The sequence below is a fragment of the Lathyrus oleraceus genome, chromosome 1, assembly GCF_024323335.1.
Source record: "Lathyrus oleraceus cultivar Zhongwan6 chromosome 1, CAAS_Psat_ZW6_1.0, whole genome shotgun sequence".
In the NCBI taxonomy this organism is placed as follows: domain Eukaryota; kingdom Viridiplantae; phylum Streptophyta; class Magnoliopsida; order Fabales; family Fabaceae; genus Lathyrus; species Lathyrus oleraceus.
Window position 1 is genome coordinate 338,793,910 of NC_066579.1, and position 72,089 is coordinate 338,865,998.

The following is a 72,089-nucleotide window of genomic DNA, read 5'->3' on the forward strand; positions in this document are numbered from 1 at the left end:
GAGATTGAGCTGATCTCTCCGGGCGCCCTTTTTCTTTTTTGTGTGTGTTGTTTGACAGTTGCTAGGCTCGAGTGCCTGACTCCTTAGCAATTTGTTGTCTGTCTGTTTGAGTGTGTGCTTGACAGTTACAGGCTCGAGTCCCAGACTCCCTATCTATCTGTTGTGTTGTTTAGGTTCGGATGTCAATGTAGGTCCAGTGATTGGCATTTGGGCTCCATGTTTGCCTCTTTGCGTGTGTTTAGGTTCGGATGCTGACATAAGTCCAGTGATTGGCAGTCGGGCTCCACGTTTGCCTATTTGTGTTTGTTTGTGTGCGTGTCAGCCGAGCTACGAATGCTCTGATTCTTCTCTCGTCCGAAAAGATACGTATGCATAGGATGCGATATCCTAGCGAGCATGTGTCGTTTCCCCAGTCCGAACTACTTGGACTCTGATGTCTATGCCTGATAGACTAAGTAGGCCCAGGATGTGACATCCTGCCGAGTTCAGTTTCAGTCAGTCTCTTGCGTTTCTTTCAGCCAGTGTGTGTAGATGTTTATGAGCAGTGTTTTAGCAACCAATATTCCTTCCTTTTGTGCGTGGATCCCGTAGAGTACTACGGATGCGTAGGGGTGCTAATACCTTCCCTTCGCATAACCGACTCCCGAACCCATTCTCTTTGGTCGCGAGACCATGTTCTTTCCTAGGTTTACTTCGAGCGTTTCCTTTCCCTCTTTTGGGATAAATAACGCACGGTGGCGGCTCTGTTGTTCTTTGTTTTCCCGCCGGTTTTTCGCGCGATGCGACAAACACCTTGTGGGTTTTCTAGTTTTCCCTGAGGCTTGATCCAGGTGCCTCTAAGAGCACTTGCCGATGGTACAAAGCTCCTAGGCCTTTCTTGAGCATTTTCCACAACTTTCCTTGGGATTCTTTCATTCTGGCGTGCTCTGTTCAGCTCATTTCCTTTGCTTTTTCCCAATTGTAGCTTTTGGAAATTTTCAGCAGCAACTTTGTCGGTGACAGCGCCATGTCTAGGGCATAAGCAGACTTGTGAACCCTTATTCTTGCATCATTACAGGAAATCTACCAAATCTTCATCACCCCTTGGATAGACTTCAGCTATGTCGACATCTGGGCTTTCACCTGTTTCCTCTAACATGTCAGCCTCATCATATTCAGTGATCTCGACCATGCTGATCTCGATTGGCTCAACGAACAGAGCTTCCTCCTGGTGGAGAGGGTCAATGTCGATCTTCATTTTGCGGCCAGCAAACTTCAACCTGCCTTCTTGAATTGCTTTCTAAACCAGATCCCTGAAAAGATAACAACTAGAAGTATTGTGACCAAGATAATTATGATACTTACAAAATCCTTTTTTCTGTCTTTGTTCCAATGGTAGTATTTTAGTACCAGGTGGCACCACCATTTGACCATCTTTAACTAACAAATCAAAAATTTCCTCACACTTTGTCACATCAAATGTATAAGTTTTTGAAGGGAATTTTGGATTGTTTTCGACAGGATTTTTCCCTTGTGCAGGAAGTAATGACTGACACTCATAAGTAGATCCTGGCTTTAACTCATCCACGTCAATTTCTAATTCGGTCGATGAGGCATAATCAGCCTCATAGATTGGATTTGTCGCATCATAATCGACGAAAGCTATTTTTTCCTTCTTAGCCTTACTGTGTCTAACCTTTTCTAACCTCAGTCGTTCGATATGTCAAACTCTATCAGCCAATTGTGACATACTCTTTACAAAGGTTGGGTCTATTTTCTTCCTAATGGAATAATCTAACCCCCCAACAGCCATTTGAACAAGTTCATGTTCCGGTACTTGCGTAAAGCACATGGCCTTTAATGATCTAAATCTATTAAGATAATCATCAATACTCTCAGCAAATCTTCTCTTAATTCTAGACAATTCTGCCAAACTGATTTTGGAGTGCCCTTCGTAAAACTGTTCATGGAACTTCTTTTCTAACTTGGCCCATGAATCAATCGAATTTGGGGCCAAAGAAGTGAACCATGTGAAGGCAGCCTTAGTCAAAGAAGAAGGAAAGTTTTTTACTCTCAAACACTCATTGTGAGCCAAATCTCCCGACTCTGTTAAATATCTGGCAATATGTTCTATTGTCGACTCACCAGATTCTCCCCCAAACTTAGTGTATTTAGGCACTCTCGTTCCTCTAGGTGACTCGGTTTGGAGAATAAATTCAGCCAATGGGGAGGCATATAGTGGCCTTTGCAATGTGGCACTCATACCATTCCTAGCCATAATTCTTTCGACAATAGTTGTCAAATTATTTTCCACTGCTAAGTCTTCTTGCCGATATTGATCGACAATTTGTTCAGCATCCTGATGTGGTTAACTAACACCGTCTGGTTACGTCCTGCTACTCCTGACTCAACGCCTTTATTTTGTTGGGGTCTAAGGATTTGTCCCTCATGGACTGTCTCATCTTCTTCTGCCCCTATCTCTACTTGAACAAGAATGGTTTGCCTAACCACTTGTGCCATCTGTCGAGCCGGTGCCCCTAGGAAGTTACATAAGCGTGTCAATTGATTAGCCACCTGCCTATTTGTTTCAGCAGATTCCTGTATCACAGGATTAAAAACTGTACCTATTTGATTAGTTAACATATTAACCAACTCATGATTACTATCATCCATTTGCTGCCTCAATGCCGCTATTGAAGTATTGGACAGCGGCATGGTTCTATTCTAAGTATTATTCCTATTCTAAGCATTGCCCCCTTGCGCTAATCCCTGTAAGGAGGGACTCGTATTTTGAGTGTTGTCTGAAAATAATGTTGCACTTGATGTTGATTGATATCCTGACATTAAGGAATACGACATTCCATAAAGAGGATATGCGGTGCCAAAGCGAGGCACACAAGGTCTGAACGTTGTCATCGTTGATCCTAAACCTCCCGGTGGAGGTAAAGGAATTGATGCTCCAACCGCACCTGTAGTCGACATCATTGAGGCTGCACTTGTCAATGGAGGCAAAGTTGCAACCTGTGAAATTACTGTTTTTGTAGTGGATAAAGTCCCTTGTGGCACTTCATCTGTATTGGAGTTTGACATTTTTTCACAGTTTCTTGTGGTCTACTATATAGTTTGCCACTTCTAAGTTTCATGTAATTGCGTAACTACACTAGCACGCGTCCCACCGGGTGTGCCATTTTGTTTACTGTGGAAATTGGTAAACAATCGTTGGTCCTCCCTAAGCCTAAAACTAAGGGTTACTTGCAGGATCGACCAGTTGATCCTAAGACATGTGCTAATGTAACTAGGTATATCGTTCAATTCGACGGACTATTAACTTTGTGAGAAACGGCTTTTGACAAAATATTGAATAAGCAAAGGTTTTCCCACACAAAATGATGATGCTATAGACTATGGGTGACTCGTGACCGACAACACTATCACATTCAAAAGACATACACAACGAACGCGCTTTTGGTGAATTCTATTATCGAAATAGAATTAGTGTCGATGACGTAGACGACAACATAAAAGGACAATTCAAACGTAAACGAAATTAAAACAAAGTGTTCAACGGGAACAATTGAAAAATAGGGAAATTGCATTGAAGTAAATGTGGTGATTCACATGCATTAGCACTCTTTAAAACTCTTGCTTCCTCGCGTTGGGAATGTGAAGTTTTTTACAAGTGATTTTGGTAAAAAATGAACACCCGGAGTCCTCTGTGGGACTCCCTATTTATAATGAACTAAAGAGACTTTCTACAGGAAAAACTACTCAAAAAATAATTGTCTGTAGACATACGTCGTGCTACACAATCTAAAAACTGCTCCATATATTTGACGCTCATTCTCCTTGTAACTGCTAGTCATTTTGAATTCCAAACTTATCCCGCTCAGGTATTTATGTCGACATCATCCCCTATGTGTCCGATACAATCAAGAACTTCTTAAGTCTCAATCTCTGGTTTAGTCGACAGAAGGGATTTCGATCCAACTTGCTTCTTCCGTCGATTTCATCTTCTGGTAACTTGTGGTTTTCCCAACTCTTGCTTATCTTGGACTCAGCTTTTCTTTCAACCATCCCCTTGGTGAGGTATAATCCTTAAATCCATAAGGCGCTTTCATTAATTACACCTTCAACATGCCTTACTAATTTCTTGTGATAACAGGACCAAATTGAAATTTTATAACGGACTAATCTTGAACCGACCGAACTTTTGTACAGGGCTGAACTCAAGAACCGATGTGAAGATTTTTCACTAGTTATTCTTTACGAACTCAAAAGGAGAATTTTTCTTTAATGGTGGAGCTCACAAACCAAACTGAGATTTACATTAATCCCCAAAAAAGAGCTTTTAACAGGTTTAACTTCAAATTTAAACAATTACTCCCTCGAAAGAATAATTTACTCAAGAGGAAAAAGAACTCTTGGTAAATTTACAATACCGTCTTTTCCCATAACAACTTCCTCACTAAACTCAAGAATGTTTCTCAAAGCTCTATGGTTAAAAATTATGGGTGAAATAGAAAAAAAATAGAAAGAGATTAAGAGAGAGAGAGGGGGGGGGGAGGGAGGGTGATATATCTCACGTTTTCTAGATGTTTAAAAATGAAGAGCCACTATTGTCCCCACATAATGAATTACTTGGTCGACAACAGAACTAGGAAGATTAAGAGGAAGCAAGGGATCCTTTACCCCGGTAAGAGAGGTAGAAGTTATCCTTAATTCTTGCATGTACTTATCTCACTGAAGCTTCATATTGTGAACACTATCCTTCAGTCGTTGCTTCTCAACATTATATTGGTCGGACCAAAGAGCTTCAGAGTGGCCGGCTCCACCAAGGGATAAAGAGGCAGAAACATGCCATGTATACCGAGCCAAAGTAGCCAGTTTTTCCTCCATGGAAGCACTGGGCATATTGCACAAGTATGCACGATCCACTTCCAAAGGATGGGTCCAACGATCTCTGGAGGAATGAGAGCTTGACCTCATCAGAAATTGACGGGAAAAAAGACCTGATATTCTCGTTAGATTCGAAAAATTATTCAAAGTCGTTTCACTCGCGATTTCCATATCCCCCATTTTAGGAACCGAAGTTGTATTTCTTTTTTCATCTGTTCTGCACACAGTCATTGTCAGAACAAATACATCATGAATGGGAAAACTAAAAGAAAAGAAACCAATGGTCTCTAGAGCTTACCAAAGATGATATTTCTTTCTTCCTGAGAATGGGCCTTAATTAGAAATAGAACATCGATGAGGCAGTGCAAACGTTTCCGGTCGAACTCATCTGTGGGGGTTCCTCCTCCGAAATAACCCAAATCGCTGATGAAGCTCATCAACCATTTATTCTGGTACAAATCTTCTTCAATGAGGTCCTCCTCCTTGTATACATATATATTGTGCCCCATAAGAAAGTGACTTTCAGTCCAGTACTTGGGGAGCAGGCGACACATCTTCCCTCCACTCTATCTCTAATGGAGCAAATCATGGAAAGGGCTTTTGAAGGTGAGAAAAACACAAGAAGGGGGGTTGAATTGTGTTGGCTTTTTTATTTTCTTTAGGCCTTGAAAGCTTCTATTTCTGATGACTTTAAAACAGATTATGATCACTTTATTTAAAGACTGGTTTAGAAAGACTTTGTTAACTTTTGATTTAACTTAATCAAAGTCTGAACCTTCAGTTCAGAGTCTGAATCAGAGTTGCTCAGAGTCTGAACTCTTGTATATCTTTATCAGATTCTGAAATAGAATTTGACTAAGATGTGAACATATGATAGCAGCGGAATAGTTCATAAGCAAGTAAAGTAAAAGCACAGAACACAAGCAGTTTATTTTGGTTCCTCTTACAACTTGAGAGTAGTTCAGTTCCCTTGTACTTCCAATGGATTTTCACTATAATCAACTCTGATTACAACTGCTCAAGCACTCAAGCAAGAGACTTTTTTTCTTACACACACAAGTATAAGATTTACTTGTTCAAACACACAAGTTTGAGACTTCCTTGCTCAAGCCCCCAAGCTCAATACTTCCTTGCTCAAACACCCATGTCCAAGACTTCCTTGCTCAAACACACATGTCCAAGACTTCCTTGCTCTAGAACATAAACTAAAGACTTCAAATACTCAAGCACACTAGCAAAAGACTTCTGACTCTATAAAAAAAACTATTAAGAGATTTAGGTAATAATTTACACTTGATATACAATCATAGATGTAGATAGAATACAACTTAGATAGATTCTAAGAATTAAGAACTTTTAAAATATACAAGTGTTTAAGATTTTTTAAGTCTAACAATATTAATATAGTAGTTTCTCTTTGATTGTCAAGTTTCAGAGCCTGTAGAAGAGTAATATAAGCTTTTAGTGTTATTCTTATTCAGTCCTTATGCTCCTTAAATAGATAAGAGAGAAAAGAGACATTGAAGACTTTCACCAAAAGGTTAAGCTAGATTTGTATTTGATTAGACATATCAACAAAGCACCTTTCTGCAAGAGGAATGATCCATTGAGACTCGGGCATCAAGGATGATATTTTTCCTTAAGCCTTCACATGATAAAAAAGTATCGAGTCTATTAGAGTTGCCTTGGTAGAAGAGCTTTTACTTCAGAGGATAACTTTCCTTCAGACTTCACTCTTCAAAGGTTGATCATATTAGAGTCTTCTTCTTAGCTTTTGACGCTTCAGAGTCTGAGTCGCCAGAGGCTGACTTTCTTCAGAGTTGACTTCTTTAGAATTTGGATCTCCATTAGAGGAAGAGACTTCAGAGTTAGAGTCTGATCTTTAGATTCAGATTCCTCAAGCATTTTTTCATCTATTCTAAATGATATATTCCTACATACTTGAACAAATGTAAGTATACCCAATTGTTCTTTAAATACTTTGTTATCATCAAAATCCAAGGAATATGGTATTAACCAATTTTGTTCCAACAATCTCCCCTTTTTGATGATGACCAAAAAATAGTATTTAAGAATAATGGTTGTTGATTTAATTAACTTGTTGACTTCAAGATCATATGTTTGTAAGCTCTCCAGGAGTCTGATAGTCCAGAGGACGATTTTTGTAAGCTTCCCCTAAGTCATATCCAAGAAAATTAAATTCCTTTAATTAACATGTTAACTTCAGAGTCTGAGGTTTGTAAACTCCTTCTGAGTCTGATAGTCCAGAGGGTGAGGTTTGTAAACTCCCCCTAAGTCTTATCCATGTTAATTAAATTTATCCTTGAAGCACAATAATCAATTCTTCAGAATTTAAGCATAAAACAGTTAATTCATATGCTTAAATATTTATCCTTTTTCTCCCCCTTTTGTCATCAACAAAAAGGTAAGACATAAGAAGGAAAAGATACTTAAAAGATATATGGGAAGTTAAGTTCTGAGCAAAAATAAATAAATAAACAACTTTTGCAATCCCCCAAAAATATAATGGTTTTGTTAGGTCACCGTGAAAATATAACGACATTATCATTCATATTATGCATTAAACATCAACAAGGGACAATACAAGAGACTCGAGTAAAACCTAATCGCTTTCTCGTTATTGAATTTAGGACCAAAGGATTGAATATAGTGGTTTTGTTAGTTCACCGTGAAAATATAACGACATTATCATTCATATTATGCATCAAAAATAAACAAGGGACAATACAAGAGACTCGAGTAAAACCTAATCGTTTTCTCGTTATTGAATTTAGGACCAATTTATTTCTAAAAAAAACATTTGAAACCCCCCATTTGTATTTTTAATTCGCATAATTTTTACCTTGCTAAATCGCAATCCTCGTGGAGACGATATCTTTTTATATTACTTCGACACTAATGGTACACTGGTCAAGAAGTCATCAAACATCATCTATGGTTCTTGTTCCATTAACTCAACCAATTGACTTAAAACATATGGATCCTACTTAAATGCAAACACTTGAATCATGCATGCTAAAACGAGTGGATTCAAAATTTAATCCCAAAATATACAAGTGAAGAGGAGATTAAATAAACATTAATAACCAAATGATAAAACGAAAGTTTAAGAGAAAAATAATAAAATGTATTGGGATTTTCCCCCTTAATGTATCAAAACATGCGATTTCAATGGTGATATTGAGGGGATCAATGATTTTGCGGATGCATACTTCAGATAAATCAAAACAAAATGGATGAAAATATTTATGTTGGCCACATTGTGTGTCATTTAATTGTATTGTTGTCTAAAATGAGAAAATCAAAAGCAGATATTCTTAACAAGTGCTTCAAGTTATGGTGATGTTAGGATTAGATGTTAACAATATAAGAAGTTTTGTATGTAACATTTGTTTGGTCATTTCATTTATATAATCAATATTTGATCACAAGTTTTCTAATTAAAGTAAACCCAAACATTCCTTCATTCCACATTTCTTTTTAAAGTAACATTTATACAACAATGTCAAAATTAATTGAGGCCTTCCTTAACAAGAAGCCTTACAAAAGTACAAAACAAAAATGAAAACTTCACAAAAACAAATGAAAAAAATAAGAAAAATGATATAAAATAATTACAAATTCTTCATCTCACCACAGAATCACTCTCACCACACCAGACCCAATCAAACCAATAAAAAAATCAGAAACTAAAACTATCTATCACAAGCACAAAACTTTCACTACCTCACTGAGAGTCACTATCAATATGCTGCAACAAGAATTGGAAATCAGATCTTTGTCTAAGGATTGTTGGTGGATCCACATCCATATCTGATATTCGAATGTCGCTCATGGACCGAAACAACTCCTCCATTAAGAATGGAATGCTGAATTTTGTGCAAGGAACAAGGGAGATAGCTTGTCAGAGAAGTTTTCTTTCTTTGGATGAAAAGTGAATTTTGCAACTTGAATGTAAAGTAGGAGTTAGGAAAAGAATGTTAATAATTATTAATCACCTGGATTCCACTTCTAGAAGGAATGAGTTATTTAGTATGTTTGTTGAGTCTTCTGTCATAAGAACTCTCATTCGGCTAATGACCTGTAAAAATAATAGTCATAGGGAGATAAGGACTTATTTCTTATGTATGTTGAAAAACTAAGTGATTCTCCTCAGAATTTAGGGTCGGTTGCATGGTTATAACTATCTTACGATACATGCGAGTTGTATCTTGATTCAATACAAAACTAAACACAATCGATACGAATATCTACTGTGTGACTATCTTGAAAGTGTGTTCAAAATTTATGCAGAAAAGGTACACATGATTGAGGAGATAAGGACTTACATCTGGCGATAAACCTTGTGTTCCGTACTTGTCGTCCCAGAACATGGTTCCAATGCGATATATTTGTGGAATACTTAACACCTAATTGAGTCAGCAACAATTAAACAAAAAACAAATTATAGGTTACATTGATTAGAATCATTCTTCCTTTCTGATAATGACATATGTAGCTACATTCAATCGCTTCAATTTTCCTCAAATTATTAATGTTGTATGTGTCAGTGTCGTGTATGAGTCTGTGTCAATACTTCATTGATAATATTCAATGTTATGTTCATTCTCAATAGAAAACCTTAAGATTTGAGTTAGTTACATTACCGGGCATAGTTCATTTGTGATCTCCTCCAAAGATTTTTGAGTCTTTTGATGCAAAACCTGCATTGGCAAAGCAATTTAAAGTTTAGTGAGGAAAAGGGAAAGAAAACGTGCATCATTTTATCATCATAGAAAGTATACCAGAAATCCAACACTTTGGCGTATGTGTTTGAGTTCATCCCAAGATGAGCCAGCAAACTGCAAAGTAAACAAAAGTACAGAAGAAAATATGTAGAAAATGAGTCTTGAACTTCTTCATTGTTTGGCTTAGTCATAGAGTACGAAAATGATTTAACGTTACCTGATCGGTTACTTTTATACACCATAGTTCCAACTCATGCAAACCTGCCTTCAAATATTCTCCGTTGCTAAAGGAGCAGCACTCGCGACGAAGCAACAAACTGCGAGACCATAGTTATCATCATAACTTCATGAGAATTTGTAAAAAAAAGGATTCAAGATTTACTAATCCAAGATGTTTAATACTATTGAGTGGAAGTTCAGCCTACCTATTAAAGAGTTGAACATTCATGTACGAGAAAACCTGACTAAATATCTTCCTTGTTATCATCGGAGGGACCTGAAGTCACGGAATGTTTAGAATATTAAGAAATCTCTTGTCCGTTTAGTGTAATCCAACCAAAGAAAATACGAGAGTGATTCATGCTTACATAGTTGTTAGACAATATACCAAAGGCGTGATCTAACTTGCTCACGATGCCTTTCCAGTGCATGTGCAATGCTTGTTGTTTTGCAACTATATTTGAATGGATGTTTCTGGATGACCCTCTTATCGATCTGGATCTTATGGATCTTGGTGCCTGTCAATGGTGCCAAGAGGTTTGTCAAAAGTGTGTTTAGGTATACAACTTAATTAAGCACTCATTAGACAAATGTTTATTATATAAGCTGTATTCAGCTTATAACTTAGGACTATGTTTTATAATTTGTTATAGATAAAGCTCACACATAAGCATTTATATGAGCATAAGTGCTAATTAAGCTGTTTTTTCAATGAGGACCATAGTATATAGAGTATCTGGCATAAGCTATTTTTTGTAAGCTCTCCAAAACACTTGTGTAAGTGCTTATTACACAAGATAAGCCCAATTAAGTTCTTCAAACGCTGCCTTAATAAACCAATTCCAATTTCTTGTTGCACAAGTTTTTCATACACATGTTTACCTGAATACAAAGATTTAAGAATGGACTAATCTCTTTCTTCAAACTGTCGCGGATCATTCCATATATTTTCTCTACATATGCAGTTAAGTGTTGCTTAAATAGAATAGCGGGGTACTTGGCTTCCACTTTAGATTGTTCATTTGGCTTTTCCACCATGCCACTGTAACCACTTGATATCCCTATGCCCATTGAAGACGAACGTAAACCCTGATTTTGCATATGAAAAACACCGTTATGGTTTTAACATCGATATAATGCAGAAGTTTCCAGTTTTTCAAAGCTAACCTGTGCCATTTTTCCAAAAAGTGTGGCAGGCGAGTTACGATTACGATTGCGCGACAATGTGTTAGTTGTATTGCTGACTTTTAATGTGCAATGTAGATAAAACAAAAGTGTTGATGTTGTTGAAAGCCAATACGCCAGATCATTGATTCCTTCTTGATTCTGCCAGAAAAATAAAATGGTAATCTAATTTCACAAAACAACATGAGTTGATGAATTTCTTAATCGTTCTGTTTCGCTATATTGTGATAAGGCCTAAATCGAGCTTATAAAACACGAAATCATCTTGGACTCTAAAACTGAAAGTTTATTAAAGTTCTTGGAAGATTATACCTCTATAGATGTTCGGATAGTGTGAGTAATTTTATCAAATATCTGTGTCTTCTCGGCTTCAAAGGACCTCCAATGAAGAAGTGCTTTATAAACAATACAAGAAACTGCTGGTCTGTTCTTCTCGAAACGTTTATCTTCCGTAAGACACTTGAGCAATGCATCATGACTTTCCTATTTACAAGAATACGAAAAACTGTAAGGTACCATTTAATCGGCTAGCGTATCTGATATATCCTATGTTTTACCGAAAGAGAGTCTTTGTCTCTAAAATTTACCTGCTGTCTTTCTGTTAGCGATCTTTGCTTCGTAAGAATGGAAATAGGTACTCTTGCTTCCTGCAAAACATGATTAAATTATTATTTCAAATCAACGCACTTTTACGAATTACTTATACAATTTTTTTAAGAAAAATAAATGTAGTAAGTTTGAAATACTTTTCTTGCATGCAGTTCTTCATCTATTTGATTTCTAGTGTCCAAGTCCTGCAGGATCATTAAATATAAAATTGTCACATAGTGAAAAAATTCTAAGGAAAAGATCAATTTTAATGTACCTTGATTTGTGCTGTCGCGTAATCTGCAATAGCTCTTGGTTGAATCTGATGTTCCACAACAACTTCGTGATCAGTTTCTAGTTTTTCTGGATGAACTTTCAGCTCTACCGCAGCTTTTGCTGCCTGGCTCCGAAGAACTTCATTCTCTGACTCTAGATTCGCTATTTGATCCTTGAGGCTGGAAACAACTCGGAAAAATCACGCTAGCCGGAAAAAATAGTAATAATAAATGAAGAAACTATATTATTGGATCTTACATTTTAATATCTTCAGAGAGATCTTCGTTTTTTGATTCGACCAAAGCCTGCTGGCAAAGGACCTGGTTCTCTGACTCAAGGTTTGACAAACTCAATTCTAATCTGTAGTAACAAAGAATCGATATTCAATGCATGCTAGTTTATGATAATATATATATATATATATATATATATATATATATATATATATATATATATATATATATATATATATATATAAATTTGAAGCTAACAATTTTCTTAACAACCTTTCGATAGTTTCTTGAAGTTGTGTTGCTTTAAGCTGTGCTTCTTCTGCCTCTTTCAGCCTTTCTTGATTCTCCTTTTCGATTTCCTTATACCTTTCTTCGAAATCTTTGATCCTGTTTTTAAGCTCTTCTACTTCACTCTGCATTTTAAGAATTTCAATATAATTTCTCGGCATCATAGTTTTTAACTAGTGATAGATTTATTTCCTAAATTAGGCTAATCAAATCGAATAACGTAATATTTGTGCTTACCTCTAGATTCTCATTTTTATTTGTGAGTAACTCCAACTTGGTATTATCCACAACAGGTACTTCTTTTATCACTGGCGGTGCTTGTTCGATTGCTATTTTCGCTGCTTCTTTTTCATGTATAATTGCATTATGAGCTTCATCTAGCTTACCTTGCATTTCTTGTAACGCGTTTTGCAGTTTCAAAATCTCTTGCCCCTTAGCTTCTTCAAGGTCAACCTGCTTGTCGTTTTTTCTAGGTTAGACGTGATCGGAGAAAATATTGCAAGAATAGTCAAGGTTTCTATTCTCATTACTATCTTGAGAGACTATACATACCCTCATGTGCTTCTCAATATCTAGTCTCCATGTAAGCTCCTCGACACGTTTCTCCAATTTGTCTTTCGCTTCTTTAAGTGCCCCGGTTTCCCTTGCAGCCTGCACAACAACTCCAAACTCTTACTATAGATATTCTAATTGAATTGGAATGCAATTGTAGAAAATGATACAAATAAGACTCGCCATTCGAAGCTTTTTGAGCTCTTTGCGTGCTACTTTAGCCCTCCACAGACATTGAAGTGTAACAGTTGATTTCTTCTGCTTCTTGTAAGTACAAAGAGCTTGAACTTTCCTCCATTGTGTCTGCAAGAAGAATTCAATTTGAATAATAAGAATCCTAAATGTAAAATAGAAGTAGATATAATTTTATATTTTGCTTCCTTGTATCTCAAGCTTCTTCAAAGATCTATGTTGTTGTTATGTATTCCTTCTAAAGTTGTGTTTACCTGAATTTTGGTTGAAGCCTTTGTTCTTCTTCTAAACCTATATTCGTTCCGTGCTGCGAATGCTCTCAACCCTGACTGAATAACAATAGCTGATGCTTGTAATGATGTATAATACACTCTTGCTCTATGCGCCCGTGCATGTTTCTGTATCCGTATAGAAGCTGCTTCTCTCCTCATATCCTCATAGATCTCCCGCGCAAGTTTTGCTGATATAAAAAGCGTAAGAAAAGTAACATAAGTCAGTTAAGCAAAGGGAGAACAGTTACTTGAAAGACAAGTTAGTTTTTTGTGAAGAAAAGATACCTCTCCAAATTTTCTGAATACGGATTGTGGCCTTTTTCATGGTGATGAACTCCTTTCGAGCTAAATGTGTTCGGATTTGTCTCTGTATGAGTCTAGCTGCTTTAGCTAAGACTTCGGCTCTTCGTGCATCTAGTTCAGCCATCTGACCAGCTCTGAGAAATACTTTTGTTTTTCCCATCTGATTGAAAAAACATTAGAGAGAACGCATTCAAGCTTATAACATAAATCTTGGTTTCAAAAAATAAATTATGCGTTTTACATCATTCTCACATTAGAGAGAAGCATTCGAGCTTATAACATAACATTTTTCGTCCATATTTTGACTTACTTGATAGCCTTTTAAACCCATCTTATCACATATGGAAATAGACGCCTTTTTCTCGTCGGATCTGCACACGTTTAAACAACGATCATGTTTATATATACGGGAAATTACTATTAATCAAAATTACTGATCATTTTATAAGTCTAGAGAGATACTAGAATAATATATACCCGTCAAGGACATCAGGGACGAGCATTCCAAATCGATCAAGGAACTCTTCGAACGTTCTTTTTGTTGGATATCCAGCACAACTGATCCTTATTGCCTCAAGTACTCCCTGCAAGAGTAATGATGTAAATGTCTTCAGAATTTTTTTTCGCGAATTCACTAAATTTTCGTTCATTTTATAGACAACAGGAAAAATGAAACTCACCCCACATCTTAACTGGTTTAAGACATTGAAGTTCTCAAATATTCCTGGCTGCAAAACTGTATTTGGTTTCACACATCTTATGTAATGCGGTTCTGTCGTGCTTAGTGTCTCCATGAGAGATTGAAGTTGTTGCTGTATATTTAAATTTGATTCAGAAGTAGTTCATGGATTGAAAGTTTAGAAAATCACCGTTGTGAAATATGATTACCTTAAACTGTGAGCCAATGGAAGAGAATTTCGATTGCTTTGATGATTCCTCAGGTAAAGGAGGGAAAAGATTAGCAACAAATGTGCATTTCGAAGCACACAAAAGAGCCTGATGCTCGGCTACGACATAATCTTTATTCTTATCAAGAAAATAATCAGCCTGGTATGTGACCTGTGTGCATAAAAAGGATTTGTGACAAGAAATTATCATCTTTTCTTTTAGGCCACATTGCTGACAAATCATTTATAATTTACTCAACTTACATCTCCGGCGTAGTGATTAACTATGAAGTCTGTTCGAGAAAGTTTTGGTTTGGCGAATCGCTTGTGTCCTTTGTATGTCTGATACATCTTTTGCGCAAAAGTCTCATGAGTTGACTTCGGAAACATGCTGCAGAAATAATAAACAAATTTTCATCTTTTCTTTTTGAAATTTTGATGTATTCGAAGATTTTTCGAGTGAGAAATGACGAACCACGCTTCATCAAGAAGAGCAATAATTCCACCAGGTTTCTGCATGCACAACGAATAAATTTTTTCACAATCTTATCTGGTAAACAAAACCTTGCACAACCAAAGTTGATGTATAGAATATAGATCTCTTAACTACCTTCTCAATAAGATCTAGAACATCCTGATTATCGACGAATTCTACGTAGCTCCAATTAATTTCCTCCTTCGTGTACTCTTCTTGCTCCATCTTGAATACATGCTGTTGAAATTCATGCAGTTTAATTTCTATATTATTGTTCATTTGCAACAATAACTATATGAAATCAGTATTAAGAAGTTATAACCTTGCCTGATTAAAATGCTGTTGCAACTTCTCGTTCGTTAAGTTGATGCATAGTTGCTCAAAACTGTAAACGTAGAACAAATTCGATTATGATATAGATATGTAAAAACCTTCGCTGTGACGAATATAACTATCGTATTTACCTATTGATTTTGAAGCTTTCAAATCCATAAATGTCAAGGACTCCTATTAGGCTTACTGCATTAGAATCTTGACCGATTGAACTGTTAATCTTATCGACGATCCTGCCATATTAGAAGAATGCAATCTGAATAAATTATTTATATGTATCGGTTAGTCTCTTATGTTTTTTACATTAGCAGTGTTATTGGTTGGTTTTTACCAATCAAACAATCTGGAGTACACTGTCTTTGCCAACGCATCTCGGCTCAAAGAAGCTGCATCCGGGTCTAGTGGTTTTGTAATGTTGCCATCAGGGGTAACAATGACACGCTGACAAAGCGAGTCTTCTAGTGATTTCTCGTCACACCTGAACATAAACATGTTAAGAGACAATGAAGGCTATAAGCATAGGAATTAAATGAATTCGACAGATGCATCAAAGATTGTACATGAATAACTCGGCAACTGTTCGAAGGTGGTTGAGGGATTTCTCGTCTTTTAACTTGGATGAATCAAACTCATTTCCTTTGACGAAGTCAATGTTTCCAAGATGAAGGATTGCAGCTACGACACGGAAGATAGCGTCCTGCGGAGAAGATTTTCTTCGATCACGTCATGATAAACACAAACCTGTGTTTCGTAAAAATGTGATGCTGTATGGCCTAATACATACCTGCTCATCCTGGTTGATGCCTACAATATCCATTGCATTTCTCGTCTCCAAGTATTCTTTAGCATCATCTACATTCGACACTTCATAACAGCTCGATTGGTTAAGATAGCGAAATTTCCTTGGATCTCCTAGCTTGTACTTCTTGACATCCTATCAAGCAAATTTTAACAATTAGTATTTTTTTTCTTTCATCAGGGTTCAAAATCCGGTCGTTTAACTCCTTCAACTCGTTTGAAATCCGACAGTTATAAAGAAGCTACCTCTGGTGGAGCTGCACAAAGCATGTAAAAGCAATGATAGTTTCTCTCCGGGTCAGAAACTTGGCAAACTCGAGACCTTTCGAGGAGGTACGTGCGGATAGCAGCTCCAGAGATCTTCCCATTCTTGTCAAATTGAATTTCAACAAATTTACCAAAACGACTGCCGAAAAATCCAAATCTTTTGTAAGACAACTCAAATAGAAATTTTGACCAAAAAAATGGCCTTAGAAAATATCAACAGAATTTACCTTGAGTTGTTATTTTTGACAGTTTTGGCATTTCCAAATGCTTCCAACACTGGATTGGACTGAAAATTTATACCTTCATTTGAGTTAACCAAGAAACAAACTCTGCAAATTTTAACTAGTTCAATTCAAGCTCACCTCCAAAACCTGTTGTTCTACTGTCCTTCCTTCGGTATTCGATCTACCTCCCATGAAAGCTAGATATCTCATTAGCATTTTAGTCGTCTCAGTTTTACCGGCTCCACTTTCTCCGCTTACCAAAATGGATTGACTTCCATTTTCATTCATCATTGCCCTGATATATCAAACTCGTTAACTCTAACAATAACTTGATTTCTAAGTTACCCGCGTCAAACAACAGATCTATTTCTACATTGGTCTATACCTGTAACATGTATCTGCTACAGCAAAAAGATGAGGACTAAGCTCTCCAAATGCTGCTCCTTTGTACTGCTCCATCATATGACTGTCATACAAATGCGGTAGTCTTCGAAAAGGATTCACCGCGATCAAAATATTCCCTGTATATGTCTGATTATTTCATTAATAATAGTCAGGTTGAAGTTTTCATATCGCTCTAAACTTCACTTATTTAATATATAATTCAGATTATACGTTGATTATACGTTGTGACTTACATATATCTCATTGAGCGAAAAACGACACAAGAGGTTATACAATACTCCCGGTTCGTGGAGGTATGCTAGCTTGGTCATGTCATCAACTCCTGCAGGTGGTGCCTCTGTGTCTTTAGGGTATATACTTGAAATTTCTGCCACAACCTGAAATTAAGAATAATGCTAATGTTTAGTTTATTCTTGTTCATCACCTATTCGTGAAAAAAATTGATAAGTTAACATCTAATCAATCGAGAGAACTTGAGTTCAATCTCGGGCGGAAACAATCATTAATCAGACTTTACTTAACGAGTAAAAATCTTACAGTTTTTCCTTCTGTAGTAATGATGGTAGCATTTTTGCCATTGATTTTTGTGACTTCGCCATCAATCCATGCAACCACAGGATCTTCAACCCAAACCTGTGATCCAACAATGATGTTCACAGGCGTTCCCTGAACAATCAAAACAAACACAAGAAAAAGTTAATATATAATTTATGATCCGAATTCCAATAACAAAAAGTAAGTAGATCAATAACAGAAAAAGAAAACTCAAACTCGTAATTCAGAAGCAAACCATGATGAGGCTATATTCTTCTGATCATGAAAAACAGAACTGTGGCCTGAGGAAGAACTAGACCAAGAATTTGATGGAAGGAAAAAGGTGGTGTATGAGTAATGCTGGTGGCGTGTTTAGCAGAAACTCAAAAAGTTGAAATGAATGTCCAAAAGAAAAGGAGAAGAAAAATGGCAGAGTGGTATAATAACTCTTTAAAGCAACATGTTACCTTACCACCTTTCTTCATCAGTCTTATGTACCTTTTTCTTTTGCTCCTTCCACGACAGTTAATGACTAGGCAAAAAAAAATTCAAAAATAAAATAAAAACTACTGTTAAATACACTTTTAGTCTCTTTAAAATTCACTCTAGCGTCTGGATTCTAATATCTCTGCACAGGTACCAACTGATCTGATTTAACAGGATTAAAAAGTTAATGCGACTGGAATATTAAATTGATGTGTGTGCAGGCTGCTACATGATCACATAAGTGGGGTCATGTGTGTTGCTTAAGATGTAAGAAGAATAAACCACCGTCCAGCTGATAATCTTGAATTATTTGATTTTGTATTTAATAATTTTGATATTAATTGATTTATTTTGATATAATCAGGTGCATTGTTTGGTATGGTAGGGTGGCACAGCCTGTGTTACTTGTTTTGTTATATTTCATTATGGTTTTTGTTAGAATTTCAAAGCTAGCTTTCAGTGTCATGGTAAAGATTCGTGCGTCTTCAGTTACTAAACTAGGCAGTCAACAAATCTATTAATTTTAGTCTCCTCATTTTAAAATTTGATTTTTCATCCATTTGCTTTTTGAACAAAATAAATATATAAATATTTAAAAAGAGAGAAAAATCCTAAATAAAAAAAACAAGTCAACACAAGACACAAGAAGTGTCGAAAGGATAACAAAAACCCAACAACAAAAGCTTGAAAATACAAAAGAGAAAACCAGAAAAATCAAAGCCCAACCAAAAAACCATCAGAACCAACTGTAACCACCGCTTCACCCAAAGTCAACCAAACTAGAACTCAACACTACTGCTCCACCGTCAACACAGAATAAGGAAAACCCAAATCACTGCACATCTGAGGAAAGAGGGACCGTTCTAAAGCCAATCCGATAAAAGAAAAAAGATCATTAGTAACATGTAAGAAAATCAAGTCCTAACCAAAAAAAAATACTCTTATCTGAAGTTAGTGAAAATATACTCGAACGTATCGCACGTTCGAATGTACAACAGAGTCACCATCAAACTTTATTTATTCTCGAAGGAAAGGGAAAATATTGATAAAACTCAGGGGAAAGAGATAACTGGGTAAGGAAGTCAGTAATACAAGGGGAATGTATTAGCACTCCTCACATCTGTTGTACTCAACGGAAACCTTTTTTATTGTTCTAAGTTCGAGTGGGTGTTATATCTAAAGATTACTCGCAAAAGAATAAGGGAAAAGAAAAAGAATAGATAAAGTGCTTGGTGAGGATTATGACCCTCTTGCCTACGTATCCTTATAGTGCAATAAGGAATTCGGAGTTCCGTAGTTCATAGAACTAATGGTGGGAGATGAAAGAAGAGTGATAACAAATATGGTTTGAACCGAAGGATAATGTTGTTTGACTCCAAAAAGGGATGGAATCTGACCCTAAGAATAAAACTGACATTAACCAATATGTGGGTAGCCTGAAGCATTAACCATTATATGGTACGACCGAAAACAAAGAGAATTAAGTGTTTGGTTTGATAGCCAAACAACGTTTAGTTCACAAGCAGACACAAGATGGAGCTCAAAGAAATAGTGTATTTGGCTCAAAGATAACAGTATCTCACATGAATTGAATGAAGGTAGAAGGTTTTGACTGGATGTAGTGAATAATGGTCAATGGAAGTGAATGGGAGAATAGAGAAAGATAACCAAAGTCAAAGAAATGAAGGGTTTGGTAAAAGTGACTGAAGGGTATAGTTTGGAACCAAAGGTAAGGGTGTATTAGAATCCATAAGAGAAATGAAATTTGTAACATAGAGGGAACACATGCATATTAGCCAAAAAGGAAGGAATAAAATGTTTGTGTACAAGACAAACAACTCTAGGTATAAATGTGGAATGCAATTAAATTGTCCTAAAAGGGTATATATGAAATTCCAAAGAAAGTTGTATCTGATTTCAAAAAAACAGTATGTCACATGGATGAATGGTTTAATGATTGAAGATAGATGATGAATCATATATGGATGGTGCCCTAAGGAAGAAAAAAGAATAATTAGGATTGTGCTCGCCAAGGGTTCGAAGCCTTGTGCCTATGTATTCCCATCGTGCAATAAGAAAGTCAGAGCATCATAGTTCGTGAAACCACGAAAACAAAGGAAGAAACAAAGAAGTGTTTGCCTAAGCAACTAGGTCTGACAAACACAACTACAATTATATGACTGAAACAATGAACAATATAACTTGTACCAAAAGACAATGGTAGCATGGGAACCCATAAAAGTAAATGATCTTTGAAACAAAAAAGGAATAAAGTGCTTGTTTTCATAGCAAAACATCTCTTGGTTCACAAGGTGGAGTCCGATTAAATCATCCTAAAAGGATATATATGGAGCCCATAAGAAAGTGTTGTTTGGTACAGAGAATAATGTATCACTATAGGGAACAAAACAATTTGAAATCAAAGAAGAATGGTATATTTGATCCATGAAGGAATAAGCTCTGAACCAAAGAGTAAACAGACATATTGGCCAAAAAAGAAAAAAGAAAGTGTTTGACATCAAGACAAATATATCTTGGTTCACAAGGTGGACTTCGATTAAATCGTCCTAAAAGGATATGCATGGAATCCAAAGAGAAATGATGTTTGATCTCAAAAAGATGGTATTGATTGATGAATGTTGAAGAATTAGTAAATAAGGTAGGATTAATAAATAGGGTAGCTCGCGGAGAATCTGAATCCTCGTGCCTTCATATCCTCACTGTGCAATGAGAAAGTCAGAGCTTTCGTAGTTCAGCCTACTACGACTAAAACAAAAACAACAATAGACTGGGGCAAGAGAAATGATATATGATAATGAAAGATGAAGAAGACTTGGGAGTCATTGGATATGAACCACACTAAAGCCTACGAGTAAAGGTGAATACGATGAGCAACTGGATCATTCATCCCATACCCAAGGATATTCATAATGATTTAATGGAATTCTCTACTCTCATTCATTCGTTGCTAATTAAGGCTCGTGGCATGTGATTCTCATCATAACTTTCAAGTTGTTGAAGAAGAATCCTTGTTGCTCCTCATGATGATGAAGACTTTGTCAATTATTTGATTCGAATTGCATTAAAGTCTATGGGCAAAGGCGAATACCTTGAGCAACTGAGTCATTCTTCCCATATCCAAGGATACCCTAGACAAGGATATGAATGCTCCACTCTCATCATTCTTTGTTACTTAAGGCTCATGGCATACAAATTGAATTATGATTAATAAGTTGTTGATGGAGACCTCTAATTGTTGCATTGTTACTTTGACAATCATGTGATTTGAATTGTGCTAAAGTCTATAAATATAGGTGAATACGATGAGCAACTGGGTCATTCGTCTTGTATCCAAATATTTCCAGAATGAGTTAATGGAATTATCCACTCTCATTCATTCTCTATTTCTTAAGGCTCAAGTCACACAATTTTATCTTAATTGACAAGCTCTTGAAGAAACACCTTTGATATGCTTTGTATAATCCACTGCTTTATTTGTATGGGATGCCTTGCTTGAAAGTCTGGACTTGAGGCCTTGAGATCCACAGCATTACATAAATTAGTCTTGTCAAGTGATCAATGGACTTTTGATCACTTGAATAGACTGTGGGATTATACATGAATCAAAAGATTTAGTTAATCAAAATTTCTTGTGATCAACTTGAATTAAAGGGATTGAATTAAATTGAGACTTATGGTTAATCATGTACAACCTAATCTAAAGGTTAAAAAGTATATTATATCGAAGGGATCATGTAGCATTTAGTATTAAATTAATCAATCTATTAAAATATCACATGAAAAACTATTAAAGTAACCAATTATTTTAAATCAACTCCTAATCCTAATAGAACATGAAATCTACAAATAAACCCTAGGGTCAAGATTGTCAAATTATATGGAAAATATTTATGGAATCAAAATTAGAATTAAAGTTCTAATTAAAATCAATTATTCTAATTATTACTACTTAGAACAATTAATTCTAATTAAAAATTAAAATCCTAATTTTAATTAAATTCTAAAATATCTACCATATTAATCCAATTAATCCTAACTAAATTCCTAATTAGTCTAATTAATCAAAAACTAAGAAAGTAAAATAAAAACTAATCAAATAAAACACAAGAATTAAAACAAAAGAAATGGGTCAGGTTTGGGGATGTGGCCCTGATCCTGAGTGTGCCAAGCAGAAAAGTGTTTGGGCCCTAGCTCAATGGCCCAAACAAAAATCAATTCAGAATGAGGAGGTGTAGGCAAAACGTAGGGGGTGTGCTCATCAAATTTAGCCTAAGCCCAAAATGAAGCTCAAAACGAGTCATCCATGACTCAACATCCATGGAGTCACGTGAACCATGTGTTATATGCACATTGATATTGTAAAGCACAAAACATGTGTATCCTGTCAAGAGGCTTAGATAAAGTTCAAACCTTCCCTCTTGTAACGGTAAATTCATGACCATTAAGCTATGGATAAACTTAACGTTAATAAAACCAGAGTCGCCACTGCGCTTTTATTGTTTCTAAAGGAAAAGGGAAAAGTACGAACAAAATCCAAAGATAAGAAGTTTTCAAATCAAAACTAATAAAATGCCAGAGATTACATGTAAGGGGGTTGGTTACACAAAGGGAATGTGTTAGCACCCAAAGTGTCCTAGGTACTCCTAGGGAGCCCTTTTTTATGCGTGTATGTATTTTTGGTATAAGAGATGTCTGCAACAAATAAAGTGTGGGGATGATAAAAGATTTCATTAATTAGATTTTTGTGTTCGACAAGACCTTTGGACTTGTGCCTACGTACCAACATAAAAATGAGGGATCAAAACCTCGTAGTTCGTGGTATCAATTTCAAAATGAGTGGATTGCTTTTAACAAAAATTTAAATTTAAAAGAGGCACAAAGGGCCAAAAAGTTTGAATGAGTGTTAGTTCTTTTTGTCTTTTGAAATTTTAAGTCAATATGGTTAAGTTCATTTACAAGTTTGATTAAGAAAAGAGTTTAAAAATGCAATGGCATAAGGCCAAAGTTTCTAATTTGCAATAAGGTCTAAGTTTAGAAATCACAAGCAAAAAAGTTTTTGAAAAGGGGAGAGATTTGAAATTTAAGAAGTGGGAGGAGATGAAGAGACTAATCCTAAGCAGAAACTTAAAAGTTAAGAGTTGAAAAGATCTGACCAATGGGATGGAACCCAACAAACAAGAATGTCATATAGAAATCCACTTTTCCTTTGGACTTTAAATCAAGCAATATCAATAAGCAAGTAGCAAAATGAAGAGCAAGGCATCAAATAAAGATAGCCACATCCAAGCAAGCAACTTCATAGTCTTCTTCTTCTCATGTATCAGATGACATACTCCTTGATTGACTCAAAATAAGGCATTAGACACAGGTTCAAAGTAACACTTGTATCAAGACCATGTAGCAGATGAATTCATGAGGATCCCAATACTTGCATCAGATGAAAACTCAAATCACAATAACTTGGTTTCAGAAATGTTGACATTGTCCAAGTCCTTTTGCATAGGGAATGTTGTCTAATTCTAAGTCCAAAGTTCAAATCAAATCCAACAGTCCACACAAACATTTTTTAGGGTTTTTTTGTTTATTAAGTATTTTAAGGTCCTAAGACCATAAACACAAGCAAAATACACAAACAAATATATACGCAATCACAATATATGGCTCAAGTGAGCAAAGTGAAAATGACATAAACAAAAAAAGGTTAAATGATATGTAAATGACAAATGAAATGGTAAATGGCTTGAATTTAAATTGTATAAAGTAAATGACTTGAAATTAAGATCAAGAATAATAAAAGTTAGTCGCATGTTAGTTGATTAGATGTTAGTGGTGTTTTTCTTTTCAATTGATTAAGTCATTCTTTGGAGAACACTCAACCCTCTATTCACAAGCATGGATCCTTGAACCAAAACATCTTCCAAAGGAAGGAAAAAAGTCCAAGTTCCCACACAATACCATGAAAGGGGGGAGACTTACAGTCTCACTTACTAGAATGTTATGCCTTTGGGTCAAATTTAGTGCTATATTAAGCAATCGTAATTGGACTTATGTAGAAGTCACAACTATCTGAGGTCGTGCAATAGAAATTTTGGTGTTAATGCATGTTAGAGATATGGTATAATGAACCATACTCCTAAAACATACCTCACACAAAAATAAAAGGATCAAAGGATGGACCTATCTCATCCATACTTATATTGGTTCACTTAACAAAAAGTTATTGATTAACCAATTAGCCTTAGGATATTGAGACTTCATTGGTCAATGGAAGGGATGAGAAAGAATGGGATTGAAGATGAAGAGGGAAGGGAGATGAGACAAACACAAATTAGTTATGGGAGGACTTTTATCAAATTAAAATCATTCATTCATTTTGGGAGATGAAATGTACATTTCATCAATCCCCTAAATCCAATGATTTTAATCCAACAAAAGTCAAATCAACCTTGACCAAGGCCCAAACACATAGTCAAACTTCACAAGTCAATAAAAATGGCTCAATATAATTTTTACACAATTAATCAATTAAAAATCAAATTAAAATGCATTTAAGTTGAATTAGATTTGGTCAAAAACCTAAAACATCTTCAAAACACCAAATAAATGGTCAAGAGATTTATCCTAGGTCAAACAAGGTCAAAGGACCTTAGACAAAAGATTTCATAATTTTTTAAAAGTCATAAGTATTTTTAAACAATTAAAATATGCACAAAAACAATTAATTCATGAAAAATATCAAAATTAATCCAAAAAATAATTTTAATTCAGAAAATGAAAGAGAAAAACATTTAAATATTTTTGGTGAAAATCCAATATTTTTTGGATTAAAAATGAAATTAATATGAATTAATCAAAATAGATGGATTAAATGAAAAATCAGAAAATAAAAAGAAATTCAAAAAAATAAGGGCCATCAGATCTCCCTCATTAATTGAGGTGGCAGATCTGATGGCCACGCGCATCATGTCCATGGTGTTCCAAAGTCAGGGCATGTGTACATATGGTAATCAGATTGGATGGATGAGATTAAAACGTGGGACTCAGATCAGATGGTTCAGGTCAAGCCAACATACCACCGGAGCCCTAGCTCCGGTCATCTTCTCCATTGAGGGCCACCGGAGTGGTCCAACCAAAACTTCATGAAAAATGGAAAATGAATACACTAATTTGAAGGAAAAATGCTCAGGAGCACGAATCTGGCCTCAATTTTCTCCAATTCCAAGTATATAAAAAGATACATGGATTTGAATTTTGACGATCATGATTTGAGTTCCTTCGATTTGACCTCAAAGCAACTAAATCTTCTTGCCTACATTGATAGGACTTCAGACAACCAAAAATCAACAAGAATGGTGAGGAATTGAGGGAGAATCGAAGAGATGAAAAATCTGAAAATTCACCTTCAATGGAGCTTCATATTGGTACGATCTTACTTTCAATTATGCTTGACCTTGCTTCAGATGCTTGTTGGAAGTGATTAGGATCAATGAAAGGTATGGACTCTTGGAGTTTCAATCTCAAAATAAATGGAGATTTGAAACTCGATTTTCAAAGAAAATCTTCAAGCTTATCCTTCAATGTTAAGGGTTTGGGGTTGCAGGTTCAAAGCTTGGGCATGAGGTCCTTAATTATGAGCAATGAGGGTTGTATTTATAGTCCACAATTGAATGCAATATTTCTTCCATGAAGCAAACAGTAGAGGCTCTCACTCCCAAAATAGACACCTTGCCATAGCTAACGAACGTAGGTGGGCTTACCTCAGTGTCGCTCGGCTCACAAACAACTGTTCACAGACGATCGTGAATGAAATCTCTAGCAAGGTTCCTCTTTTGCATATTGGTTCGTGCCTCCTCCTTCGACAAGACGCGAGGGGGAATGAAGACTTCATTGCGGTTTATTTCTACCATTTTATATAAGGGCGTCTAACAACCCAAAATAAGTTTCTTCCTCCGAGGAGTTTTCATATACCCTCTCTGAGTTAGAATCGTCATATATGGATGTGATGGCCCCATGTGATCATTACTCCAAAAAGGGTGAAGAGAAGTAGGAGATGACCCGAATAGGGTTTCCACCTTAAAATAACTCGCTAAAACGATGATGTTGTTACTTATCCTAACTAAGGGAGTGGTGAATGCTGAAGGAAAAAGATTGAGTTAGAAAAGTACATGGTCATAGAATATCGACGAACAAGAAGAATAAAGGGCAAAAGATTTAAATGAAAACTTTGAATCACTTTTGGTGAGGTTCTCAGGAAGAAAAGGAACGAAGACGTTTTCTGGAAAGCGACCAAAAGCTAAAAGGTTGCAAAAAACTTCTAAATATTCAACTCACTCTATTTATAAGCAATGACATTTGAAAGACCAACACCAACGATGAACAGAGATCAAAAGATCAATGAATATAATTCCACTCATGGAAAACACTAAACTCAAGTGCACTTAAGAACTCTATGTACTACGCCACATCTTAATTGGTTACATCATCCCACATGTTAGGAATGAGTGATGAAGCATATCAATGATGAAACCACATTAAATGCGCTTATTTCCCATTATTTCTCAAAAAAACTGATCTTGCACGATTCAATTATATTTCACATCAGACGACGACATGGAGGCCAATCAATGATACTTAAGGCTTCCCACGACTCCTTCGGTGCTCGACAAATCTTTGGGGGCAACTGTTCTGGAATGGGCAAAGGCCCAACTGACCAAAGGTCCAATCTATCTCAAGCCCACTCTACTCGACCCAACATATAAAATAGTTCACATGCCATGAGAAGCTATACATCTCTGATCTCCACTTTGACTTTACTCATCTTAAATCTTGAACTGACTTAGGTGTTGAAGTGCTAACCAAGCATATCCATCCTGCGCTGCCGTAAAAGAGATTGGAGCCACCGTTCAAAATCAATAGTTATTTATCTTTCATCATTTCTAATTCATTTGTAAAGCTGAAATATTTATTTTTGGTTCCCGAATGGAACAATTTCGTTTATCAGGAAGGAACTCCTCCACCAACTCACCAAATTCATAAAACCAACCACAAATCTTTACAAGAGAAACATACTTTGAAAAGTTTGAAAAGTAGAAAGATGTTACATCTTTCTCTATATCCACTTCTAGAAAAAATTTATTCCATATTTTTTACATTATTATTTATTTTATTAATAATATAAATTAGTCTAATTAAACAAATTTTTTTAAAAAAATTCATCATTTTCAACAATACATCCAAATTATTTGTCCTCTTCAGTAAACTCAAATCTCCGAATAGAAAAAACAGAAAATTCAAGTTTCCTTCAATGTTACGCCACCATAAAAGCATCTGTGAGGGTTGAGTCCTTATTTTTACAAAACCATTATCAACATCGCCATGAAAGCATCTACTAGGAGTTATGTGTCTACAAAGATGCGTAGATCTTAATGAAAATTGAGAAGATGGGTTTTGCATCTAAGATGCATAGATTTGAATGAAAAGGGAGAAAAGGAGAAGGTAGATACATAGATCTGAAAAAGGAAGACTAATGTCAACTTCAGCCACCAAAAGACACCCCTTAGTTTTCTAAACCATAGTTTTCTTTCCACCTCTCTCCCTCGCCCATCATCATTACTACTTTCTCTATGTAATTTTTGAGTTTGTGTGTGGTCTTAAACAATGCCGTCTCAAGTTTTCGGAGATCCTATATAGGTTACTCTTAGTTTAACTATGATAAAATAAAAGGAGGTTCTATTTAACTATGATTTTCCAATGAGAAATATTTATGAGGTCCTTTTTAACCACAATTTAATTGTAAAAATTTGGACCATATGCGGTAGTCCGTCTTGCACGCCCTTAAAGACGACCCTAGTCTTAAATGAATGAGCTCTACAATCGAGAATTAGATCTGGGGTTGGGTATTGGGTTTGGTTTGGTTTTGTTTCAAAACATTTCCATGTCGCCCTGAATTATATACCAAATGTTTTTGCAATTACCAAGATATTAGAAGGAAATGACTTGACATGTTTTATGCTCTAATTCATGTGTACATGAATAAGTTTTAGTTGAATTTAGACAAAATTAAGACCCTAACTCATACATGTGCATTAATTTGGATGAGGTAAAATAATCACCCACAATAGTTAGATCGGTTTAAGTTACACATTTGTGGATTGGATAGTGGATTGCCTAATTTTTTCTTCCTTAAATAATTTTAAGTTCATCATAAACAAACTTGCAAAAATCAAAATTGCATTACGGTAAGAATTGCATAAAATACTCGCAACTTACCAGAATTAATATCAAAATAATTAAAATGTGACATTTTAAATAAGTTAAAATCACGAGTCACTAAATAAAAAATGTCCACGTGAATCTAATTGATACAACAAAGATTAAACACATCAAAGTCATCATTCATCAAATTGAAAAAATTAGCCACTCAATAATCTATGGGTTTCGTGGGTTGAGTCCGGATTTACTCAAAATTCAATTATTTTGAAAAGATTTTTATTTTTTAAAAACGTATTCACACAATAACCTAAATCTATTTTTTGAGGTTTATTGAATTTACTCGATCTATCTCTACGTAGATCCCTAATCAAGAGCCATTTGTAATGGATAAAATCTAACTCTTTAATATTATCTTTAATTGAGTATGCACAGGGCAGAAAATAAACAATTTTTTATTGCACAAAATAAACAAATTGATTCAACATTACTAGTTAGAAAAGAAAGAGAAATTAAAACTAATGGGAAAGAAAATTTTGAAAAGTACAAATAGGAAGATTATATTTAATTCAACAGAACTACGACGGAGAAGAAGGTTTTGAAACGAGATTGACGAAAATGGATATTAAAAAAAATCATGGATTTTTTTATTTAAAAAACACATCTATGAACTTTATTAAAGTCTTTTTTTTTAAGTTTATAATTGTGTATTGGAGAAGAAAAGACAAAAAAAATTAAAATTAAATCTTATTAATTTAATTCTAAAATCTGACTAATTATGATGGTAAATGTATTAGGTTTTAATTCTGATTAATGATGATGATTTTATTCTCAAATCTAAAATAATGAAAATGGTGGGTTCATGAGTGTTTTGGATTGAGCTTAGTACTTTTTTTTTAAATATTTGATTCAAAGAATAGATAATGGATGATGAAGATAAAATTTTTGTGATTTAAAAAATGTTTAATCATTTTTTAATGAATAAATAATTTATATTATTATTAAAATAAAAAATAATTTATATTAAAATAAGTTTAGTTTCAATTATCATATCTATTCTATTATTTTATTAATTGAATTATCACGTCACAAGAAATGACATAGTAAAATCAAAACATAGAAAAATTACTAAAATTTCAATTAAAATAATATAGTTATTATTTATGTATTTTTTAAATTGTGCCCATCACCCAATAAAAAAACATAATCCTATTTGTAAAGTCAAAAAGGGAATGAGTTGTATAAAGACTATTACGGGTCCACAATTGTCAGCTTTATGCCAGTCTCCACCGACCAATCAGGTACATTTTTGGAGATGATATATAAATTAATTACAATTTAAATGTAATTAAATAAATAAAAATTTATTTTTAATAGAATTTAACGGTATTAAATATTCTAAAATTTTATTTATAATTTTAAATATTAGATTTTGTGAAACTGACGATATTGAATAAATTAAATATAATTATAAATGTTGATATATCCGCAGTGGTACAAGTTTTTCTAATTGTTATGGGATGGTTGAGTGAGGTGTGACATTTTTTAGGCTATGGAGTATGGACCATTCACATGAGAAAAAAGGGGTTATGAGGTGTGATGGTGGGTCCTTAAAGCATAGAAAAAAGCCTAACATAGCGTGGTTTTCCAACCAAGCTTTTGCTAAAAATTCTTTTTCTTTTCTCATTTGTTTAAATAAATTTGATGATGTGGGTATCATTAATCATCATTGCTAAGTTCTTTGCTTTGGTTGTTTTTGTAATAGTATAGGATGGCCCTCTTGGAAAATTCAGATCTTGATCTATGGAATTGTGTTTTAGGAATATGCTAATGCTGTCGGTCATTGGTCCAAACTAGTTTTGTTGAAACGATACTTTTAGATGTGCTTTTTGGGTGACAGTGTGATTGTTGAGAATCGTTGAAAATCGTTGACATGCACTATGGGGGTGTTGAAAATTTAAAGGTAGAAATAATTGTTTAAATACATCAAGCCCAATAGAGTTTTCCAATAACCTCATTCAATGAATGCTTTTTTTTTATAAATTTAATTCAATTACTCACAATTATACTCGTACCCTCAACGAAGGCTTAAATTTTCTAAAATATCATTCACTTTTGTTAGTGAATTTGAAACCTTATTCAAATTACGGATAGGCAACCTACCACAACATCTAAAGTGGTTAGCTGTTAGATCGGGTGGGTTGTGATTGTTCATGACGAATTAATTATTTTAGTCTGCGTGTAAAGCGTCTCAGACATCACCCTGATTTTATATTGGAAAGTGATTAGTTTGTCAGATGTACAAGGCGTCTCCGACATCACATCTGACTTTATGTGAGAAAGTGATTATTTTAGTCGGACGAGCAAAGCATCTTCGATAGCACCTCTGACTTTATGTGGGGAAGTGATTGTTTTAGTCAGACATACAAAGTGTCTCTGATATCACCCTTGCCTTTATGTGGAAAAGTGATTGCTTTAGGCAGACGTACAAAACGTCTCTGACAACACTCCTGACTTTATGTGGGAAAGTGATCTCTTTAGCCGAATTTACAAAGTGTCTCCGATAGCACCCTTGACTTTATATGGGGAATTGTTTGCTTTAGCCGGACGTACAAAGCATCTCCGACAACACTCATGACTTTATGTATCTTGGACATCAATGTCTTTGGTAATACTTTGGATTTCCTATCGCCATGCATATTTACAAGGAAATAATGTTTTAGAAAACATCAATTTATCTTGCTATTTAATCGCAATATAAGCATACAGATGGTAAATGACATAAGTGTAGCATCAGGTATGAATAAGGAACATAAAACATAACCAGACGAGGTGAATGCCGCTTATTTATCCGCTTCTTATGGTATATTCAACCACTTTTTAGAGGATGGATACTCATATTGTTGAGTTGTTCAACACTACCAAAAAATTAAATTTAGAGAGTATAGAAATTCGTCAGAAAATTACTAAACTCCCTTACAAATTATTTTAGTGACGAATTTTGCGACGAGTAAAAATTCGTAACAAGTTTTGACCTTATAAATTATAGTGAGGGAATTTATAATCCATCACAAATTACAACATAATAAATTCATCACAAAATAAATATACATGTCACAAACAATTAACCAAATCTATAACGTGTATTCTAAAAATTATGTCACTAATTAGTAAATGAGTTAAATTCCCTCACTAATTAATGACATATTTTAATTTCCCTCACTAATTAAAGACATATTTCAAATTCTCTCACTAATATTTTTTATAAATGCATTCATTATATTTAACAAAAAGGCTTAATTACATCAAAGATCCTTTAAATTATTTAATTGTAACAGGTTGGTCCTTTAAGTATTTTTTGCAACATGTCAGTCCTTTAAGTTACATAATATCTACTACGTTGACCATTTTTTATGAATCCGTTCCAAAAATACATAGTTGTCATTAACGATGCTTATGTGGATGTAATGCTGTTGAGATGGTTGTAACGTTGTTGAGATGTAATTGCTTTAAAATAACTTTTATTTAGTTAGGCAAAATCTCTTAATTTAAGCAGCATCCTTAAACCTAATCCCTACAATTCCAAACTGAGAAAGGGAAAGGAGTTGCCGCGAATGAAGAAGGGAGATGAAGTATTCGAGGGAGACGAACTCATAAACGAAGCATTGAATGTCGAGGTATATATCATTTTCCATATCGAAAATGTATTTGATTTATTAAAGTCTAGGGTTTTATATGTGGTCGTTTATAGCTCTACTGATTTCTACAACGTACAACTCTCTTCCCAAAATGAATGCTTTTTATATTGACTTTCATCATGGAGGGCAGTTTGATGATATGGATACATATGTAGGAGGGATAATGTCAATCTGGAAGTGTGATGGTGATAGATGGAGTTATTTTGAAATTTTGGATGATGTTAAAGAAATGGGGTATCCTGGGGTACTTGAAATGTGGTATGATTTTGCTGGTACATTAAAGGAGCTAGTTAATGACTTTGGTGCAATAGAAATGTTAAATTGGTGCAAAAATAATGAAAAGGTAAACCTATACATAGTCCATCCAATTTCCCAACCTGATGTAGTAAACGTAGTTGATGTCCAACCTGTACTAACTTATGTCCAACCTACTGAACAAAAAACTGAGGCCAACTCGAGATACTTGATACTGACACCCTTCTTGAGATACCTGACATTGACACCCTGCCTGAGATACCTGAACAAAATGAAAAAACTATTAAGAGTGACCTTAATGAACAAAGGGATGATAATGCATTAGGGTGCAGGTTTGATGACTCTGATGATGAGGTATTAAATGATGGAATTTATGAGGTCTTGATAGGAGTATGAGCTTTGTTGTTGGCCAGAATGATCAACATGTGGATGACTCAACTCAAAGAAAAAAAGGAAGATGATAGACCAAAGAAAAAGAAGACCAAAGGAAGTTCCAACAAAAAAAAAGTTATGTACTTCCCAGAAATAAAAAGGTTTTAGAAAGACAAACTGAAATCTCAAGATTCACTCTGTTAACCTATAATAATTAGCATTATCAAATAAGATATAACATACAATAGCAATAAACGTACCACAAAATTTTTGTGGCCCCAAAATAGCTTTCTAAAATTAAAATTGAATGAGTTATTTCAAGATGATATGGTTTAATGGTTTAATGGATAAAAAAAATTAAAAAATAAGTAACACCATTGGAGATGCTCTAAGTTGTTGTCCAGAAGAAGTTATGGAAATAAGATGAAAATATTTTAAGACTAATCAAACTCATCGATGAAAGATTCCATGCCAAAGTAGGAAAATAATTTCAGCAGATCTGCAAAGCACAAAGAAGCCACCATGAGTGTTGGTATTATAAATTATTAATTTCTTGCGGAACAGGTAAGGAGTTGATTTTGTAGGCAACCTCTATCTCCCTCTTAATCTCCTTCTAATTTAATGCTAGTGTTGGTATTAGAAATAAATCTCACTCATGTTACAAACAACCTTACATGAAACAAAAAGAGGAATATAATGCTAGTGATATGTTCAACTCCAAATGTAATAAAATAAACATAACTATAGAATTAAAAGATGAGATTAATTACTATACACTGTCAGTATAAAAAGTTTTACACCGTCGGTTCATCACCATCACCCGTTTGTATTACTTTATAGATTTTTAAAATAAAAGTCAAACTTCTTTTAATATCCAACATCTATAATTAACTGATGGTGTAAAACCCTTTTACACTGACAGTGTATTTCAATTAATCTCTTAAAAGATACGCGGTGAATGGTCAACAAGTAACACATATAATTCAGTGTTAAAACAAGTAACATAAATTAGCATTTTAAACCAAAAACCAATAATATGAAAATCCTAAAAATTAAGGGTCTGTTTGAAATACATCTTAAATTTTTTTTTTTAGTTTTTGAAAATTTAAAATTTAAAAACTTGTTTGAATATAATATTTTGCAAAAGTGTTTTTAAAAACTTTTTTCTATTTTTCAGTTTTTAAAAGTAAAAAAGTGAAAGAGTTTAACTTCTCACTTTTTAGTTTTTAGTATTATAAAACTTGAAGAAAAAACATAAAAAATTTATAATTTTCATTAATAACATTAATGTGATTTTAAAAGATTAGATTATCAAACAAGTTTTTTCATTTTCATATTTTTAAAACAGTTTTTAAAAATTATTTTATCAAACAAATTTTTTGTTAATTTTCTTCTTAAAAATAGTTTTTGAAAATAAATTTGAAAAATAAATTTTAAGAACTAAAATTGGAAAGTGTTTCAAACAGGGGATTTTTTACCAATATACCCCACATTTTCAATTAATTTCCCAAAATAACCCAGGTTTCAAAAAATTTCCCAATCTACCCCAGTTTTAGAGGGAGGCGCCAATTGGATTGGCGCCCCCTCTTAAAAATTACAAGGAGGCGCCAATTGGATTGGCTAGGGCACCTGCCCTAGCCAATCCAATTGGTGCCTGTGTGTATTTTTTAAGAGGGGGCGCCAATCCAATTGGCGACTCCCTTAAAAAAGCCTCAAATGAAAAAACCTTCAACATGAAAGTTGTAGATTTTTTCAAGACAATGAATTTGGATATAAATTTTGCATCATTTGGATTTTTTATGAGAAAGTTATGGGCAGTTGAAGTTGGACTTCTGAGTTTTTCAACTGTAATCTGACCTATAATGTCTTGCATTATTTCATGTGTTTCTTTTAGAGTTATGAAATTTTGTCCAACATAACATTTGAAGTAGACATATTAAATTTTCCAATGCACTTGGTCCCACCTCAAAATAATTAAAAATGAGTGAGGTAGGTCCTTGCGAACTTGACCCAAAATTAGGGTTTCAACTGTAATCTGACCTATAATGTCTTGCATTATTTCATGTGTTTCTTTTAGAGTTATGAAATTTTGTCCAACATAACATTTGAAGTAGACATCTTAAATTTTCTAATGCACTTGGTCCCACCTCAAAATAATTAAAAATGAGTGAGTTAGGTCCCTGCGAAGTTGACCTAAAATTAGGGTTTCTGTCAAAATGATCTATAATGTTTTGAAATGAATGATGAGCTTCCAAGTTTCAAATGGATTTTTGATGAACATGAAAGTTGCTCATATGGCGACTGTTGTTAAAACTTGAATGGAGGCGCCAGTTGGATTGGCTAGGGTAGGTGCCCTAGGCTAGGGCAGGTGCCCTAGGCTAGGGTAGGTTCCCTAGCCAATCCAACTGGCGCCCATGTGTATGTTTTAAAAGGAGGCGCCAACTCAATTGGCGAGTCCCTCATAAAATGCCTTTTTTGTCTTATAAATAGATGCGTTGTGTGACCTATTGTTCCACAACTCATATAATCATTTGCCTATCATGTTTGGTGTTCGTCGCCGATACGGTAAGGTGATTTATGCGAGAGACAAACCTCAATTGCTGATGCTGTTTTGGAACATCACCACGTTAGATCAACTGAAGAGGGAGCTGGTTCGATGGTTAGACGGGAAAATACCAGAAGGGGAAAAAATCAGAAGTATTGAGAGACTTGACAGTATCTTTGGTTGGGTGCGAATGAAGACTGATAAGGATGCTAGGGAAATGATGTTTGGTCGAGACGACATTAATTTGATTGTTGTAATCAGTTAGAATTATTTATGTTTTCAGATGTTTTGTACTGATGTTGGTTATGAAACTCGTTGTAACAAGAACTTAATGATATATATTGATTGATTGTTACAGAAATACAATGTTTTAAAAAGCATAAGAGCAAGATAAAATGTTACAAAAAGCTTAAGGTCTAGATAAAATGTTACAAAAATCTTAAGATCTAGATGATGCTCCTTGATTGGGACAGTTATTTTTGTTGTGTCCTGGTTGTCGACAGATACTACATAATCTTATCATTTTATCTGTGGAATCCATCTCTGTTCTGATACGTGTGCTGTTTGGCCTTCCTTTCTTCTTTCTACGCATCTCTTCGTTGTGCCAAACAATATCTCCTTCATATGGAGGCCAGTAATCCTCCATTGGTAGTACTGAAAAGCTTTGACTATATACGTTCATGATGGTGTTTGCCTTGTACACATCAGATAAATGGGTGTAAGCGTCTTGACGAGTATAAGCGCATGCTGCAATGACATGGGAGCAAGGTATGCGGAAGGCCTGAAATTTTCCACAATCGCACCAACTTCTGTGTAGTTTAACCGCGTAGGCTAAGTTTGGTCTCCCGTCGCTGTTGCCCATTGTTTCCTGGACGCTGAAATTTTGTCTTTGACGGTCAAACACTGTTACAGCGTGTGTTGTAGCTCTGATGCTCTCCTCTTTCATGACCTTCATGCAACACTCACTGAATACTTGTCCAGACATTAACACTGCACTCCATCTTTCACCTCTGGTTGCGAACATAGAAGCCAACCTATAATAGGTTGATCTTACCAAGGCGGTTATCGGCAGGTTTCGAATTCCTTTGAAAACCCCGTTCATGCATTCCACAATGTTTGTTGTCATGTGGCCCCATCGACGACCACCGTCAAATGCTCTTGTCCACTGCTCAACTGGGATGTTATTTATCCATCTCCCCGCGTCTTCATTAGACAGACGAATCTCATCACGATAATATTGAAAAGACGGTTGAGTTAAAGCATACCCAGCATTCACCACCTTCTTGCGAAGATTCTTATCTTTTATAGCACGCATGAAGTTTTGTGCAATGTGTCTGATACAGTAGACATGTGTAGAAGGAGGATCATGCCATCCGTTGTCATGGTTGTTGTAGGCACTTTCGATGGCAGCATGTCTATCAGAAATCAAACATAGATTGGCTTGTGGAGCGACATGCGTTCTGAGATGTCGAAGAAAGAAACCCCATCCACCAGCCGTTTCACCTTCAACAAGAGCAAAGGCAATGGGAAATACATTGTTGTTACCGTCTTGTGCAACTGCCATGAGCAACGTACCCTTATATTTTCCGTATAGCCAAGTACCATCAATTTGTAGGAGAGGTTTGCAGAAAGCGAAACCTCTGATGCACGGGTCAAATGCCCAAAAGAGACGGTGAAATATTCTATTACCTGTAGCACAGGTTCCGTCTGGCATCATTGTTGGCACTGTCTCCAGAATTGCCACAGTTCCTGGGACATAAGTTTTTAGTGCCCATAAAAACCGTGGTAATTCCTTGAATGAGTCCTCCCAGTTTCCGAAAACCTGCTCAACAGCCTTTGTCCTCGCAATCCATGCTTTCTTGTAAGATGGAGTATAATTATATGTTGTTCGGATATGGGATATAATTATACTCACCTTCACTGATGGGTCTTTATTTACCAATGGCAGAATGTCTCGACATATCAAAGCTGTGCTCAGTTTACGGTGATCTTGTTCAACCGTTGTTGCGACGCAACTGTGTGGTGGGTCTATTGAAGCGATCTCCCAAGAGTCATTTTTCTTCTTGTAAGATGCAGCCAAACGAAATTTACAAAGCATGTTACGACATTCGATAACATACCTTCTAGAATCAGTGCGTTTCACCGTAAAGTCAGCAAAGTTGTTCATGTGGTATTTTTTGATTGCCAAGACACATTCCTCTTTGGTACGAAACATGTCTCCCACCTTTAATTCGCCTACTGGTCTCGGATACGGATTATAGAAGACACTGTCGGACATTTCATCGTCGTTAAGAACCATATTTGTCATATGTTGAGGAGGAATATAGGCATGAGTAGGAGGTATTGGTGGTGGTTGAGCCTCATCTTCATCGTCGTTATTCAGGATGTGATCAACCTGTATCTCAGTCTCCTCTTCTTCTTCATCAATAACGTCGACCTCTATTTCTGCTTCTGGGTTGAGTTCATCTGACCATTGTGCATCATCTGCAACATCTCCACCAGCTGGATCCTGATCTGTTAGTTGAGACTGTTGAGACGGTATACATGGCTGTAGAGTAATGTACAACTCGATACAATCCATGCTTGAATGTTCATGACTAAGAAACATGCTTTCAACATCTTCATCGTCTCGTATCTTTAGGGGGAAAAACTTGCATTGACCATTCTCAAAAAATATAGGATTCTGATATGTCATCTTTGACACATTACCTGATGCTATGAAGGATTGTATTCTTTTTTTGAAATGCAAAAAGGTTGCATTTCTCTTCATCGTCACTCTAATGGTATCAGTGTTTTTAAAACAAAAACCATGAATCTCAGACTCAAAAGTTTCACCATTGCAGTGAACGTTGATACTGTATAATGATGAAGATGACATTTTGGAGATGAAAACTATTTTGCAAGTGCAGATGAATGTGAGTGAAGATGCTAGGTATTTTGCAGATGATAAGTATTAATGTGAGTGAAGATGAATGTGAGTGAAGATGAAAAGGATTTTGCAAGTGCAGATGAATATGATAGTAAGACACTTAAATAGATGGTATCAGTGTCTCACATTGAAGCAAGTCTGAGATACCGTGTCAAGCATGCAAGTAATTTCATAGATGAGGTGTCTGTCATGCAATACAGTGTGACTTGATGTGTCAAGCATGCTAGGTAGTCAAGAGTTGATGTGTCTGTCATGCAAGACAGAAGTGAGTATTCAGCATGCAGGATAGTAGAGAGCCACGTGTCTGAGATGATGTGTCAATCCTGCAAGACAGTGTGAGTTGATGTGTCAGCCAGGCAAGCTATCAAGAAGGTAGTCATCAGCATAAAGGAGACAAGACAGACACGTGTCGGACACCTAAGATGGTCAGAGATGACATGTCAATCATGCAAGCCAACCATAAGTGTTTTGTTCAGCATGCAGGAGACAACAATGCCAAGTGTCAGACATGCAGAAGGTGGCGCCAATTGGTTTGGCGCCTACCTTTAGGGCTTGTACATGGGCGCCAAATGAGGTGGAGACACCATGTAGTCAGTCCTCGAAACCATGCATTCAGAACTAGCCTTGCATGCATGTACCCTATGGTGTCGCCAATTTGAATGGCGCCTACCTTTAGGGCTTGTACATGGGCGCCAAATGAGGTGGAGACACCATGCAAACACATTTTTTCATGCACTCATCCATTTGCCTATAAATTGATCCACTCCTTCAACAATTCTTCCACACCAACATTCTCACTACCTCATCTACATTTCTCACTACTTCATCTCCATTACTTCTTTTACAATTTCATCTTCAACAAAATCTTCCATTTTCATCTACACCAACTCCCCAACAATATGTCTTTACTCACAATGGGCGAGGCACACAGAGGAACAATTGCAAACATCGCGACATACGTAAGTATTTTCTTATACTTCTTTTTTATGTTTCATCTCCACCAACCCCATTTTATTTTGAAATACCGACTTAGTCAAGTGTTACATTATTTCTATTATAGGATGTCTCAAGGTTTCGCACTCGAGTCCACGAATTTGTCCACATGGACCCGATGATTCAACCTTATGTTGAACTTGCCGGTTTTGGTCACCTTAGCAAAATTATGTCTTGGTCTATAGATAACAAATTCATTCTCGCCTTATGCGAAAGATGGAGGCCAGAGACACACACATTTTGGTTTCCAACCGGTGAGTGTACCGTGACGTTAGAAGACGTCTACATGCTTTTAGGACTACGAATTGAAGGCAAAGCTGTTAATGGTAAGACCAACTTTCCAAATTCAATTTGCATGGAGCTTTTAAACGTTGATTTGTTAGATGATAATGCTAGGGGACAAGGTATACTACTTTCACGCCTAAAGTCATATTATAATAATTTTTATTTAGATGAGCATTCTACCGAAGAAGCTCGAATCATTAAAACTAGGTGTTACATTATGTTGTTACTAGGATCCTTTTTATTTCCCGAAGGTAGTGGTTCTAGCATGCATATTATGTACTTACCTTTACTTAGACATATAGATAGAATAGGTAGTTATAGTTGGGGATCCGCATGTCTAGCCTATCTCTATAGTTCTTTGTGCAAAAACTGCCACAAAGATACTTCTACATTTTCTGGATGTGCTGTTTTACTACAAGCATGGGGATGGTCAAGACTACCGTCTCTAGCACCGGTCAATAGCAACCCCTTCACTTTTCCATATGCAAAAAAGTAAGTTGTTTAAATTGCTATATCTTTACTTCCTTCCTTACAGTTTATTACCCATAACTAATTTATTTTAACTTTTTGGTGTAGATGGTCGGCACGCGGTATGAATTACAGCAGATGTCCGAGACACTGTATTACTCAATATCGCAACCTGTTGGATCACCTTCGACCGGCAGACGTAAGCAAAATAATTACATTATTTCTTCATATTATATTGACTTTTTCTTCATTCATTTAAATCCTATTCTCTTTAACATTTCAGTTCATTTGGCGTCCATACCTTAATATGGATCATGAGCATCAGATCAACCCTGAAGACGCAGCCGTATGGACAACATGCACACCAATAATACGGTTCACAACAGTGGAGCTGCACAACACCGATCGTGTGAAGCTGCAGTTTGGTATGGTCCAGAATATCCCAGATCCCCCAGCTAGCCTAGGAGAATGGCATATGCGTAAAGTGAACGACCAATGGAACTTCAACCCTTGGCAACAATTCGCAAGATCAGAGTGTCGCAAGTGGAAGCACCGTCATGACCATGTCTTAACTGACGCAGTCATGCCAAATGAGGTAAAACCAAGTCGTACTTATATGGCTTGGTATAGATCAGTTGGATTTCAATTCATCGCCGATGATATGTACCTCTACGACCCACGCCAGACAACTTACACACAAGAAGCCTCAACATCTAACCCCCAACAACATTCTCAGCCCAATTACTCACAACCACCTACCCGACAAACTTTCCGTTCCACAAACACACAAACATACAACCAAAACATGCCATTCACCCAACCCCAAAACCAAGAACATCCCTCATACCACCACCAACAAATGGACCATCAACCTTCGACCGAACATCGCTTCGCACCCACACCATCACCCTACCAAAGTCGCCTTACCCAAAACACTAACCGCCCCATCACCTACCGTAGCCAAGAACCCCAAACATCACAATACCAAAACATCCCACAACCATATCTCTTCCAAACACCCCCAACAACCTTTCCAACCTTTCCTAGACCCATCATTGTCACCCATGTCCCCCTTCAACCGTCCTGGTCGCCCATCCATGAGTCAACCACACCCCAACTTCTCTGGCATGGGTCATGAGCTCAGCTACGCCGGTACACCATCATTGAATACTGAAGACTATGCTGAGTTGGCTGAATACCTCAACGGATCTTCTCCTGTAGGCGGTAATGACGCTCCTGGACCATCAGATGAACAAACACCGGTTCAGAATCGTCAACGTGGGTTAGGGCCAAGGGTTAGGATAGCTAGGGGATGTGGGACCGGAGGTCGGTTAGGTGATCCCGGTCATCACCATTAGGATTCATTGTGTAAAATCCAAATTTTATTAATATCAATTCGTATTATGTCAAATTTATCTTTGTGTATTCTCCAAACATTAAGTTTCTTTCATAATTCTAAAATAAACACATATCATAAAACAAAAATTTATAGGTCAAAAACCCTAATTCAAGGACTTGTTATTGTTATGTTGAAGGGCTTGAAGTTGGTCCCTTTTGGCAAAGTTCACATACACTTGTTTTGACAGAAACCCTAATTTTGGGTCAAGTTCGCAGGGACATAACTCACTCATTTTTAATTATTTTGAGGTGGGACCAAGTGCATTGGAAAATTTAATATGTCTACTTCAAATGTTATGTTGGACAAAAATTCATATTCCTAAAAGAAACACATGCAATAATACAAAACATTATGACTCAGATAACAGTTATAATGTCAAAGAGTCCAAGTTCAGGTGCCCATACCTTTCTCATAAAAGCTGCAAATGATGCAAACCTTTAGTCCAAATTCATTATCTTGAAAAGATATACAACTTTTATGTTGAAGGTTTTGTCATTTGAGGCTTTTATCATTCATACTAAAGGGCTTGAAGTTGGTCCCTTTTGGCAAAGTTCACATACACTTGTTTTGACAGAAACCCTAATTTTGGGTCAAGTTCGCAGGGACATAACTCACTCATTTTTAATTATTTTGAGGTGGGACCAAGTGCATTGGAAAATTTAAGATGTCTACTTCAAATGTTATGTTGGACAAAAATTCATATTCCTAAAAGAAACACATGCAATAATACAAAACATTATAGGTCAGATAACAGTTGAAAAACTCAGAAGTCCAACTTCAACTGCCCATAACTTTCTCAAAAAAATCCAAATGTTGCAAAATTTATATCCAAATTCATTGTTTTGAAAAGATCTACAACTTTCATGTTGGAAGTTTTTTCATTTGAGGCTTTTTTAAGGGAGGCGCCAATTGGATTGGCGCCCCCTCTTAAAAATTACACACAGGCGCCAATTGGATTGGCTAGGGCAGGTGCCCTAGCCAATCCAATTGGCGCCTCCTTGCAATTTTTAAGAGGGGGCGCCAATCCAATTGGCGCCTCCCTCTAAAAGTGGGGTATATTGGGAATTTTTTTGAAACCTGGGTTATTTTGGGAAATTAATTAAAAAACTGGGGTATATTGGTAAAAAATCCTCAAACAGGCCCTAATTCTCTCTCCGTCTCATAAAAAGTGTCAAATTCGAACAATTCACGGTTTTAAAAAAAATATTAGATATGTTGATTTTGATGATAAAACTAATATTTTTTACTAGAATATCCCTATTAATTACTCCCTCCGTTCCTTTTTAAATGTCACTTTCTTGATAAATTTTTGTTTCTTTTTAAGTGTCACTTACAAAGTTCAAGGTAGTATTAAATGTATCTTTGTCAAAATTACCCCTATGTAATTATTATAGAGAGAGAAAAAGTAAAATGAATATAATATATAATTAAGGGTATTATAGGTAAAAGGAGAATTATTATTTAAGAAGTAACAATAATCATTAACTTTTTTGGTATGTGCAAAAAGTCAAAAAATGACACTTAAAAAGGAACGGAGGGAGTATAGTTTAAAAAATGGTTGAATAAAATGAAAGCTAATAAATAAGGGTATGATAGTAAAAAAATAATAAGAAATATTGTATTGATATTGTAAAAGAATAATTATTTTGAGACAAAAAAAAGTGCAAATGAGAAACTTTTTATGAGACGCAGGAAATATTAAACTTTGAGAATCAACTATAGCTAACTAATACTAAGCAATTTTTCTCATTTTCACACTTATTAAAAGATTCTAGTTTTGTGTGAGAAAATTAAATTGAATGGACCGAATTATGCTTGTTCATAATTAAATGAAGCATACCATAGGTATATGTATAGGGTGCCAATGTTTGTTCTTCTCGATAAAGCATTATCATGATTGAATTAATATTCTCTCTAATCTTATTTATAAGAAGAAAAAAATTCATTTTTTTTTACTTTAAATATAAGCAAAAATCAATAAATTATAATCTATTTAATTCATTTATTCCAAAAATATTCTTTTTTTCAATTACAGTTAACATTTAACACTAACATTAAATTAAGAGTTATTTTGTAATATCAATTAATAATTAATGTTATTTTTCCTATTTACCCTTAAATATTTATTATTATCTCTTTTTTCAATTATGTCAATTTGTTTTTCTAATATAATTAATGAAGGACAATTTTGTAAAACACTTCATAATTTCTCTTTTTCGTACCCTAATTATTATATTTTTTAATACGTGTAAAAAGTCAAAAATGACTTATAATATAAAACTGTGGGAGTATAATTTATTGACTTTTACTTATATTTAAGGCCAAAAAATTTCATAAAGTTTTACTTATAAATAAGGACAGAGGAAGTAACTTCAAAGTATCGAGGTTGTCTAGATAATGTATCTAAGTTTTGACGTTTATACACCCCTAATAACAATGTCAAATCTTTTTAAAACGGAAGACACATAAATTACATTTTACATAAAACACTATTATAGCTTGCTCAGATTTCACACTTTAATATGTGGTATTAAGAGATTTGAGCATGCATTGACATTTAAAAACAAATAGATTTATAAGCCAAACATTATATATGTTGGGTCATCATAAGAAGGAAGCATTAACATTTGGTCAAACACTTACCTAAAGGTTAAAGACTCACCAAAACTAGTTAGAGAGACACCACATATTCATCCAAAATCTTAAGGTGGTAGGTATATGGATCCTCTTACTTATAAAGTGATCAACCTTCATTTTTCTAAGCAAAGTGAGACTTAGAATCCACACTTGTTTCTCAACACAACTCACACTTATTTCTCAACACAACTCACACTTATTTCTCAATAATCTCCCCCTCAAGTGTGAGTTCATCCACTATGTTCCCTCTCAAGCGGAAACTCTTTCATCCACATGTTAGTATCTCCGTTGAGAGACACATTTATCTCATTATGGATCATTCAACGGAATACGTCGTCTGACCATCACGTCAGGAAGACTTTCGATATAAGGAGTTGATCCCTTACTCAAACTAAGCTCTGATATCACTGTTGGGTCATCATGAGGGGGAAGAATTCATATTGGGTTGAACACTAACCTAAAGATCAAAGACTCACCCAAACAAGTTAGAGAGACACCACATATTCACTAAAAACTTTGTAAAGGCCCGGCCACTAGCAATGTAATGTAATCACTAGGCTGAGCAAAATGAGCTAGAGACCAAAAAAGAGCGGTCTTTGGAACACTTGCTATGCTATTTGAATGATCCCTAAGACATTTCATAAACAATATGTCATCATTTCTACCAACATAGTGGATAGATTCACCACTCAACATGACTCTGTTTCTTTAACTGAAGATAGGTTTTGTTTTATACAAGTAAATATACAACTTAAAGGAAATTGTCATCTAATGCATTGCATATAATATTTTTGAAACTAAAATTTCAGCAATTAGTTTCAAAAAAACACTAAACGTGATAATTATCATGGTTAAGTCCCAAAGCTTGAAAATAAAACATTTATCAATCTCTTACTACCTTCTCTAACAATCAGTTGCCAACATGTAAGAATTAAATCATAATACTAATAAGATCATAAAACAAGTTTCCAACTATAAGGTTGGTCCTAATGGGTTTTCACCACTATACAATGTTAGTGCGGATGCACTATGAGTGAGAGAAGGAATGATAGAGAGAGAATAAAAAGTAATTGATGAATTTTTATTATTGAAAATTATGAAAATAAATTACAATTATATATATATATATAACTAAGTTACTTGTATACTAAGTAACTAACATAACAAACCCTAACCCTAACTAACATGGTCTTGAGCTACAACTTTGATTATATCACAACATACCCCCTTATAATCCAAGTTATAGAACACAAACTAATTATAGATGATATGAGTTATTCCTAATTTCTTTCTCAATGTTAGAAATTTGTCGATCTTCAGTCCTTTGGTGAAAATGTCAGTCAACTGTGCTTCACTCTAGAAATAACTCACTTCAAGTTCACCCTAGTTTACCTTCTCCATTAGGGAATAAAACTTAGACTTAATATGCTTACTTCTTCCATGCAGAATTTGATTCTTTGTAAGATTAATGACTCACCTGTTATCGACATGCAGCCCTAGAGGTTTCTTCATTTCAACCTTCATCTCTTCCAGCACATATCTGATCCAAATTTATTGATAAGAAGCACATGATCCTGCTATATATTCAGTCTCACATGATGATAATTCTACCACAGGTTGATTTCTTGAGCACCATGAGATTGGGGCACCAAATACTTGAAAGAAGTAACTTGTTGTGCTTCTTCAATCTTCCCTGTCTCTGCACAAATCAACATTTAAATAATAATTAATCGTAGATTCTTTTCTTTCAGAATCTCGTAGAAGCAAGATTCCACGTTTCATTGATCCTTTAAAGTATCTCAGGATTCTTCTTGCAACCTTGATGTGCGACACTTTTGGTTCATCCCAAGATTCCATGTTACTTGCTTTAATGATCAGGAAGAGTAACAAATTGAAATATTCGAACAACTGATGCGAACTTGTGAAATTTATAGGAATCAAAAGTCGATTCCCACAAACAAAGACACTGGTCTGTTCTAGAACTAGAAGTGAGAAAAATAGGTGGAGACGATGCTAGATGACGACCTCCGATGCAGTGGAGTTGGGATTGCAAGGTTATCACTTCAACGTCACGTCAATATATGGAGAAGAAGAGTGAAATGAAATTGTGTTAAAAAACTGTTATCTCAATATGGCGCCTATTCTTAGTAGAGATAAGAGAATAACAAATTAGATATTTGTTCACCTCCCTTTGCGGATGGTCGTTAAATGTGTTTTACGGTTGATATCTCTTAGGATGGTTAAATTAGTTACCTTTGTTGCTTGAGAAGGGGCTGGTAAGAGTGGAAATTTTTAGAATTGCAGGTTGGATCATAATGGTCGACTTTATTCTTCCAGAGTCTTTACACTCGACGCAGAACACTTCTAAATGAGAAAATGCCCAAATTTTATAAAACTCTAACCCTTAATTCCAACCCAATCTCATGGATTGCTTATTATTTTTGTACTGTATTAATTAAATTAAAGTTCTTCATGTTTTGATAATTACTGTAATATTGATTTGGTTGGAGTAATAGACCTCTATTTCTTTTCATTTTGTTGTTATCTTTTTGTTACTGGAACATGGTTCATGATTAAGATTATTTTTATAAAATAGTTTTTTTAATTATTAATTTGGCTTAAAATCTACGTTTGTTTGATTCCCGAAAGATATGGTAGACACTAGGTTGAGGAAATAATGATCAAAATCAATCTTTTTTACTATACTCTGATATAATCCAAAACTTCTTCTGGTTATTAGCGGTATGCCTTACTACAATACTTGTTACACCTTAATTTTATTTATGTATTTTTATTCTGCTTTTTGTGGTGGGTTCAAGAGTGAGAGAATATGTCGTTTTGATAGATGAAAAATTTGTTGTATGGGAAGGAATGGTAGGAGAAGCCATTGATTAGGGTTAGCTTTATTAAGGATTTTGGGTACGGGATGTTGAAGATGAATGATGGATGAGATTTTCTTGAAATTATATGAATATACGAAGATTTATGGAAAATAATTTATGAATGTATTAAGTTGTTTGGGAAAGAATTCATGAAAGGACGAAGGAGAGGGTGAATTTCTAGAAAACTATGAATGGAAAGAAGGTGTGGATGAGTGTTCTTGGAAGTGAATGAATATATGACATTTTCTAGAAAAAATTATGAACAATTAAATGAAAGGAATTTTTTTAATGAAAATAGGCATGAATATATGAATGATTGGATGAAGCTTTAGGTGAATTTTATGAAAAAGCAGTTGTATCTTTGAATGTGAAAAGTCGGGCGAAAGAGAATATAAGAAGTAGAGAGAGAAAAAATGTGAAGAATAAATGAAATACCAGAGTTTTTCCTTATCTCAAGTTGAGAAGGAGACGAGAAAATATTAAACAAACCAATGGAAGAAAGACACACGTTTGTGAATGGTAACCAATAAGATAATGGAATCTGACATTATACATGTGAACCACATGTTTGGAAAGAGAAGAAAAAATGCTCTCTAAAGATTAGAGGAGGAAGATGATGCAGAAAAAAATCAGAGCAATCTTCTTGCCACTAATAGCATGTTAAGAAGATAGATAAGGAGCATTTGCTTCTCCATAAAGAAACAAAAATAATGAAAAGACAATTTTATTCATTATTCAAAAGTTGAAATATATAGCAAAAGTTATCGGGTACAAGTTTACTAGAGAGTAAAATGTTAGTGGAATTTTCATTAGATGTATTTTGTATGATGTTAAAACTATGATACTTTAGCGTTAATGTATATTAGAAAATATCCTTTGATTCTCTATGTGCATCTTTGCATTAGAAAGCATAATAGTATCTGGAAACAACTTGGAAAAGGTCTCATGCATAAAAAGTGCATGAAAAATATTTTTTTGGGGAAAACTTATTTGTATAGGTCGACACATACGTCTACAGGTCGACCTATAGAAATATAATTTTTGCTATAGGTCGACACTTGCATTCCATAGATCGACATCCATGTTATAGTATTGAAGCATGTAGGTTCTGACTCATGTGTCGCCTCTTCAGGTCAATATATAGACAGTGCATTGTATACACATGGCCTTATATAGGTCAACCTATGCATTGAGCATAATGGCACATGACTTTCATAGATCGACCTATGCGATGAAATTTTTCAAAAATTCATAATTTTTCTAAGTCTTCTGCATTTCTTTTGCCTCTAAACATGCATGCATATAAATACTCCATACATGCATTATTGTCTAGTAAGGTTTCTAGTGAGTATAACCTATACGGAATCAGGATTTCAAAGCATTCTCATCATCTTCAATCTGTCTTCTATGCATACATGCAATCAAACTACACAATCATTTTTTGATTGAGTGCTATCTAGATTAGGGTTTTTAACGTCCAATTAGGTTGTATGTACCGTTGATATTGGGTTGAGAATTTTGGGGATTTAAAATCAGAAAACCAAGGTGGGATTTTCGTTCAAGATCGTTAGGGTATGGAGGTTTTAGACAAGATTACATAATCCATATCCGACCTAATGAAGTCTTTGAAGAACGGGAGATTCTTGAGCAAATGAGTAGCGTAGAACGATGGATCGCATTCGTAAATCTTGAGTTTCAACTAGTGTGTACTGGAATTAATTCGACCTAGTGAAAGCTTTGAAGAAAAAAGGGTTTCGTTCAAAGAAATAGCGTGAGAACGGTGAATTAAAACGACATTGTTGGTTACTTGATCAATCTTTGATTAAGGGTTTTGGAGGTGGAAGAAACAACATCAAACTTAGGGTTTGTAGGGTTAGATTTCTTTATCTCTTGTATTTGCACATTTGCATAGTAAGATATAATATAATATCTCAACTCGAATTCGAATTGAGGACATACGTACCCATAGCGAGGTCGATTGAGGAACTTCCTGAACTGCCTACACAAATACTTGTGTACTCTCTCTCTCTCTCTCTCTCTCTCTCTCTCTCTCTCTTTTTTATTTTCGGTTTGCAAATTATCGATTGCATTGATCGTTTGATCAATATTGTTTGGATTATAATTTTGAACACATTTCAAAATTAGTGTTGTTATGTATATCACAAACCATTTGGTTGTGATTGGATTTCTAGAACAACAAAACCACATAGAATTCCAAGCATTATTGATCGCACACTAAGTGTTTGATAAATTGTCTCACTTGTATTTTTGTGTGAATTATCATTGGTGATAGACTTAGCCGCATTACTTTGCATTCAACTAATTGTGATTAGTTGTTGTTGATCGATTTGTGAATCATTATCATATCGTTGACTTTAATATGCATATCCGATTTTTTGATAGCGAATTCGATTAGACAGTTTTTGATTCAGAATATTTATAACTTGCTTCCGCGTCATAAAGTTTTTTAAACCAATTTTTTGATCAAATTTTTAATTCGGGATCTATTCACCCCTCTCTAGATTTAGACATATCATCTAACATAAAACTCTTTAATTGATTGGCCCATAAATACCTCAACTACCTACCTAAATAAAATTACCTAAAAACAAAAAATAGAATAAAAATACATAAAGAAAATTAAGTTGTAACAATACCTAAAATTGATGAAGAAAATGACAAAGTTTCATATGAAGTTGAGTCATCTGATGAGGATGTTTTTGTAATTGCAGCTTAGAAGTTAGATTTAAGTTTAATGAAAGGACTCAAACAACTATTTTATTATGTAATTTTTTATTTTAAGATCATATTAATATTTTATATAAATAATATTATATTAAACTTATTTTTTAAGTCTAATAATATTATTTACAAGGTTCTTAAAAAATTGATTTATACCATATTTTATTATTATTCATATATTAATAAAAACTTTATTTATTGCAACAATGAGAAACTATTATAGTAGCTTTTAAATTGTTGATGTAGCCACTTAAGTAGTCATATAGATATGAGTCTACCAGTATGATTTTAAAATAAGCAATAGTAACAACCGATTGTGATTGTCCATAGCAAATCGTTCCCTAAAATATATTAACCGATTGTTGATGTTGGAAACTTTGAAAATAAAAATTCCTAAAATAGAGGTTATTTACAAAGCATTGTCGATTGATACTTAAACTATTGCGAAAAACTAAGGCAATGTCTCGATTTTCAACGGCCTAAAAACCGTAATCATATCTTAAGGTAACGGTTTTTTTTCAAGTTCACTATGGTTTTGTTTACGTTGTCATAACATTAAAATGTTGTAGTGCCTTTAGTTTTTATTGTTCTTGTGTCACTCGCTCAAACACACTTAAAGCTGTGAAGATTTTTTTGTTTTAAAAAATGTATTTCTTATTATTGGGAAGAAATATTCTTATATTGCAAGAAAAGCAAAAAGTTATTCCAAAAATTTTATTGTGTGTAATGGTTAGAAAGAGCTTTAATTTTTTAGATCAAATATGATCACTTTATGACAATGTTGCAAAATTTATGTTGATTAAAATTTGATTTTGTAGTTATTAAATAAAAATTATTAATGTACTAATTTTATATAAAATATTAATTAAATAACCATATAATATGTTAGTGTTCTTAACAACAAATTTAGTATGTTTTTTAGAGGCATAACTATATGTATTAAAAACAGAAATACAAAGATGAATGAATGAGATTCAGAGAAAAATGTTATGTGCCTATAAAAATGGATATTGAAAATTTTATCATTAAAAAAATATGATAAAATTTTATTGCTAGAGATATAGTTTTTCAGTCTCAGAGGAGAGCCAGAAAAACTTTGTTATTATCTTTTCGCAAAATTACAATAAATTTCTATGAGCTATATATATTTTTATTTATTTGTTTATTAATTTTATGTTGTTTATCTTATATGTTGTCCCGTTTATGTGATTATGTAATCTATGGCCCGTTTGTTTTGTCTTTTTTTAAAAATGATTTTCATAGTGTTATATATTTTAGTGTAAAAAAAATTTACAAAGAAACTTTTCATAAAGCTTCAAATGAAAATTTGGTTTGAATAGTTATTCTTAAAATGTTATTTTAGGTATTTCATCATTTTATCGAAAAAAAATTTGGATATCAAATTTTCAAAAAATCACTTAATTTTGAAGCCATTTCAAATAGCTTTTCATAAAAATCATTTTTAAGATACAACTTTTTGAAAAAATTATGATTTTGACTATGTTTTAATCTTCAATAATGTATATTTATGTTATAGAATGAACAATTCAATCTTTTAATTTATAAAAAATAAATTTAGAAAAACTTATAATATTTTGAAAAACGTTTTTGTAAAATCCATTTTCAAAAATATAAAGAAAAAATCCATTTTTTTAAAGCTAAAACAAACTGGTCCCTAATGTATTTGGGTTTATATATGCATAATGACTATTGACTTATGCTTGTGTTATTACTTATGAACAACTAATTCATAATTATGTATAATTTGGTTTCTAATTATAATATTGTGATATTTAATTATATAGTTTCTTAATACTATGCATAGGTAACAAAACATGAATGTTCTTACGTTTAAAACTGCATTGTTTACTGTAACTTATGTAATCACAACATTATGATGCATTACATAAAAATATGATTGTGTTAAGTTCATGTACTTATCTGTTTTTTTTTAAGTAAGAAATTGTGATATTTTGTAACATCATAAGAGAAATGCTCTTTTTAACGCCCATCCTCTTATCGATTAGAACACATGTTGATCCACCACTTTATATAGGATTCATTTTTCAAATGGCCTCATTTTCAAAATAAGGAATCCATATATATTTCATCCTATAAAAAATAATATTTCTAACACTCTTGGTATAATAAATTCTAAATATAATTTCGAGTAAAAATTGATAATAAAATTTGAACATAATCACAAAAATGCACACTACCAAACACATATTAGAAAAAGAGTATATTATATTATTTGTAAAAAAATAAAAGTGTAACAAGGCGTATAATTAATTAGACAAGATGAAAGAAACCAAAAGTGAAATACAAAATATAAAGCTAGCGTGAAATATGGACATCTCACTCCGATTTGCCAATGATTTTCCGTCTTTCTTTTTCTTGTTCTTTTTCTTCTTCTTGTATATTTCAAACCCAAGCTTTCTACCGTGAAGTGGAAGATTTTCATCTTCCAATAGCTTTTTTCTATTATCTAAAAATTGAACATGATGACTTATAAGTGCTCTTGCCCTTAGATCTAATTTGTTTTGATCATTTTCTCCGTTGGAGGAAGTTGGAAAATAAAGGGATAATAACAAGAAAGTAAAGATGGAGGCGCGCAACATGATGCAAATTGTTTGTGTTATCGTGTAATAACATATATACTTCGGTGCTAGATTTCTCTTATATAATATACTTTCGAAGTCTGATGTGACCACATGATTGGTTTCTCATTTATTTCTCCTTTGACTTAGTATTCACCTCTAGAGAAAAACTTATTTGTTATTTCTGTTATAACTTAAACAAAAAGTAAAACTGAGGTGAGCCGAGAGTTATGGTGAAATTGAGTTATGCTTATATTTCTTTGTTTTTTACTTAATTATTTTCTAAAATCCATGTTGTACATGGCTTTGAATATTTTGATAAAATTATTTTTGTTTCTAAATCATTGTTATTAATTAGTATATATATATTTTAATTATAAATCATAAAATACCTTTCATTATAAATAATTGATTAAAATATATGTTTAATCATCATATTTAAAATATAATATAGACACTATGAATGTTATTATTATTTTTGTGATCCCTGATTTAATCTCGACTTCAATCAATTACTCTTTTTTGCTACTGGTATAAACAAACAAAAAAATCATTATTACACTTTATAAAGTAATTAAATGAGATTTACTTGCAATTTTGACTCCTTTAGTTTTTCAACGGTGTAATTTTTGTCCTTTTTATAAAGCATTGTGAGAAACTTTATTTGATTTTAAGGTCAACAAGATAAAAAAAAAAGATCAAGACAAACCCATTTTCCATAAACATTCAAAATGGAATTGTAAGTAATGATAATAGGGGAGTACCCATGTTATTGAATCTCATTGAACAAATATTCAATAATTTTGTACTTATGCTTCTTGACATAATGTTATTGAATCTCATTGAACAAATATTCAATAATTTTGTACTTATGCTTCTTGACATAAGCAGTAATTAAACAAGTAAAAACATATATGTCAATTTGAAACACGTCGTAATGTGCTTCAACCTTGCCATTATCATTTTTTCCTCCTCGTCATATCAGAAGTCCATCCATATGATAAACTTCATGTGAATATATGAAGTAGAATTTGTCAAAAGTTCATCATAGACAATATGAATCAACCCAAGAATGTTAAGGGTAATTTGCAATAGTGGCATGGGTTCCAATGAAATATGATTGTGTTTTTGGAATCTAGGCCAACCACCAAAAATAGTAATGGGAGATTACAAAAAATGGTTTCATTTTTCTTTTTTAGGAAAATGTTTTATTTATAAGGGATTTTGAATTGCAACTTTATAAGAACTCAATAAACTGAATGTCAAGAGAAATGATAGGGATTTGTTACTAGTCTGAATCTACCTCTAATGAGTTGAAACCTAGCTCGAGTGATTCAATATCATATTTAAGATGAGAAGTAGAATTGAATTAAATAATGAAAAAAATGGTTACTGAGAGTTTTATGTAGATGTTGGTATGGAGGCAGAGGGTATGGTAGGTCTGGGAATAAAGTTGGACACTGTCATATCCCAAAATTTGTCCTACTTCTTTTTACTTTTCATCTGGCTTTTGATCTATGGTTCATTTGCATACTAATTGGCATTTAGGCCATTCATTCATAATTGCATTTTTTTAAAAATAAACATCATTGATTCAAAGGTCTTGCCATTGAATTATGGATAAGTCATGAACTAGGGTTTCATCAAGGCTATGGTTCATTATGCATCTTTGAATGTTGGTTATAGGCTCAACATTTTGGGTTGGTCATTTCTCTTGGGCCTAAGGATTTGAAATCCTAGATATTGGTCTTTGATCTTTGACCATATCATTTACATCATGGAATTCTCATGTTTGCTTTTGGTCAACAAAAGTTAACATTGAGGTTTGCTTTTTGTTGACAATTTTTTATTGAGTTCTTACTTAATGTTTATCACGGGCTTTGATTCCATTTGATTTAAGACATGATAGTTCATTTCAAGATTCATTTAAGAGGTCAATGCAAGTTCAAATATTCAAACATCAAGATTTGAAGGGAAATTACTTTTTTCTTAAAAGCACAAGACACAATTCATTTCAAAAGGGAATTTCCATTACAAAGGCATCAATTTCATTACAAAAAAAAAGTCAAAAATCAAAATTACACAAATATTACATCCTTGTGATTATTTTATATGTCGTTACAAAGGCATCAATATCCATAATGATCAATAGAAATACTAAAGTTAGATTTAAAAAAATGTCTTCCTCACCCCATTGCATGATCAATGCCCATATCGAAGGTGAAATATTTGAGCATTAATTATTTAGTTTTTGTTTTCGCAACACAGATGTAATTCGGTTTACAATAAATCGACAATCAAATTTTTCACATCTAAAACAAAGAATAGAAAAGAAGTTGCAGTGCAGTCCTGTGGGCCAAATCATCTATAAAAATTCGGTATGGTTTGCAGAAAACCAGGTGAAGTTTTATCAGAAGAAGATTCGAGATGATGCGTGCAACGATATAGAGTTGTATATATTACCACCACAACAACAAGTGTCTCAGTTCATTGATCAGTCACAAGTGTTTTGTGAAACTGATGACGACGAACAAGCTGAGATGAATGTTGTAGATGACGAAGAAGAAGCCGAGATTTTGGTTAATTCAATGGTGAACGATGATGAAGAAGAGGAGCCATTACCAGCTAGTCATGTATATTATTCACCATAACACATAACAAGCTTGAATTTGGATTCTGATGAACCTTGATCGGATATATGGTACAATTCTTATGTGCAAATGCAAGGATCTTTGAAACAAGGAGACACATTTCGCACAAAAGAAGATTGTGTAAAAGCCATTAAAAAGTTTCACATGGAACTATCAGCTGATTTTAAAGTTGATAGAACTAATGCATTGAGGTACAAAATTTATTGTCCAAATGAGCACTGCCTTTTCAGGTTGTCGGCTTCGTACCGGAAGAGGAGTGATTCTTGAGAGATTGGATCCATGGGTCCAGTTCACACATGCATGCTCACAAAACCAATACAAGACCATCAAAAACTTAGCTCTCAGTTAATATGCGATAAAACTTTGTCTGTTATTGGCGACAATCCATTGTTAAAGGTGAGTACAATAATCTTGCATATTGTAGCACAATACCACTAGGAAGGCTTGGATAGCTAGGACAAAGGTTGTTGAAAAAGTGTATGGCAATTGGGAGGAGTCTTACAAACAAATCCCAAAATACTCGTTGGCTCTTAAATAGTATGCTACAGGGACTATCGTCAAGTTGGAAACGTTGCCCGCGTATACACCATATGAGACGTGTGCTATTGGAAATGGAATATTCCACCGTCTCTTCTGGGCGTATCAACCATGCATCAAAGGTTTTTCTTTCTGTAAAATTATTATACAAATTGGTGTTACATGGTTGTATGAGAAATACAAAGGAACGTTATTGATGGCAGTGGCACAAGATGGCAACATCAACATTTTTCCAATCGCCTTTGCCCTTGTTGAATGGGAGACTGCTGAGGGATGGATTTTTTTCCTAAGAAATCTCCGATTGCACGTTGGACCTCAACCTAACTTATGTTTGATCTCCGACAGACACCCTTCAATCATCAGTGCATATAATAACATTGATAATGGTTGGCAGGATCCTCCTTCGATGCATGCCTTTTGTATTAGACATATTGCTCAGAATTTTATGCGGGAGATCAAAGACAAAACGTTACGGAAGAAGCTTGTCAATGCAAGTTACGCATTATCAGAACCTTCTTTCAAACATTACCGCGGAGAAATAAGATTGTCAAACACAGATGCAGTACGGTGGATCGACAGTATTCCATTGGAGAAGTGGACCAGGGCATACAACAACGGTCAACGTTGGGGCCACATGACAACAAATCTTGTGGAATCAATTAACTCTGTCATCAAAGGCATCTGAAACTTACTTATAACCGCTTTGGTGCTGACAATATATTTCAGGCTAGGGGCGCTGTTTGAGACCATTCGTTCCAAATGGAGTTCAGTGTTGCAATCAGGAAATTTGTTCAATGATGCTTCAATGAAATTCATTAGACACTAAGCTACCAAAGCAAACACACACGTGGTAACGATGTTTGACCGTACTAAAGGTTGGTATATTGTTGTCGAGTCCATGGATCACAATGAAGGCATGCCAATGGGACAATACAAAGTGGAATTAGATAGAGGTTGGTGCGACTGCGAAAAGTTCCAAGTCTTTCGTACGCCCTGCTTCCATGTCATTATGGCATGTTCAAAGGTTCAAAGGGATTCATCCTACTTATTATCCGACATTTACAAAGTCACCAGTCTATCAAATATTTACAAAATTAGTTTTTTAGTAGTGGTAAAAGAGAATTACTGGCCAGAATACCAAGGGGACATTGTCTGGCACAACGAAGTTATGCGAAGAAAGAAAAAGGATCGTCCAAACAGCATCCGTATTCGAATCGAAATGGATACGGCGAACAAAATGGTTAGATTATGTAGTTCATGTCGTCAGTCAGGTCACAATCGTACTAACTGTCCTAGTGTTGGAACGAGCACAACAAAATAAATTCACATGTACCTCTGTTGCAATATATAAAAAACTAACTTTATTTCATATTATAAGTTTGTGAAGAAATACCATTACATAAACAACAACACAAACAACTAAAACAATTAAAATGCAATTACAATAACTAAGCGATTACAACCATCAAAACAATTTTGAACATGTAATGCATCATCCTATGAACGTCTCTATCATTCTTAATATCCACTCATTCACGCACTTCTCCATTTTGGTTGAACGTGGACAGAAGCCATTGGATTCTTCTAATCCTTTCACCATTTCCAATTTCTTCATCTAACCAACTGTTCAACGTCCGATTAAGACGTTCAAACGAATCTATATTCCAAAGTCGAATCTTTATCGGGACGCAACGACGGAAAATATTAAATCGGAATTTCGCTTGTGAATGTATTCAGACATGGTTAAAACTCAAAAATTTGAAGTTGAATGAAAGAAAATGTGGTTGTAGGGTAAAAGTTGTGTGAAAAATATGGCTGCGAGGTATTTATAGAAGAAATATGAAAATGCATGCGCCAAAGGGCTGAGCGTCACACATGTCAACACATGTAGGCGCCAGAAACATGGACGCAAGTACATGCATGCGTCAGCACCTTTGGCGCCACCATGCATTGCTTTTAAAGCATGCGTCAGTGGTGCTGATGCCTTCTCTTGGTTTAAAATGGATGCGTCAGTTCATCTAGCGCATCTATTTTGAAAATTGGTTATTTTACACACAAAAAAAAGTATTGGTTATTTTAGAATTTTTTTTTTTAAAATTTTTTTTAAAAAAAATCACGTAAGAAGTTGATTTTGTAGGCAACCTCTATCTCCCTCTTAATCTCCTTCTAATTTAATGCTAGTGTTGGTATTAGGAATAAATCTCACTCATGTTACAAACAACCTTACATGAAACAAAAAGAGGAATATAATGCTAGTGATATGTTCAACTCCAAATGTAATAAAACAAAAATAACTATAGAATTAAAAGATAGGCATTGAATGATGAACAAGTAACACATATAATTCAGTGTTAAAACAAGTAACATAAATTAGCATCTTAAACCAATAATATGAAAATACTAAAAATTAATATTAAGCTTTGAGAATCAAGTATAGCTAACTAATAATAGTATCATGATTGAATTAATACTAGTAGCATCATTTAATAATCCCTCTAATCTTATTTATAAGAAGAAGAAAATTTAAAAAAAAATTGATTTTAAATATAAGCAAAAGTCAACGAATTATAATCTATTTAATCCGTTTATTTCAAAAATATTCTTTTTTTCAATTTCAGTTAACATTTAATACTAATATTAAATAAAGAGACAATATAAATTATTTTGTAATATCAATGAATCATTAACGTTATTTTTCCTATTATTTCCTTAAATATTTATTATTATCTCTCCTTTCAATTATGTCAATTTATTTTTTCAATATAATTAATGAAAGACAATGTTGTAAAACCCTTCATAATTTCTTTTTTTCATACCCTAATGATTACATTTCTTAATACGTGTAAAAAATCAAAAATTACTTATAATAAAAAACAGTGGGAATATAATTTATTGACTTTTCCTTATATTTAAGGTCAAAAAATTTCAAAGACTTTTGCTTATAAATAAAGACTGAGGAAGTAACTTCAAAGTACCCAGATTGTCTAAATAATGTATCTAAGTTTTGACGTTTATACATCCCTAATAACAATGTCAAATCTTTTTAAAACAGGAGACACATAAATTATATTTTACATAAAATACTATTATAGCTTGCTCAGATTTCACACTTTAATATGTGGTATTAAGAGATTTGAGCATGCATTGACATTTAAAAACAAATAGACTTATAAGCCAAACATTATATATGTTGGATCATCATGAGGAGGAAGTATTCATATTGGGTCAAACATTCATCTAAAGGTCAAAAATTCACCCAAACTAGTTAGAGAGACATCACATATTCACTCAAAATCTTAAGGTGGTAGGTATATGGAGCATCTTACTTATAAAATGATTAACCTCCACTTTTCTAAGCAAAGTGAGACTTAGAACTCACATTTGTTTCTCAACACAACTCACACTTATTTCTTAATAAACTCCCCCTCAAGTGTGAGTTCATCCATTATACTTTTCCTCAAGCGGAAACTCTTTCATCCATATTCTTGTAGCTCCGTTGAGAGACACCTTTATCTCATTATAGACCCTTCAACGGAACACGATGTCTGACCATCATATCAGGAAGACTTTCGATACAAGAAACTGATCCCTTACTCAAACCAAGCTCTGATACTACTGTTGGGTCATCATGAGGGAGAAACATTCATATTGGGTCAAACACTAACCTAAAGGTCAAAGATCCATCCAAACAAGTTAGAGAAACACCATATATTCACCAAAAATCTTAAGGTGATAGACGTATGGGTCATATTACTTATAAAGTGTTAAATATCCACTTTTCTAAGCAATGTGCGATTTAGAACAAATACTTGTTTCTTAACACAACTCACACTTGTTTCTCGACAATATCAAACCCCTAAAATTTCCTAAACTAACTAAACACCGATGAGTTCATATTTCTCTAAAGAATAAAGATAACCTAGATACACTTGACTCTAGGCCATTTGGTTATAAGAACCAAATGATTTAGTAAAGAAACACGGATAGCAAAAACCCCATAAGCCAAAAGAGAAACACAAAAATAAACAAAACAAAAGTATCACTAGGCTGAACAAAATGAGCTAGAGACAAAAAAAGAGCAGTCTTTGGAACACTTGCTATGCTATTTGAATGATCCCTAAGACATTTAATAAACAATATGTCATCATTTCTACCAACACAGTGGATAGATTCACCACTTAAGATGACTCTATTTCTTCAACTGAAGCATTGATAGGTTCTGTTTTATAACAAGCAAATATACAACTTAAAGGGAATTGTCATCTAATGCATTGCATATAATATTTTTGAAACTAAAATTTCAGCAATTAGTTTCAAAAAACACTGAACGTGATAATTATCATGGTTAAATCACAAAGCTAGAAAACAAAACATTTATCAATCTCTTACTACCTTCTCTAACAATCAGTTGTCAACATGTAAGAATTAAATCATAATACTAATAAGATCATAAAACAAATTTCCAACTATAAGGTTGGCCCTAATGGGTTTTCACCAGTATACAATGTTAGTGCGGATGCACTATGAGTGAGAGAGAATTCAAAGTAATTGATGAATTTTTATTATTGATAATTATGAAAATAAATTATAATTATATATATATATATATATATATATATATATATATATATATATATATATATATATATATATATATATATATAGAGAGATAGAGAGAGAGAGAGAGAGAGAGAGAGAGAGAGAGAGAGAGAGAGAGAGAGAGAGAGAGAGAGAGCGAGAGAGAGAGAGAGAGAGAGAGAGAGAGAGAGAGGAGAGAGAGAGATTAAAGGCAGTGCATTGTCAGTGTAAACTTTCTTTACACCATCATCCAATAGACCTTAACCCTAACTAACATGGTCTTGAGCTAATTTTGATTATATCACAACATACCCCCTTATAATCCAAGTTATTGAACACAAACTAATTATAGACGATCTGAGTTATTCCTATTTTCTTTCTCAAAGTTAGGAATCTGTCGATCTTCAGTCCATTGGTGAAAATATCAGTCAATTGTGCTTCACTCGAGAAATGCCTCACTTCAAGTTCATCCTAGTTTACCTTCTCCATTAGGAAATGAAACCGAGCCTTAATGTGCTTACTTCTTCCATTCATATATTGATTCTTTGTAAGATTAATGGCTGACTTGTTATCGACAAGCAGCACCAGAGGTTTCTTCACTTCAACCTTCATCTCTTCCAACACATATCTGATCCAAATTTCATGATAAAAAGCATATGATTCTGCTATATATTCAGTCTCACATGATGATAATTCCACCATAGGTTGATTTCTTGAGCACCATAAGACTGGGGCACCAAATACTTGAAAGAAGTAACTCGTTATGCTTCTTCGATCTTCCTTGTCTCTGCACCAATCAACATCTGAATAACAATTAATCGCAAATTCTTTTCTTTCAGAATCTCGTAGAAACAATATTCCATGTTTCATTGATCCTTTTAAGTATCTCAGGATTCTTCTTGCAGCCTTCATGTGTGACACTTTTGATTCATCTCAAGCTTCCATGTTACTTCCTTTGATGATCAGGAGGAGTAACGAATTGAAAAATTCGAACAACTGATGCGAACTTGTGAAATTTGTAGGAATCAAAAGTTGATTCCCACAAACGACGACACTGGTCTGTTCTAGAACTAGAAGTGAGAAAAATAGGTGGAGACGATGCTAGATGATGACCTCCGATGCAATACAGTGTTTGTGTGCGCGTGGGGGTTGTAAGGTTAACACTTCAATGCCAAATCAGTATATGGAGAAGAAGAGTGAAATGAAATTGTGTTAAAAAACTGTTATCTCAATATGACGCCCACTCTATATAGAGAGATAAGAGAATATAAACTAGATATTTGTTCACCGCCCTTTGCGGATTACGCAATCCGGATCTGACATAGTGAAGTCTTTGAAGAACGGGAGGATCTTGGGTAAAGGAGTAGCATTGAACGATGGATCACATTCGTAAACCTTGGGTTTTAACTAGTGTGCACTTGGAATTAATTCGACGTAGTGAATGCTTTGAAGAACAAAAGGTTTCATTCAAAGAAGTGGCGTGAGAACGATGAATTGAAACGACATTGTTGGTTACTTGATCAATCTTTGATAAATGGTTTAGGAGGTGGTAGAATCAACATCAAACCTAGAGTTTCTAGGTTTAGATTTCTTTATCTCTAGTATCCACACATTTGCAAAGTAAGATATAATATAATATCTCAATTCGAATTCGAATTGAGGGCAGACGTACCCATAGCGAGGTCAATTGGGGAACTGTCTGAACTGCCTAAACAAATCCTTGTACTCTCTCTCTCTCTCTCTCCTCTCTCTCTCTCTCTCTCTCTCTCTCTCTCTCTCTCTCTCTCTCTCTCTCTCTCTCTCTCTCTCTCTCTCTCTCTCTCTCTCTCTCTCTCTCTCTCTCTCTCTCTCTCTCTCTCTCTCTCTCTCTCTCTCTCTCTCTCTCTCTCTCTCTCTCTCTCTCTCTCTCCTCTCTCTCTCTCTCTCCTCTCTCTCTCTCTCTCTCTCTCTCTCTCTCTCTCTCTCTATATCTATATATATATATATATATATATATATATATATATATATATATATATATATATATATGATGTTATTTTGTTATATAATTTTTTATTTTAAGATCATATTAATATATTATATAAATAATATTATATTAAAATTTATTTTTAAGTCTAATAATATTATTTAGAAGGTTCTTAAAATAAATTGATTTATACCACATTTTATTATTATTCATATATTAATAAAAACTTTATTTGTTGCAACAATGAGATGTAGCCACTGAAGTAGTCATATAGATATGAGTCTACCAGTATGATTTTAAAGTAAGCAATAGTAACAACCGATTGTGATTGCCCATAGTAAATCGTTCCTAAAAATTCATAAAATAAAGGTTATTTACAAAGCATTTTCGTTTGATACATAAACTATTGCGAAAGACTAAGGTAATGCCTCGATTTTCAACGGCCTAAAAACCGTTATCATATCTTAAGGTAAAGAATTTTTTTCAAGTTTCACTATGGTTTTGTTAACGTTGTCGTAGCGTGAAAATGTATTTTTTGTTATTTGGAAGAAATATTCTTACTCCTATATTGCAAGAAAAGCAAAGAGTTATTACAAAATTACTCCTATATTGCAAGAAAAGCAAAGAGTTATTACAAAAAGAGTAATGTCCTACACTCATTTCCTAGACCAATACTTACATCAAATATTATTCATCATATTTATATGATGAACAGTATTTTTTTAATAAAATAATATTAAAATTTTATTTTAAATAAAAAAATTTAAAAATTAATTTTATAACAAAAATATCATATTTGTCGTTGACCAATTTTATTATTGCATTAACCACAAAAATATATGCTATTAATCACATATTTTATTTTGTTGATAGTTTATTAACCAACTTTACTATTTTATTAATCAATAAAACACATAATATTAACCAAATTCTGACATTAATTTATAATTTGATTAATAAATTTTAAAAAATTTAAAATAATAAATACTAAATAAAATTGGTTAATATTATGTAAATACTTGTTTATAAAATTATTTAATATATCAACCAATTTTATTTTATTATTTATTATTTTTTAACTTTTAAAATTCATTAATCAAATTATAAATAATGTCAAAAACTTGGTTAATATATGTATTTTATTGGTTAGTGAAGTTGTGAAATTGGTTAATAAACTATCATGAAAATATATGGTAAATAACATATAGTTTTGTGGTTAATACAATATTGACTTTAGCTTATAATAATATTGGTTAATGACATGTTATATTTTCGTTACAAAATTAATTTAAAGAATATTTTACATAAAATAAACTTTTAATATTATTTTATTAAAAAGATATTTGGTGTAGAAATAATATTAGGCTTCCAAAAAAATTTAGATTTTCCTAATAGAAATTTGTTCTAGTGACTTATAAAAGATGTTATAATCATATTGACTTTAGCTTATGGTACTGTTTTCTTAGTTCAGAAATAAGATAGAAATAAGATAGGGGGATAATGAAAATACTGAGATTAGTTATCTTTTTTTGTGTAATGGTTAGAAATTTTTTTAATTTTTTTTAATCAAATATGTGATCACTTTATGACAATGTTGTTAAATTGATGTCGATTAAAATTTGATTTTGTAATTATTAAATAAAAACTAGTAAGAAACTTGTGTGTTCGTATGGACCTGATTATTTGAGGGGATTATGATTTGGAAGTGAAATTATTAATTAAATAGTAAAAAGAAAGAGTTAAAAATAAAATACAAAACGGATAGAATGATAGGTAAGTATGAGAAATACTTGTTGATTAGAATAGAATGAAAAAAAATAGATATATTTAAAAATTAAGTGTTGATGATGAAAAATTGTAATAAAAAATCAAATAAGAAAAATTAGGAAAAAAAATAGAAAGTTATATATGATGAAATTTTATAATAAATGAATCATTTTAGTTAACATAAAAATGAATATATTACACACAATGTTATAGACTATATAATAGACGCGATGATATTAATATAAAAATTCAACAGGAGAATTAGAAGATGTATTGAAAATTAATAAATCAAATTTAAGATAAATATAAAATAAAAGATAAAATTGAAAAAGTTGAAATTAGTAATTTCAAAAAGAAAAATTGGTATGTAGTAAAGGCTGGGTTATGGCAAATAGGTTTGTTTAATTGTACTACCACAAGGACCCAAGAAAGTATGATAGAAACACCATTAGGGTTATTAAGAGAGCAAAACGATCAAAGTAGCAGTTTGTAAACAAAATCAGAAACGTGTGCAGCAGACCAAATATGATTTTCCCAAATGTGAGCCTCAAACGGGTGAAATTAGCGATGAAACATGTAGTTTATTTTTAATGGTTCAGTAGTTGCCGTAAATCATATGTAGTTTATGGATAATGGCAATGTTGAAACAATGGTATGTTCTAATATTTTGGTTTAAGGTTTGAAACAATTTCATGTATGGTAGATTTTTACTAATGAAATATATAATTGTATAACATAGTTATAGTTTATATATATGTGGTAAGTATGAAGTATTATTTTATAAGAAACCACATGTTGTGCTGTTGAAAAACTGTTGATTAGGTGACACATATCATTAAAATTCTTACTTAGTTTCGACCTAAAAAGGAAGATGAAGAACAGATGAATTTTATATGTTATTGGTCATGTTGGAAAAAGATTGAAAATACATTGTTTTGAAAAGTAGATATGGTCACTATTTTCGGTAATAGTTCGTGATCAAGTCTATAACATGAAGTATGCAATAATGGTATATATGGTCAAACACACACTATTCATATAACTTTCAATGCAGCATATGTGATATTTGTCATTGTAGTATTCAATAGACAAAGAATGGAAATAATATTAAATACAAAAAACATAGTCATCAAAATGAAAACCCATAACAGAGGTAAGCTACATGTGATAAATGTTGAAATCCAATTTGATTGCACAGTACAGTCCACTGCAACAAATTGAAATGCAATAAGAAGTGTAATGGTTAGTAGATGTAGGAAATTGTGAATAGTAAAAGGGAAAGAAATAGTAAATATAACTTAACACCCTCATAGTAATTCATTGCATAGTGTGAAAAAGATTTAAACATGTTATATATTATGGAAGACATCTTTATAAATGACATTTGTTGTTGATTGCTTGACATTATTTTGTTCATCATGAACCAAAATCTTGATTCCTTTCTTATAAGTAACCCTTGAAATTTCCACATATAGTTGGTCGTGAATAAAAACATCTTGAGGCAAGTATAAACCCACCCAATCAAGAGATTGTCCTTGTGATTTGTTTATGGTCATTGCATATGAGACAATAATTGGGAATTATCTTCGATTCAATTTAAATGGCCATGTAGATTGTGATGGTGACATAACCATACTGTAAGACCCCAATTTTGACCCTAAGATCCCTCATATTATCCTATCATTTGCATTGTCTTTGAGATCACACCTTGGTATCCTCCTTACCCTCATTCATTGGGTTTGTATTGGGAGAGGTCACCAAGCACATTTGATTGTATCATACTTTTTTTCTTTGTTTACTAACCAAAACACCAAAAATATATCTATGAATAACCTTACTTCATTTGTAGGTAGTGTGGGCATCCACCAATGTCTCATCAAGCTCACAACTAGGATTTGAGACCCTCAGTGCAAGGAGATCAATCAAGATATGGTTCACAATGGTTCTAAACATCAGATATGGATCACCATGTTCTTCATTTATCATTTGGATCAAGAAATCATCAAGAGTTTGAAGCTTGTTTGCCTCGGAAGCCCTAATTCATCCGGGCAGCAAGTTTCTTCAACACTTGGTCCAATATGTCAATGTATACATCATTTCACATATATGATCCTTCATGAGTCCAAATTATCAAGATAATTTCAAGTTTGCAAGTTGGTTCAAAGAGGTTGACCAGAGAAAGTCAACTACTTAAAACTGGGGTTACCTAGACCCTATCTCCTACAATTTTTGTCATATGAAAATTATTCCAATATCAATGTTACTCCTTATCAAATTACATATAACCTTCATGTTGACATCAAGATCTAGTTTTGCTTGGAAAGTCATTTTTTATGGTTAAAGATTATAGGTCATTTTGTTTGTGCCCTAGTTAGGAGGTCAACTTACAAGGACCATAACTTGGTCAATTTTTATGATATGAAGGCCATCCAAGTTTCATTATTAAATTCATGATGTCCTCTCTAACTTTTATTCTTTGAGAAATGTCAAATTCAACTTGCAAGGGCATGTGCCAAGAGGAAAAATTATAGGTCATTTTGGGTCATTACCATTGAACAAGCAATTTTCCTCAACTTCTAAAATACATAACTCCCTTATGCCAAATCCAAATGAGGTAAAATTTGTGACCAAAAATAAGAGGGGTGAAAGAGATACAACTTTGGTGAAGAAACCATTTCCATTTGAAGCTCATAGCAAAAGTTATTCAAGGTGGAAGAATTGGTCATTTGACTTGGTACTTAGAAAAATTTCAATTATGTTTGATTTCTCAAACTTCCACCTCAAACTTCATCATGATCCAAGCTTAAAATATAAACATGTTAAACATCAAAGTTGTTACCCTTGATGTCACCTTTCCAAAAAGTCCAAGAGCACTTCATTTGGACAAGATTTGAGGGACTTGCGCATGGTTCCTTTCATAAGTTTATTTTGACAAGATTTGAATCCAATTATCCATTTCTTTTTGCATGCTTACATATTATTATTGCAGGTTCAATTATGCATGAATTGGAATGTGATAGCATCATGAATTGGTCCCAAATCATTGTCCATGCATCCATGCACCAAAGTTACTAAAATTGGCAAAGTTTCAAAGTGTCTGAAAAGCAAGTTGCTAGGCTATATATACATGACCATTATGATCAGAATGAGGATCCTTTCTGCCCAAGCTTTGAACCCTTGTATCCCTAGCCTCATTTAAAGGATAAACTTGAAGATTTCACTTGAAATTGAGTTTCAATTCTCCTTCTGTTTTGAGATTGAAACTCCAAGAATCCAAGCCTCTCTTTGATCCATTTCACTTCCTGCAAACTCCTAGGGTCGAGCCAAGGCAAATTTGAAGTAAGATCAAGCTGAATTGAAGCTACCCGAAGGTGATTTTTCTCAAACTTCTCTTCTCCAATTCTCCCTCATTTCTCAACTACTTTTCTTGATTATTGGTTGTATGAAGTCCTACCAATGCAGGCAACAAGATTGAGTTACTTTGAGGTCAAATCGAAGCAACTCAGATCATGAACCTTAATTTTCAAATCCATGTATCTTTAAATATACCTGGAATTGGATGAAATGGAGGTCATATTCGAGCTTCTGAGCATTTTTCCTTTAAAATCAAGTCCTTGTTTTTCATTTTGGTGATGATTTATGGTTGACCAGTCCGATGAGGTCCATCGGAGAAGATGACCTGAGATAGGGCTCTGGTGGTGCGTTGGCACCTTCGAAACCATCAGATCCTTTCAAAACGTTTTAATCTTGGTATTTCCTTTTCATTACCACACGTGTGATGCTTTGACTGAGGTGTATCGTTGATAGCGCGCGCTTAGCCATCAGATCTTCCACCTCAATTAATGAGGGAGATCTGATGGCCTTTGATTTTTGGTATTTTCTATTTTTTTTATTTAATTACCTTATTTTGTTTAATTCATAATAAATCCATTTTTAATCCAAAAAATATGGGACTTTCACCAAAAATATTTAAATATTTTTCTCCCATATTCTGAATTAAAATTATTTTTTGGATTAATTTTGGTATTTTTCATGAATTAAGTGTTTTTGTGCATATTTTTAATTGTTTAAAATACTCCTGACTTTTTAAAAATCATGAATTTTTTTGTCTAAGGTCCTTTGACCTTGTTTGACCCATGATAAATCCCTTAGCCATTTAGTTGGTGTTTTGAAGAGATTTGAGGTTTTGACCAAATTAAAATGCATTTAAATTGATTTTTAAATTGATTTTTAAATTTATTTTTAATTGATTAAATGTTTGAAAATTATGTTGAGCCATTTTTATAGTCTTGTGATGTTTGACTTTCTGTTTAGGCATTGGTCATGTTTGATTTGACTTTTGTTGGATCAAAACCATTGGACTTAGGGGATTGATGAAATGTACATTTCATCTCTCAAAATGAATGGATGGTTTTGATCAGATGAAATTCCTCTCATGATCAATTTGTGTTTTTATTTCCCTATCCCTCTTCATCTTCATCCCTATTCTTCCTCATTCCCTCATTTGACCAATGAAATTTCTAATGTCTAAATGTTAATTGATTCATCAATGACCTTGTGTCAGATGAATCAATACAAGTATGACTGAGATAGGTCCCTCCCATTTTCTTAGTGTGTGGTATGTTTTAGGAGTTTAATTCTTTGTACCAAATCTCTAACATGCATTAACACCTATATTTTTCTTGCCCGACCTCAGATAGTTGTGACTTCTACATAAGTCTAATTACGATTACTTAACATAGAGCTAAATTTGACCCTTAAAGCATATCATTCTAGTAAGTGAGATTGTAAGTCTCCCATTCTTCATAGCATTGTATGGAGACTTGAACTTTTTTCCTTTCATGAGAGCTAGTGGCATACTTGTTAAATTATCCAAGTTGGAGCCCTTTGTATCGGTAAAATCATGACCATTAAGCTATGGATAAACTTAACGTCAATCAAACCAGAGTCGCCACCGCGTTTTTGTTGTTTCCAAAGGAAAAGGGAAAAGTACGAACAAAACCCAAAGATAATAAGTTTTCAAATCAAAACTAATAAAATGCCAGAGATTACATGTAAGGGGGTTGGTTACACAGAGGGAAGGTGTTAGCACCCAAAGTGTCCTAGGTACTCCTAGGGAGCCCCTTTTTTATGTGTGTATGTGTTTTTGTGTTTGGATGAGAAAAGAATTCATTAACTATATTTTTGTGTTTGACAAGACCTTCGGACTTGTGCCTACGTACCAACATAAAAATGAGGGATCAAAACCTCGTAGTTCGTGGTATCAATTTCAAAGTGAGTGGATTACTTTTAACAAAAATTTAAACTTAAAAGTGGCACAAAGGGCCTAAAAGAGTATGAATGAGTGTTAGTTCTTTTTGTCTTTTGAAATTATAAGTCTAATATGGTTAGATTCATTTACAAGTTTGATTAAGAAAAGAGTTTAAAAATGCAATGGCATAAGGCCAAAGTTTCTAATTTGCAATAAAGTCTAAGTTTAGAAATCACAAGCAAATAAGATTTTAAAAGGGGGGAGAGATTTAAAATTTAATAAGTGGGAGGAGATGAAGAGACTAATCCTAAGCAAGAATTTAAAAGTTAAGAGTTGAAAAGATCTGATCAATGGGATGCAATCCAATAGACAAGAATGTCATATAGAAACCCATTTTCCCCTTGGACTTTAAAATCAAGCAATATCAATACACGAGTAGTAAAATGAAGAGTCAGGCATCAAATAAAGATAGCCACATCCAAGTTAGCAACTTCATAGTCTTCTTCATAATCTTCCCCATGTATCAGATGACATACTCCTTGATTGACTCAGAATAAGGCATTAGACACAGGTTCAAAGTAACATTTGCATCAAGACCATGTAGCAGATAAACTCAAAAGGAATCTCAATATTTGCATCAGATGAAAGTTCAGTTCACAATGACTTGGTTTCAAAAAAGTTGGCATTGGCCAAGTCCTTTTGCATAGGGAGTGTTGCCTAATTCTAAGTCCAAGTCTCAGATCAAATCCAACAGTCCACACAAACATTTTTAAGCGTTTTTCTTGTTCATTATGTACATTAAAGTCCTAAGACCACAAACACAAATGAGATGCACAAACAAGTATATACAAACACAATATATGGCTTAAGTAATCAAAGTGAAAATGACATAAATATAAACAAGTTAAATGGTATGTATAATGGCAAATGATAAATGGCTTGAATTTAAATTGCATAAAGTAAATGACTTGAAATTAAAAGTTAGTCAAATGTTATTTGATTAGAAGTTAGTGGAATTTTGCTTTTCAATTGTTTAAGTCATTCTTTGGAGAACACTCAACCCTCTCTATTCACAAGCATGGATCTTTGAACCAAGACATCTTCCAAAGGAAGGAAAAAAGGCCAAGTTTCCATACAATACCATGAAAGGGGGGAGACTAATAATCTCACTTACTAGAATGTTATGCCTTTTACGTCAAAATTTAGCGTTATGTTAAGCAATCATAATTGAACTTATGTAGAAGTCACAACTATCTGAGGTCGGGCAATAAATTTTTTGGTTTAATGCATGTCAGAGATATGGTATAATTAACCATACTCCTAAAACATACCACACACAAAAAGAAAATGATCAAAAGGGTGGACCTAATCTCATCCATACTTATATTGGTTTATGAACCAATTAGCCTTAGGATATTGAGATGTCATTGGCCAATGAGAGGAGTGGGATAGAAATGAATTGAAGATGAAGAGGGAGGGGAAATGAGACAAACAAAAATTATTTCAAATAAACAAATTAAAGATCAATTAAAAATGCATTAAATTAAATTATGTTTGATGAAAAACCTAAAACCTCTTCAAAACACAAAATAAATGGCCAAAAGATTTATCATATGTCAAACAAGGTCAAAGGACCTTGGAGAAAAATTTTCACTATTTTTCAAAAGTCAGAAGTATTTTTAAACAATTAAAAATATGCACAAAAACAATTAAATCATGAAAAATATTAATATTGATCCAAAAAATATTTTTAATTCAGAAAATGAAAGAGAAAAATATTTGAAATTTTTTTGAAGTCCTATATTTTTTGGATCAATATTAAAGTTAATGTAAATTAATGAAAATAAAGCAATTAAAATGAAAATTCAGAAATTCCAAAATACGTGGACCATCTGATCTCCCTCATTAATCGAGGTGGCAGATCAAATGGTCCAAAGTGCGCGTTCCATGTGGTCATCGTTCAACTGCGCAACATGTGTGGTAATCACAACCAATGCTCAAGATTAAAACATTTTAAATGGATCATGTGGTTCAGAAGCTTGCCAACACATCGCCGGAGTCAGAGCTCCGATCTTCTTCTCCGGTGGACCTCACCATACTGGTCCACCTTCAACCATCACCAAAATGAAAAAGCAAGACATGGATTTAAAGAAAAATGCCCAGGAGCTCGAATCTGGCCTCAATTTTGTCTAACTCCAAGCATATAAGAAGATACAGGGAGTTGAATTTTGAGGATCATGATCTAAGTTGCTTCGATTTGACCTCAAAGTAACTCAATCTTGTTGCCTACATTGGTAGGACTTCAAATAACCAAAAATTAACAAGAATAGTGGAAAAATAAGAGAGAATCGAAGAGTGGAAGTTTCTGAAGATTCACCTTCGAGTTGATCCAATTTGACTCGATCTTGATCTGGATTTGATTGCTTTCTACTCCTCGTGCTTGCAGAAACCAAATGAACTGAAAATGGAAGTGAATTTCTGAAGTTTGAACTTCCAAACAGATGGTGAAGTTCAAGCTCGATTTCAAAGAAATCTCAGAAAATTCTATGGCAGTGAGGGTTTGCAGAGGTCTAGCAAAGCTTGGGCAAGGTGTTGATCATGAATCTGAAGCCTTAATCTTGTTTAAATAGGCATTGTGTTTGATATTTGCACCACTTGAAATTTGGATAATTTTTGAAATCTCTTTGCATGGGTGCATGGGCAATCATTTGGGCCTTGAGAGTGATGTAATCCAACTCCAAATCATGCATAAAGTCTATTGAACTCATCATGTGCAAGCATGCAAAAGCAAATGATCATTTGAAGTTCAAACTTGCCAAAACACTTCCCATAATGAGGCCATGCGCAAAACCTTCAATTCTGATCCAAATGAGATAATCTTGGATGTTTTGGAAAGGTAGGATCAAGGGGAACAATTTTCATGTTGAACACTTTTTCATTTTAAGCTTGGATCATGATGAATTTTGAGGTGGAAATTTGGGAAATCAAACATATTTGAAAATTTTCTAAGTCCCAAGTCAAATGTTCACTTCTTCCACCTTGAATAACTTTTTCTATGGACTTCAAATGAGAAAAGTTACTTCATAAAAGTTATAGCTATTTAAAACCTATTCAATTTTCTCACAAATTTGACCTTATTTGGATTTGGCATGAATGAGTTATGC

General features: G+C 33.8%; 2 protein-coding genes across 3 annotated transcripts; one reads left to right on the plus strand and one right to left on the minus strand.

Annotated features, from left to right (window-relative positions):
* Window positions 1-8,342: 8,342 nt before the first annotated feature.
* Window positions 8,343-18,168, minus strand: LOC127135033 (myosin-12). Of its 2 annotated transcripts, XM_051061852.1 has the most exons (40): window positions 17,911-18,168; window positions 17,658-17,786; window positions 17,354-17,497; window positions 17,101-17,246; window positions 16,854-17,010; window positions 16,719-16,777; window positions 16,471-16,630; window positions 16,211-16,360; window positions 15,987-16,123; window positions 15,758-15,904; window positions 15,558-15,659; window positions 15,421-15,478; window positions 15,229-15,330; window positions 15,094-15,131; window positions 14,883-15,009; window positions 14,620-14,790; window positions 14,412-14,543; window positions 14,209-14,315; window positions 14,042-14,102; window positions 13,714-13,891; window positions 13,411-13,616; window positions 13,148-13,267; window positions 12,965-13,063; window positions 12,650-12,865; window positions 12,398-12,537; window positions 12,150-12,251; window positions 11,893-12,070; window positions 11,774-11,821; window positions 11,615-11,674; window positions 11,340-11,510; window positions 11,010-11,168; window positions 10,725-10,931; window positions 10,211-10,360; window positions 10,049-10,119; window positions 9,841-9,940; window positions 9,681-9,737; window positions 9,543-9,599; window positions 9,225-9,305; window positions 8,895-8,977; window positions 8,343-8,765 (listed from the first exon to the last, which is right to left on the minus strand). In XM_051061852.1, exons 1-40 carry the CDS (start codon window positions 17,911-17,913, stop codon window positions 8,624-8,626), a joined length of 4,755 nt encoding a protein of 1,584 aa, XP_050917809.1. In that variant the 5' UTR covers window positions 17,914-18,168; the 3' UTR covers window positions 8,343-8,623. The 2 variants fall into 2 exon arrangements, with proteins under 2 accessions (XP_050917809.1, XP_050917817.1); XM_051061860.1 differs by lacking the exons at window positions 17,658-17,786; window positions 17,911-18,168 and having other exon boundaries at window positions 17,101-17,236.
* A 21,117-nt stretch (window positions 18,169-39,285) lies between these two features.
* LOC127135049 (uncharacterized) lies at window positions 39,286-41,326 on the plus strand. The gene is made up of 2 exons (XM_051061868.1): window positions 39,286-40,114; window positions 40,199-41,326. The coding sequence occupies exons 1-2, from the start codon at window positions 40,040-40,042 to the stop codon at window positions 41,051-41,053; spliced, it is 930 nt and encodes a 309-aa protein (XP_050917825.1). The 5' UTR covers window positions 39,286-40,039; the 3' UTR covers window positions 41,054-41,326.
* The last annotated feature ends 30,763 nt before the right edge of the window (window positions 41,327-72,089 follow it).

Coding starts and splice junctions, on each gene's coding strand:
- LOC127135033 (XM_051061852.1), bottom strand. Junction 13,064..13,147: donor AGCTCAAAAAGCTTCGAATG/GCGAGTCTTATT, acceptor GTTGTTGTGCAG/GCTGCAAGGGAAACCGGGGC. Junction 11,169..11,339: donor CTATCCGAACATCTATAGAG/GTATAATCTTCC, acceptor TTTTTCTGGCAG/AATCAAGAAGGAATCAATGA.
- LOC127135049 (XM_051061868.1), top strand. CDS start 40,040: ATGAATTACAGCAGATGTCCGAGACACTGTATTACTCAATATCGCAAC. Junction 40,115..40,198: donor ATCACCTTCGACCGGCAGAC/GTAAGCAAAATA, acceptor TTAACATTTCAG/TTCATTTGGCGTCCATACCT.